The 59,263-nt window shown below is 54.5% G+C and overlaps 3 protein-coding genes across 3 annotated transcripts; all 3 read left to right on the top strand.

Annotated features, from left to right (window-relative positions):
• Nucleotides 1-5,703: 5,703 nt before the first annotated feature.
• On the top strand, nt 5,704-12,073 carry LOC135884145 (matrix metalloproteinase-23-like). Its single transcript, XM_065411437.1, has 7 exons — nt 5,704-5,780; nt 7,033-7,169; nt 7,635-7,802; nt 10,128-10,292; nt 10,776-10,886; nt 11,105-11,231; nt 11,836-12,073. The coding sequence occupies exons 1-7, from the start codon at nt 5,704-5,706 to the stop codon at nt 12,071-12,073; spliced, it is 1,023 nt and encodes a 340-aa protein (XP_065267509.1).
• A 7,894-nt stretch (nt 12,074-19,967) lies between these two features.
• On the top strand, nt 19,968-37,493 carry ABCF3 (ATP binding cassette subfamily F member 3). Its single transcript, XM_065410283.1, has 21 exons — nt 19,968-20,053; nt 22,062-22,209; nt 22,532-22,611; nt 23,065-23,117; nt 25,097-25,194; nt 25,320-25,442; nt 25,789-26,055; nt 26,370-26,450; nt 27,148-27,207; nt 27,821-27,877; nt 28,175-28,197; nt 29,345-29,400; nt 29,643-29,843; nt 30,218-30,294; nt 30,857-30,901; nt 31,455-31,587; nt 31,945-32,033; nt 32,538-32,629; nt 33,438-33,570; nt 34,092-34,179; nt 36,232-37,493. The coding sequence occupies exons 1-21, from the start codon at nt 19,981-19,983 to the stop codon at nt 36,388-36,390; spliced, it is 2,136 nt and encodes a 711-aa protein (XP_065266355.1). The 5' UTR covers nt 19,968-19,980; the 3' UTR covers nt 36,391-37,493.
• A 2,716-nt stretch (nt 37,494-40,209) lies between these two features.
• Nucleotides 40,210-47,450, top strand: LOC135884144 (PHD finger protein 13-like). Its single transcript, XM_065411436.1, has 5 exons — nt 40,210-40,332; nt 44,630-44,722; nt 44,955-45,564; nt 45,940-45,987; nt 46,301-47,450. Exons 1-5 carry the CDS (start codon nt 40,210-40,212, stop codon nt 46,525-46,527), a joined length of 1,101 nt encoding a protein of 366 aa, XP_065267508.1. The 3' UTR covers nt 46,528-47,450.
• Nucleotides 47,451-59,263: the final 11,813 nt, after the last annotated feature.

Below are 59,263 nucleotides of genomic sequence, written 5' to 3'. Positions count from 1 at the left end.
CGTGTGGTGTATATACTCCTCCGCCTCAGCCCCCCTCCAGGGCCATCACTGCCTCTAGCTGGCAGACTGAGAGCCTGTGGCTGAAGTGCTCAGAAGAGCCGGCTCAGCCACCTTTCCTCTGGGGGGCTGTGGAGGGTGTTCTTGGGCAAACTGCCACCAGCATCATCTTCCCCCAAAGGCCTTCGACGCTGTCTGGGCTGGCGGCAGCATACAGTGACCACAACTACGTGAGGCAGAACAGCTGGTCTGTATTGGGGGGGTGGATGAATAGCCTAGGATTTCCTGCTCTGGACTGCTGCAGCATGGGCTGGGGCCACCATCTCATGTGACAGAGAGCAGCACTAGCTTGGGGCTAGGAACTCAGTTTCTAGTACTGGTTCTGACAGGGACTTGCAGTAAAATCCGCCGGCCTGGCAAGGGTTTGCTCCCCTTGGTACATGGCTCTAGAAATACTGAACACGTCATGAGAAGGGCTTCTGTCCTGTCTCTCGGTGCACGCAAGAGCCCTGACCGTCACTCGAACAAACCCTCGGCATCCTCTCCTCTCCTAGCACCGGGGTTTCTATTTTAAACTAGAGCACACGCTTGTCATCCAGGCAGCTTCCTTACTCAAGTCACTTACGTTTAGGGAACAAGCATGAGGCTGTGTACGCTCCCCGCCCCCCACCCAAAAAACAAGCAAAACCGGGGCTTGTGATACGGGGCTAAATATCAGTGTTGGTGTTTCTACTTAAGCTGGAGGCCAGGCTGTGAGCCCCAGGGAGGGAGGGAGGAATGTCTCAGAGCCTGGGTTCCAGCCTGAGCTGGAATGTCTCTACTGCTGTTTTTAGCCCCGTAGCGAGGTGGCTTTGGTTTGTTTGCAGTGTAGACATCCCCTTCCTGTTGAGTCCAATTGCAGGCTCTGTGATGTTCCTGTGTGAAACTGGTGCCGTTGGCTGGGCCTGAGCAGGGCACTGTGAATTGATTTGTGTTTGCAGCTCAAATCCTCCCTGCTACTGAGAGTTGATTCTGCTGTAGTGACTTAGACTTCTTTTTATTCCACTAGCATGCACCAACCCCGGGCAGAGAGTGGGGTTCTAGGTTGTGTACAGAGGAATAGCCCCATCCCAAAACTCAGCATGTATAGACACAACAGGTGCTTAAAGCAACTCAATCATAGAAATGTAGGCCTGGAAGGGACCTGGAAATCATCAAGTCCAGCCCTCTGTGGTGAAACATCCCAAGTAAACATAGACCATCCCTGAAACATTTATCCAGCTGATGGTAAAAATGTTCAGGGAGGGGGATTCCGTAACTTCTCTTGGAAGCAGTTCCACAGCTCAACTACCCTTCGAGTTGCAAAGTCTCCCCTATTATCAAACCTAAATCTCCTTTGCTACAGATTAAGCCCATTACAGTCTTGTCCTACCTTCAGTGGACATGGAGCACCATTGATCGCTGTCCCCTTTATAACAGTTCTTAACATATGTGAGGACTACCAGGTTCTCCCCCCCCCCCATCCCCAACCTTTTTTCCCCTCAAGACTAAACATGCCCAGTTTTTTAACCCTTCCTCATAGGTCAGGTTTTCTAAACCTTGTATCGTTTTTGATGCTCTCCAGAGCATCCACATCTTAAAAGTATGGGGCCTGAAACTGTACACGATACTTCGACTGAGGCCTCAGCAGGTCTGAGTAGAGCAGGCCTATTACCTCCCATGTCTTATGCACGACGCTCTTGTTAATACACCCCACAAAGTTAGCCTGTTTGGCAACTGCATCAGGTGTTGGCTTATATACAATCTGTGATCTACTGTAACCCCCAGAGCCTTTTCAGCAGTACCACGGCCTAGCTGTTTATTCCCCATTGTGTATTTGTGCATTGGATTCTCTCCCCACCCATCCTTCCTGATGTGTAGTACTGTGTATTTCTTTACTGAATTCCATCTTGTTGATGAGGAAAGTGCAGGGGCTGAGGTGAAGAGTGAGCCAGTCATGATTGGCAAAGGCAGCAGTGCCAAACCACTGGCCTTCCCCCAGCATAAGGGAGTCTTAAGGAGGGAGGGGGAGATGTAGTTACGGTCACAGACACAGATTCCACCTCATTCTGCTGAACAGGCCCCACTCACTTGCGCGCTGGTACTAAACGAACTCCAGGTACTCCTGAGGGCATTCTGCGCCAACAAAATAAAAATTCTGTGCACAGTTTTCAAATTCTGCAAATTGTATTTGTTAAATAAATGTGGAGGCTCCAGCAGGGCAGTGGGAAGCACAGGCCACTGGCTGAAGGGAAGTGGGAGATCACCCTGCAGCTGTCCCCCAACCCCCCTGCCCCCAGGACACAAACTCAGTGATGAGGCTGCACCTAACCCTGACACAGCGCAAGGAATGCACTTACCCAAGAAACACCCCAGGGCCCTGCCCCTCCATGCCAGGTGTGGGCAGGCAGGCTCAGCAAAACAGGATCCAAGTGTGGAGGGGCTTAGGGTGGGGGATCCAGGTGTGGGTTGAGAGGGTTCTGTGTGGGGCAATCTGGGTGCAGGTGGCTCAGAGGGGATCCGGGTACAGGGGGGATCTGGATGCACAGGGGCTTTTTGGGGTGTTCTGGGTGCAACAGTAATGGGACTCTGCGGGGGGTCCAGGTGAAGGTGGTTGGGGCTCAGTGGGGGTGGTCTGGGTATGGAGGGGATAGAGCTCAGCAGGGGGGTTGGTGTGGGGGTCCAGATGCTGGGGGAATGGGGCTCAGTGAGGTGGGGATCCAGGTGCAGCTGGTTGGGGCTTGGTGGGGTGGGGATCTGGGTGTGAGTGGCTCATTGGGGTGGTCCAGGTGCAGGGGGAGTGGAGCTCATTGGGGGGGATTCTGAGTGTGGGGGAGGCTCAGGAGGAGGGTCTGGATGCATGGGGGTTGGGAAGATGGGGATGCAGCTCCCCGTACAGGGATCCCTCCCCGTACAGCTGAGGAGAGATGGGTGCAGGAGATGGGGAGTTTGCAGAGCTTCTTGCAGCCGGGAGGAGAAATTTGGGGGTGGGTCGGACCCGGCCCCAGATGCCATGCAGGGGAAGAGGAAGTCCTGTCCTCTCCACAGGGCCGGCTCCAGGCACCAACCGACCAAGCACGTGCTTGGGGCGGCACCTTAGAAGGGGCGGCCAATGTTGGGGTGGCGGGGGGCGTTCGCGGTGTTTTTGGTTTTTTTGGTTTTGTTCGGCGGGGGGGCGGGGGCTTCAGCGGCGCTAGGAGGTGGGGGTTTGGGCGGCACGGCGGTCGGGGGGGGAGGCGGCGGGGGTTTGGCTTGGCCGGCGCGGTGCTAGGGGGCGGGGGTTTGGCCGGCGTGGCACTCCGGGGGTTTGGGCGGCCCGGCGCAGCGCTCCGGGCGGCGCGGGGTTTGGGCGGCCCGGCCCGGCGCTCTGGTGGGGGGGGTTGGGCGGCGCGGGGGGGGGGGGGGGGATCGGCGGCGCTTGGGGCGGGGGGGTGTTACAGCGGGGCGGCGCTCTTCTTTTTTGCCTGGGGCGGTAAAAAAGTTAGAGCCGGCCCTGCCTCTCCAGCCCAGCCAGGACTTGCAGCTGAGCCTGGCGCAGGGTGGGAGCCACCAGCTGGGTCTGTACCAGTCTGGCCCCCTGCCCCACAGTGATTTACCTCTCTGTTGGCTGCCCTGGGCACCCGAAACATACTGCTGGTGGTCTCTGAGAGCCAGGGGGTTCCTTCTGGTCCTGTGGTCCTAATTACCATTGAGACTAAAGGGTAGCCGTTGGGCTGTCAGGGAGCCCAGGACAGACTGGGGGCATTGGCAGAATAATGAGAGGGGGGAGATGCAGGGCTGGAGTGGTTGGCAGGGGATGCGGTTGCAAGTAACTCAGAAGTTGGGGATGCTCAGGCTGAAGGGGACAGAATTGGAGAAATGTGGGGAGAGGTCGTGGCGTACCACCCGGTGCGACAATCCGGCTGTCGGTGCTGTGCTGGGGAGGGGAAGGGGTCGGCATCTGGCAGTGAGGCAGGAACGGCTGAAGTGGGGCTTTGCTTTGTTTCCGTGTATGGTGGACAGATGGATCCAATCTAGCAGGGCTGGGGCCGGCTGCACTGTGGCTTGGGGGCACCTCGCAGACGTGTGCGCTCACAGCAGAGGGCCCACGTGCGGGTGGCTGTCGGTGGGATCGGCCACAGTGGGGATAAGGGGACACTTTGTGTTGAGCCCTGCCCCTTGGGGAAGGGGAGAGCTGAGCCCAGCCATGGGCACGGGCCCCCATCTGCCTGTTCAGCCACACCGAAGGGGGGGGGGGGGCCGCGGCTGCTCTCCTGATCCTGCTGCTGGTGGTTTTCCAGACTTTGCAAGGAGCTGGCTGGAATCACAGGGTGAGTGGAGAACTTCTGCCACTGAGACGCTGCACTCCGGGGCTTTGTGTAGCCGCTCCCCTCACTTGGGAGGGGGGAGAGCTGGGCTGTCGAGTACGGTGGGGTGCAGGAGGGGGAACAGAAGTCAGGGAGGCAAAGTTAGGGGTTAGCAGGGGAATCCTGCGAGGAACCCGGGAGTTTGGATCTCTTACCCAGAGTGCTGCAGACAGGCTGCTAGAACCAGGCACGGAGCTGCCTCTGCCTCCTCCCGTTGAAATCATGGGGGGGGCTCTGGCCAGTGAAAGGGGCTTCTGGCTTTCCAGCCCCTTTCCCTCGGAGCCCTTCGCCTCTCCCCACTTCCTCAGCTGCCGCATTGCCCGGCATCGCCCAGAGCTGGGAAAAGAGCCAAAAATACACCAGAGGAATTTTCTCCACCCCGCAGAGCCTGCACCCCAGCACCTGCCCTGGTTCCGGGGCTGGTGGGGGAGAGGGGATCTCAGCTTTCTGAGCCAGATTTCAATGGGCCCTGGGCTGGGGGAAGGGCAGGTGCGGAGTGAAATCAGCACCATCCCATGGGGAAGAGGGGACCCTCTCTCTGCCCGCTGGGTCCTTGAATGAACCATGGAGCTGGAGCATAAACCCCCAGTGCTGCTCCCTTTGTGCAATGCACGAGGAGCCCGAATGCTGCCCCTCAGGGGGGTAAAGCAGAGCAGATCGCAGCTGATAGCTTTCAGGGGGGGGTTGGCTAGGCTTGGTAGGCAGAGTGACCTGGGGTCACTTGTCACAGTGCACGCTGAGACCTGTAGTCTCCCCTGGAGCAGCCTGGCAGAACTCCTTGGTCTGAGTTTGGCTGCCACCCTCCCATCCCCCTCCCCCATACTCTTTGCTAACCTGCAACTGCCATTGGTTGGTGGATACTGCCCAATGCAACACCCCAGAGGAAGATGCTTCCCAAGGGCTGCCCCTGGGCTTTCGTGGTGACAACTGAGGCCCATGCTGGGCTGCTGAGATGCACTGCAGGGACAGCTCAGGAGTCCCAGGGCCCATTGGGAAGGAGGTGGTCCCTAGGTGTCCCCAGAGGCAGCTGCCAGGGGAAGCCTCTAGCGCTGGCGCTGTTTGGATGGAAACCTTCTGCCCCTTTGTGTTGAATAGTCAGAGCTGGGAGCTGCCCGAAACCTGGTGCGGTCTGGGTGGGGTCTCTGGCATTAATGGGGGCAGAGGGTTCAACACCACGCCGGCTGGGTGGGAGGCAGGGTGCGGGGGAAGCCTGGCTGAGATCCTGCCCAGCTGCTCCTCTTGCTTCACCCGGGGGGGGGGGGGCTGTCTTATTTTCCTGCAGGAGGGAGCGACAGCCCCCCGAAAGTCAGAGCCCGGCTTCACTGTCACACAAGGAGGTCGCATGAGCATGGGCAGGAGGAGACGCTATGCCATCAACCCACTTGGTTATAAGTGGGACCATGTTAATCTGACCTATAAGTGAGTCTACCAGGGAGGACAGGGGTGCGTCAGCCAGTCCTGCAGCTATTCCCATATGGGGCTCCCTATACGGAACTCAGCTGAGCCCTCTTTAGCCTGGCCCACAGCCCCTGTCCCTTGCTGTTAGCCCAGTTCTTGGATGTCCCTGTTTGCACCGCTTAGCTTTAAGAGGCCTCAGAAGGTGGCCTGGCTCCACAGCGGAGCCTGCCCCTGGCTCCCAGCGCCTCTGCACCATTGCTTGTCTCTGGAGAGAGGGGACTCCCTGACCCCAGCCTTTGCTAGCAGGAGCTAATTGCTTCCTTCAGGGCGGTAACAGCCACGTGGCTGCCAGGAGCCCAGAGGTCTCTGCCAGATGCTCCAATGCTCCCACTGCACAGGAAATGGGGCCCTGACTCTGCTCAGAACCTGCTCCCCCTGGGCTATGGGTGGCAGGGAGCAGGGGCTGCCTCTTTGAGCAGTGCCTCTGCCTGCTTGGGGGATCCAACCAACCCAAATAACCCCCCACCCCGCTGCTGGGCTATATGACCCCATGGGGATAGGTAGGTACCCAGGGTACAGAAAGAAGAGGACCCAGGCACCCTGCTGCTGCACTTGCCCTAATACAGTCTCTTTCCATGCTGTGCAGACAGGACCCTTCCACCTAGCTAGATGCACTGGGGAAGGGGCAGGGCTGGGAGCTGGCCTCAGCTCTCAAGAAATGGTTTGTGGTATGAAGGAGTTTGAGAATTGTTAATGTAGCCAGCGCTCCTGCCCCACCCTGCACAGCGCCCCCTACTGGGCGAGGCTGGGACACCCACACACAGACAGCGCTCCTGCCCCACCCTGCACAGTGCCCCCTACTGGGAGAGGCTGGGACACCCACACACAGACAGCGCTCCTGCCCCACCCTGCACAGCGCCCCCTACTGGGAGAGGCTGGGACACCCACACACAGACAGCGCTCCTGCCCCACCCTGCACAGCGCCCTCTACTGGGAGAGGCTGGGACACCCACACACAGACGGTGCTCCTGCCCCACCCTGCACAGCGCCCCCTACTGGGAGAGGCTGGGTTTGGCTCAGCTGGGACCTCCTCCACCACAGCCAGTGCTCCTGCCTTGCTCCCTACAGCACCCCCTGGTGGGAGAGGCTGGGGCTGGAGTAGCTGAGGGCATCCTGCACTCCTGCCCCTTCCCTACAGCAGCCCTGGCTACAGTAGTAGAAGCTGGAGGAGCAGCTGGTGCCCATGGGTCACCCTCCCCTCCTCCTGCTGCAGGATCCTGCAGTTCCCCAGCACGCTGAACAAAGGTGACACAGAGAGAGCCATTGCCGCTGCCTTCCGCGTGTGGAGCGACGTCTCGCCCCTCAGCTTCCGGCGCCTGCCCCCTGCCCAGCTGGCTGACATCACCATAGGTAGAAATCAGGGGCTGGGGGTGCCATTGGCACAGCACCCCTGTCTCCCTCACTGGTGCTCTCCCTGCCTCTTCTCAGCCCTCCGATCTCCTCTCCCCGCTTCCTTCCTCCCGTTTATGCAGATGGCTCTGGGGTTGCCTCTGGGGGTCGCAGACCCAAGCTGCAGGGGAGCCATCTCAAGGGCTTTGAGACCATGTGCCACCCCCGTTCACTCCTTCCCTGCTGCCGGACCCTGCCCCAGCAGAGCATCCATGCAAGCCCACAGGCCCTGGCCAGCGCACACCTGGCACCGAAGAGGGGCTGTCACAGGCAGACTTAGCAGATCCAATCACACCTCCCCCTCTCCATCAAGTTCCAGAGCTGGGATTCCTGCTCCCAGCCACCAGCAGACTCACTTTGATACCTTTGCCCTGGGATTCACATGCCCTCTGCTTCCAGGACGTCTTTCTGGTTGTTCTTGGGCAGGCTTCTACAGCTTTAACCACACTGACTGCTGGTTCTCCCCGCGACACCCCTGCTTCGATGGGCTGAACGGGGAGCTGGCCCATGCCTTCCTGCCGCCCCGGGGCGAGATCCATTTTGACAACCACGAGTTCTGGATCCTGGGCCGCTCGCACTTCAGCTGGAAACAAGGTATGAGGGAGCACTCAGTGGCCAGAGGTTAGCAGGGCAGGCGCCTCTCCTGTCCTGAGATCCCTCACAAACAGCCTTGGGTTGGTTAGCACCTCCGTGAGGTTCATTATCCCCTTCACCAAAGCACCAGCTCCACCCTGCGCTGCACGGCTAGGCCAGATTTCCTAATCCCTAGCCCTTTCTCCAGGGAGAGCTCTCACCCCTGGCACCATCAACCCCCAGTCTGGTCACTCCTCTCCTCCTCCATCAGCCCTTTCCTGGGGGAGCCAATTAAGTGATGGGAGTGGTCACCCTCCCAGCAGGAGCCCACCCCCTACAGCTACCTGTGCCACAGCAGGGGCCGGGGGGGGGGGGGGGAGGATGCACATACTACAGCCAGCAGGGGGTGCCTTGCTCTGCTAATGCTGGGGTGGGTAAACTTTTTGGCCTGAGGGCCGCATCGGGTTTCATAAATTGCATGGAGGGCAGTTAGGGGAGGGGGTCGTGGTCCGGCCCCCACCTCCTATCTGACCTCCTCCCCGGGACTCCTGCCCCATCCAAGCCCCCCGGTCCCTGATGGGCCCCCCGGGACCCCTGCCCCATCCACACCCCCCGCTCCCTGTCCCTTGACCGCCCCTGGATCCCCGCCGCCCCATCCAATCCCTCCTCTCATTCCTGACGGCCCCCCCGGGACTCCTGCCCCATCCAACCACCCCTTCTCCCTGTCCCCTGACTGCCCCCAGAACCCCTCCTTCCTGACTGCCCCCCCCCGGGACCCCTGCCCCCATTCAACCCCCTATTCCCCCTCCCGCCCCCATCAACGCCCCCGCCCCCTGATCACCCCCCGCACTCCCCTGCCCTCTATCCAACCCCCCCGCTCCCTGCCCCCTTACCGCGCTGCCTGGAGCACCAGTGGCTGGCAGCGCTACAGCCAGGCCACGCCGCCGACACCGCGCAGCACAGCGCACCGGGTCAGGCCGGGCTGCCCCAGGAGCTCACAGCCCCACCGCCCAGAGCATTGCGAGGGAGCTGAGGCTGCGGGGGAGGGAGGACAGCAGGGGAGGGGCCAGGGGCTAGCCTCCCGGGCCAGGAGCTCGGGGGCCGGGCAGGACGGGCCCATGGGCCAGATGTGGCCCGCGGGCCGTAGTTTGCCCACCTCTGTGCTAATGCTATAGAGCCGGATGCCTTCCCAGCGGCAGCCCTGGCTAGGCCAGCCCAGGAGGATGGGATTCTGCTTGAGACTAGCTCATGGCAGCTCCACCGCAGGGGGAGAGATTCCAGCTCGTCTGGGCTCCTCCCAGCTCCGCTCAGGGGGAGATGACTTGTGGCCAAGGCCAGCTTGGAGCAGCGCCAGCCTATGATTCTCCCAAAAGTCCCGGTTCAAGTCACAGCTGCATGAGCTTGTGCTCCAGGGTGGCTTCTTCCGGGGCCCCTAGACTAGTAGAGGTCGGGGCCGGGAATTGCTCACCCACCACGAGGCCCCTCTGCTGTGGGTTCTGCGGGGATCTGCTGTCTCCCCCTCCCAGTGGGTTTGGGTTGAGGTGCCGTCCATCTGCAGATGACACAGGGGCCTTGCCTCTCTCATCGCCCCAGAAAGCTGCAGTGTCTCTTTGGGGGCAGCCAAGCCGGCGAGCTGGGGAGGAGCGAGCTGGCTGCAGCTCAGACAACGTAGGTGAAAGGTGGGAGTATGGAGGGAATGGCAGGAGGAGCCTTCCCTGTGGCGGCGGGCGGCCTCCGGCCAGTGGGGCTGCACTCTTGGGGGGCCTGTGGATGCCCCACTGTTCCTTGAGCCCTGGCAAGGGGACATAAGTGGCTCTGCACCTGCTTTTGGCACCTGGGTGTCATTTCCTCCTGGGTGGTGGGTGCTCTCCCACAACCCTGTCCTTCCTCAGCTCGGAAAACAGAGGGCACACGTGGGTAGACCCACTACGAGGTTATATGAAGAGGCACAGTGTAAAGTCATATGAAGATTATCAGAGATTTATCTACACTCCCACCTTTGCAGCTTGCTGCTCCCCTATTCGGGCGTGTGTGCCAGGCTCCCAGATCCTGCCAGGCTGCAGGGTGAGGGCCCAAATTCAGAGCCCTCCCCAGGAGCCCCTTGTGTTGCTGCGTGGGGCGGGAATTCCCTGACGTCGGGTTGGGTTAGGACAGGAGCTGTGTGCGGGGGTGGTGGGGAGCTGCAGCGGATGCTTGTAGTTGGGTAGCAGAGAGGAGTCAAGCTGAGCTTGCTCGGAGTGTGCTCCAAGAGCCCTCTCCCTGCACTGACGTGGCTGGGAGCTGCCAGGGCTGGCGCTCCAGCCTGTCTGCGTGGCCCTGCTCCCTTGGGGCGCTCTGTGCTTGCAGGGGTCTGGCTGAATGACCTGGTCCAGGTGGCAGCTCACGAGATCGGCCATGCCCTGGGCCTGTGGCATTCGCGGGACGTCCGCGCGCTCATGCACCCAAACGCTACCTACAGCAGGACTTGGCGCATCGGCCAGGACGACGTCTGGGCTGTTCAGCGACTGTATGGTAAGGGGGTGCCAGGAAGTGCCAGCACTGATGCGTGCCCAGCACCTAGTTGCCATCTGGCCCTAGAAGAGGGGACTGTCCCCCTGAGGGCTCCCTCTGCTGAGTCACTGTCCTGCACTGAGACAGTGTCCTACATTGGCCCAGCTGCATCCAGCCAGCAGCCCAGAATGTAGAGCTGCCTCGGGGTCACCTTGGAGTAACCTATGGATGCCCAAGCAATCATTATGGGGGCGGAGTCACTGGGAGGAAAATGAGCAAAGGGCAGTCCAGGCCAAAGGGTGCGATAAAGTGTGTGACAGGCAGTGGGGATCGGATGGGAGCCCCCAGCCCTCAACCGGGGGTTGCACTGGCTGGGACTCTTCCATCCCAAATTCCTTGGTTGCTTCTGTGCCAAAGGTCAGTCCCCCATGTGGCTGGGCCCCAGGGTGGGAGCTGCAACACTCAGCTCCTCTCGGGGCCCTGCCCTGCGTGCTGTCCCTGCAGGCTGCGTGGACGAGAAGCGGCAGTGTGAGCCTTGGGCCCGGCTGGGATTCTGCACGCGCCGGCGAGCCTTCATGAAGAGGCACTGCCCCAAAATCTGCAACTCCTGCTTCGGTGAGACACCCCCACCCTGCTGCTGCCTGGTGCTATGAGCTACAGAAACCAGCTGCCCACAGGTCCACCGGCCCTGCCCAGCCCCCTGCAAACCAAATGCCACCTAGCACCTCCCATGCCCCTCAATCCCCATCAGGCCTCTGCAGTCTGAGGAGAGGCCTGGGGGAGCTGCGAGTCCCCTCCGCTGTTGGCATCACCGCTCTTTGTCTCTCTTTCAGAGCCCCCTGCTGTCTCCTCCTCCCCCTCTGTGCGTTCCCCCCACACTCACACCAAGTACATCTCCGAAGGGAGAGTCATAACCTTCCGCTGTGGGCTGAATTCCTCCAGGCCACACCTGCAAGTCAGGTGAGTCACTGCCCCCTGCAGCCGGGGGCCCTTCTTGGGTGCAGAGCATTCACTCTCCCCGCAGTAGCCACCAGACCTGCCCCAGGTCTCTCTAGCCCCATAGGGCTGACCTCTGCTGTAACCTCCTTGCCTGGAAGCTGATGTCTTCCGAGGGGGAAGGTCTTTCCCAGTACAGCTCGCTCTCCTGGAGCTGGTGTCTGTGCAGATGCTGCCAGCTGTGGAGGGCAGGAAGGAGGGAGGCTACGGCTTTGGAAAGGCAGAGCAGATGGGGTTCAATGGCCGCTGAGCCTCGAAAAGCCCTCTAATAAGGAGCAACCAGGGGCCTTGATTCTGACCATGCCTGAATGACACAAACCTCTCCACCGTGTTCTGTGTATAAAGTCCCTGTCCCTGACTAGCAGGCACAGCGGAGAGATGGAGGGAAGGGAGAAATGGCCTGATCTCTGCTGTGGCTGGGAGTGATCTGGGCAGAGGGAAGGAGGCTGTTAGCAAACCAGGAGCTGCAGGAAAGGCATTAGCACTCGTGGGGTGACGCTGAGTGATGGGTCCAAGGAGGCTGGTGCTAGTTGAGAGCAGCTACCTCGTGTCCCTCTTTCTCTTGCAGCTGGTACAAAGATGGGGCGCTCCTTTCACGCTCTGTTCCCGGCTTTGAGCTGCTGCCGTGCCAGGAGCTGCACGTTCGTGCCACCGAGTTCAGCGAAGGGCAGTACACGTGCTTGATCCGCCACGCCAGCAGGATCCTCCGGGCCAATTCTTGGCAGATAAAGCTCAAGGCCAGGAGTCCTTCCCCTCACAAGCAACCAGGGCTCCGAAGGGACATGCAGGGAAATGCACGTGCCTGATTGATTCATAGGGCAAGGGATGCATGCACAATTGTGAACATGTGCCTCAGTGCCCCAGGGCCCTGCGTGGGGACAGTATCGTCCCTGTTCTTCACAGCAGACTCATTGCTCGGGTCTCTCATCACTCAGCATCCTGCCCCATCTCCTCTGCTTCCTCCTCATCCTGGTCACTTAAACCAGGGCTGGCCAAATAGCAGAGAGTTCAACGCCAGCACCCTGCTCCTTTCATTGACCCACTCCCGGTGCTGGCAGGAGCTGCTCTGCTCACTATTCCCGGACCAGGGCAGAGATCTCCTGCTGGGAGGAGGTGAGGGTGAGATTATCTGCCTGCTTCCCCAGGCCCTCTTCTTGCTTTCATTCCTCACCTACCCAGTTAGCTGGTGTCTGTGAGCATGCCCACTCCCCTCTCCCATGCACCTCAACCCTGTGCTTATATCCTGATCCACCCTGCTGTAGCCCTGTCAAACCAGGAGCTGAATAAAAACCCAGGTGAGAATTCCAGCCGCCTGCTTCGGCCCTTTTTCCTTTGACTTAGCTGCTCTTTTCAAGTAGTGATCCTGTCATTTCCAGTATCCCCAGGCTGGCCCAGTGCAGCTGGTAGCGCAGTGCCTCATCTTGGGCAGCCCTTAAGGGCGTGGATGTTAGTTTTCCTGGAATAGATCCTTGCAATTTCCCGCCAAACAAGTTATCTGAACGAAACCACAGCAGAGTGGGCTGCAAACGCTGATTATCCAAAGCTCCCTTGTGACTGGCTGCTCTGGCCCTTGGGCGATGTCTCCACTGTTCATTAACTCCCTCTGGCGCCCAGCTAGGCCCTGTCACTTAGCAGCTCATAAGGTGAAGAGGGCTGCAGACAGCTACCTTACTGGATAGAAATACACACCGCCTCTCCTTCCAGCATCCTCAGCGAGGATTGGAAGGGAATGAGGGGCTGAAGCAGAAAGTGGTATTTTAACTTCTGGGGGTAAGAAAAACAAACTTTTGAGCTTACACAGAGCTGTTCTTCAGGTCTGGGAAACTCACTCAGAGCTGGTCTGTCGGCTTCCAAATACCAGCGTGATGAGTGCAGTGCAAGCACTGGACTAGACTATTTGAAATCATTGCTATAGCCAGTGAGTTGAAAGTGGCTATTGCGTCAACATCTGCTTCTGAAACAGCTGGGCTTCTGGGGGGAGAGATGGGTTCCAATAGCCCACGGACCCTTTAAAGGAGCAAGAAAGGGGTAGGAAGAATGAATCATCCCTAACTATGTGAAAATAGTTGAGAGGAAGAGATTCTAACCTTCCTGTTGCTTGAACTTTTTGATAGGAATCACTTTTCAGAGTGGAGGAGACTGCATAAACATCACAAACCTGTGCTGAGAGCAAGGAAAAGGGGGTTTAAAAAATGAAATGCCAAATGCGTGTGCCCTACCCTAACTAGTTGTGCTGCGGGGCATCCTCTGGCTCTAGAGACTCATAGACTCATAGACTTTAAGGTCAGAAGGGACCAATATGGTCATCTAGTCTGACCTCCCGCATGATGCAGGCCACAAAAGCTGACCCACCCGCAACAGAATCTTCCAGCCTGCGACCCCTGCCCTATGCTGCGGAGGAAGGCGAAAAACCTCCAGGGCCACTGCCAATCTACCCTGGAGGAAAATTCCTTCCCGACCCCAAATATGGCGATCAGCAGTACCCCGAGCATACAGGCAAGATTCTACAGCCGGACCCTCATTTTACCCGCGATGGCACGTTAATGCCTAATTGACTAAAACCACGTTATCCCTTCAAACCATTCCCTCCATAAACTTATCAAGCCTAATCTTGAAGCCAGAAAGGTCTTTCGCCCCCACCGTTTCCCTCGGAAGGCTGTTCCAAAATTTCACCCCTCTGACGGTTAGAAACCTTCTAATTTCAAGCCTAAACTTCCCCACTGCCAGTTTATATCCATTCGTTCTCGTGTCCACATTACTACTGAGCTGAAATAATTCCTCTCCCTCCTTGGTATTAATCCCTTTGATATATTTAAAGAGAGCAATCATATCCCCCCTCAGCCTTCTTTTGGTTAGGCTAAACAAACCGAGCTCCTCGAGTCTCCTTTCATAGGAAAGGTTTTCCATTCCTCGGATCATCCTAGTGGCCCTTCTCTGTACCCGTTCCAGTTTGAGTTCATCCTTTTTAAACATAGGAGACCAGAACTGCACACAGTACTCCAAATGAGGTCTCACCAGCGCCTTGTATAACGGAAGCAGCACCTCCCTGTCCCTACTAGAAATACCTCGCCTAACGCATCCCAAAATCGCATTAGCTTTTTTCACAGCCACGTCACATTGCCGACTCATAGTCATCCTGCGATCAACCAGGACTCCGAGGTCCTTCTCCTCCTCCGTCACTTCCAACCTATGCGTCCCTAACTTATAACTAAAATTCTTATTAGTCATCCCTAAATGCATCACCTTACACTTCTCACTATTAAATCTCATCCTATTATTTTTACTCCAATTTACAAGGTCATCCAAGTCTCCCTGCAGAATATCCCGATCCTTCTCCGAATTGGCAATACCTCCCAACTTTGTGTCATCCGCAAACTTTATCAGCCCACTCCTACATTCGGTTCCGAGGTCAGTAACGAATAGATTGAATAAAATCGGACCCAAAACCGAACCTTGAGGAACCCCACTGGTGACCTCCCTCCAACCCGACAGTTCACCTTTCAGTACTACCCGCTGCAGTCTCCCCTTTAACCAGTTCATTATCCACCTCTGGAATTTCATATCGATCCCCATCTTTTCCAATTTAACCAATAATTCCTCGTGCGGCACAGTATCAAACGCTTTACTAAAATCGAGGTAAATTAGATCCACTGCATTTCCTTTATCTAGAAGGTCTGTTACTTTCTCAAAGAAGGAGATCAAGTTGGTTTGGCACGATCTGCCTTTCGTAAACCCATGTTGTAATTTGTCCCAATTGCCATTCACCTCAAGGTCCTTAACTACTTTTTCCTTCAAAATTTTTTCAAAGACCTTGCATACTACAGAAGTTAAACTAACAGGCCTGTAGTTACCCGGGTCACTTTTTTTCCCCTTCTTAAAAATAGGAACCACATTAGCTATTTTCCAGTCCATCGGCACCACCCCCGAGTTTACAGATTTATTAAAAATTATCGCCAAGGGGCTTGCAATTTCTCGCGCCAGCTCCTTCAATATTCTAGGATGGAGATCATCCGGTCCGCCCGATTTAGTCCCATTTAGCTGGTCAAGTTTGGCTTCCACCTCTGATACTGTAATGTCAATCGCCCCTCCTTTATTCCCCTCTGTCCCGCTCCCTCTATTCCTAAGCCCTTCGTTAGCCTTATTAAACACCGACGCAAAATATTCATTTAGATATTGTGCCATGCCTAGATTATCCTTAATCTCCACTCCATTTACATGCTTCAGCGGTCCCACTTCCTCTTTCTTTGTTTTCTTCCTATTTATATGGCTATAGAACCTCTTACTATTGGATTTAATTCCCCTCGCGAGGTCCAACTCTACACGGCTTTTGGCCTTTCTCACCGCATCCCTACATGCTCTGACCTCAATAAGGTAGGTTTCCTTGTCGATCTGCCCCCTTTTCCATTCTTTGTACGCTTTCTGTTTTTTCTTAATCGCCCCTTTGAGACGCCCGCTCATCCAGCTAGGTCTAATTCTCCTGCCTACTAACCGTTTCCCCTTTCTCGGGATCCAGGCCTCGGACAGCTCGTGCAACTTCAGCTTGAAATAATCCCAGGCCTCATCTGCCTTTAGCTCTCTAAGTATGTTAGCCCAATCCACTTCCCTAAGTAGTTCCCTTAATTTATTAAAGTTGGCCTTTTTGAAATCGTAAACCTTAGTCACAGTTTTATTTCTGTTAATCCTTCCATTTAGTTTAAACCGAATTAGCTCATGGTCACTCGAGCCAAGGTTGTCCCCTACTACCATTTCCTCAACTAGGTCCTCACTACTCACCAGCACCAAATCTAAAATGGCATCCCCCCTCGTCGGTTCAGCTACTACTTGCTGAAGGAATTCATCTGCTAGCACGTCTAGGAACATCTGAGCCCTATTATTGTTACTAGCATTTGTTCCCCAATCTATGTCCGGGAAGTTAAAGTCCCCCATGATCACACAGCTCTTATTAGTTTTTATTTCCTTAAAAACATTAAATAGTTCTCTGTCCGCATCCAGGCTAGATCCCGGCGGTCTATAGCACACCCCAAGCAGTATCTCAGGGGAGGCTCTATTAGTTCTTTTACCTAGTGTAATCATTGCCCAGACAGACTCTGTCTTATCCATTCCATCACTTATTATTTCTTTACATTTTAGTTCATTATTCACATACAGTGCCACACCCCCACCTTTACCTTTTTTCCGGTCATTCCTAAACAGCACATACCCTTCGATACCTGTACTCCAGTCATGACTACAGTTCCACCATGTTTCAGTTATTCCTACGATATCAGGTTTTATTTCTTGGACCAGGAGCTCCAGTTCCTCCATTTTGTTACCTAGGCTTCTCGCATTGGTGTATAAACATCTTACCGTATGCTGTCTATCCTTTCTCCCATTAGTTATGCACTTTGGTACGGACCCCCTAGTGTCCATCCGCCCCCTCCTTCTAATGTCCAATTCCCTACCCCTATCTATATCTGCGCTTATCTCTTCGCCCTCATTTTCAGTGTTGGAATCTGGCGTGGAGATCAACTGGACATCTCCCAACCGTCTCCCCCAAGTTCCTAGTTTAAAGTCCTTTTGATGAGATGAGCCAGCCTCCCTCCCAGAAGTCTATTTCCTTCCCTACTCAGGTGAAGTCCATCCCGCGAGAACAGCTGTCTGTCCCCGAATGCCTCCCAGTGGCCATACATCCCAAAGCCCTCCTTATAGCACCACTCCCTCAGCCAGCTATTTATCCTCACAATCCTGTCTGCCCTTTGCTGTCCTTCTCTAGGAACAGGCAGAATCCCACTGAAGATAATCTGAGCCTCAACTTCCTTAAGCGTCTTCCCCAGCCTGGCATAATCTCCCTTGATTCTCTCTAGCGAGAACCTAGCCGTGTCATTCGTTCCTACGTGAAGGACGATCAAGGGGTTCTTACCTGCTCCCTTTAGGATCCTTTTCAACCGCAGGTCCACATCCCGTATCTTAGCGCCCGGCAGACAGCACACCCTTCTGTTTTCTGGGTCCGCCCTGGTCACAGGCCTGTCTAACCTCCTCAGTAAGGAGTCCCCAATCACATAAACCTGCCTTTGCCTAGGGGCAGCGCAATCTACCAATCTATCCCCTGTCCCGTGCGGCCGTAACTCCTGTCTGTCTCCATTTTCCCTTATAGTCCCCCTATTGCCATCCTGTATCCTCCCGGGGCCGAGTATTGATGCCGTCTCCATCAACTCCTCCCCCCTGTCTATTGGACTAGCTGCCCTTCTTTTCTTCCTCTGCCTCCCACCATCAGTTACCACCTGCTGCGTCCCCTCCTCGTTAGCCAAACACCCAAACCTGTTCCTGAGTTCTATTTCCCCCTCACTAGCCCTCCTTTTCCTTGGCCTGCTTCTCACGGTCACATGCTTCCACTGCTCTTGTTCTCCCCCCGACATTCCCCCCTCACAGACCATAGCCCCCGCTTCCACCTGCACCCCTGAGCATTCCCCTTCAGTTACCCCTTGCTCCTTTGCTCCATTAGCTGTTCAAACCCCCTTCTAAACTCTACCAGGGTCTCTACCTGCATCTCCAACCCCCGAACCTTTTCCTCTAACAGGGCAAGTAGGCGGCATTTCATACAAACATACAAACCTGTTGGGTACTAAAAGCGTCTTTCCTTTTGAATGCTCCATGCGTCCGGAGCGGCAACAGGAACCTGTCACTAATGCACCTGCTATTGCTACTTATTGCTGTCTTAGAAGACAAAAGCAACTCTAGGTCTAGCCCCGATTTGGGCTCCTTGCCTTTAGGCTCCCACCTGCCCCCGTTTTCCTTAGGGAGGTCAGGACGTTAGCTGCAGGGAGTCAGAAACCCAGGTGCTGGAACAATTTGTATAGTAAAAACAATGAAGAGTCCTTGTGACACCTTAGAGACTAACACATTTATTTGCCCAAATAAATTTGTTAGTCTCTAAGGTGCCACAAGGACTCCTCATTGTTTTTGCTAATCCAGACTAACACGGCTACCACTCTGCAATTTGTATAGTGGGGGTACTGAGAGCCATTGAACCAAACGGTAAATGCTGTGTATGATGGAAACCACTTCAAGCTAAGGGGTGCGGCAGTACCCCTAGTTCCAGCACCTATGGTCAGAAAACAAACAGCTCCTCTATGTACATCAACGTTTCGGGATGTCTCGAGTGGCTGCTTTGATGCCTGCATGCCTGTGTTACCCTTGGAGTACTTTGCTGTCGTCACATAAGTTCAGTAACATTAGTTTGGATCCGATGAAGTGGGCTGTAGCCCACGAAAGCTTATGCTCAAATAAATGTGTTAGTCTCTAAGGTGCCACAAGTACTCCTGTTCTTTTTGCGGATACAGACTAGCACGGCTGCTACTCTGAAACCTGTCATTAGTTAATATCTTGGGAGGCACCTTTTCTGCTCCCTACTGCAGCCAAATCTCTTGTTCGGGCCTTTGTTACGCTGTCCTTGATTACCGTGTCATCCTCCTCTCTGGCCTCCCCATACTGTCCCCTTCAGTCAATACAAAACACTGCCCCTCAACTCATCCTCCCTGCCTGTTGATTTCACAAACGTTTGTGAAATGCTTAGCACGTAATGAAATAAGGTACATTAGTCTGTCCCTCTTGGGAGATGGCTGGCGCAGGCTCCCCTATTTCAGTTATTTTTCTGCCTGCCTTCCCTGGCCCCTTTGACCCGTTCAGGTGCCAGCTCCTAGCGGTGCAGTTCTCCTGTGGGTGAAATAAACTCAGGCCCTGAGTTGTGGGGGCCACAGCATGTGTCTGGGCCTGATGTATGGTATCAGAGGCTGGGGCGCTCCCCACAGACCCCACTCCTTCACCTGCACCACAGCAGATCACTGCTGGCCGGCAGCATGTCTGCCAGAGACCCAGTGCTGTGCAGGGCAGGGGCATCGAGGGACGATAGCAGCCCCTAGAGCACCATTTCTCAAATTGGGCTTCCTGACCCGATTGTAGGAGGGTTGTGGAATTGCCACCCTGGCTTCTCTGCTGCCTGCAGAGCTGGGGGGCCGGAGAGCAGTGGCGGCTGGCTGGGCGCCTGGCTCTGAAGGCAGCGCTGCCGCCAGCAGCAGCAGTGCAGCAGAAAGGGTGGCCTGGTATGGGGGTGGGGCCATAGTCACTTTTTTTGGGCAGGGGGGTCACCACAGCCTGAAATATTTCCAAAGGGGGGGTCCCAGCAAAAAGAAATGTGGGAACCCCTGTGCTGGGGCCCCCCAGCTGGGCAGAGTCATTGATGGGGGGCAGTGAGAGGCCCGAAGTCCCCAGCACCCCTGGGGGTCGGGATCCCCGCCAGCTGGTTCCCCCAGGCTACCGGGGGTGGGCTGGGCCGAACCCCTCAGTTCCCAGCAGCCCTCACCCCATCAGCAGGGGGGCGGGGCCCAACCTCTGATCACTGGGGCAACCACGTTGTTGCCCCGCCCCTTGACCTCTATGCTCTGCTCCCTGCTCTAGAGCCCCGCCCCCGACCCCGGTTCACACACTGCGCATGCGCCTCCCTGTCCTGGCGGGAACTTCGAGGACTGCGCGCCCCAGGTAGAGGCGCATGCGTGGGACTCCCTATCCCGCCGTCCCTTGCGCTGTGGCTGGTCCCGGACTCGATTTCCCGGCAGCCCGCGCGCGCGGCGGACCTTTTCCCGGCGTGCCCCGCGCTTCCCCCTTTTCCAGGACTGCGTGGCCCGGTGTGGGCTGGTCCGGGGCCTGCGGTCCGGTGCCGGGGGCGGGCTGCGCGGCGATGGCCTCCTGCGCCGAGATCTTGCGCAGCGAGTTCCCCGAGCTCGACGGGGAGGTGTTCGCCTACGTGACCGGTGAGGGGGCGGCGGGAGGCCCCAGGGGGTGGGGCCCGGCGGGGCTCGGGGATGCCCTGCCCGGTGTCTCGGCGGGGTTCCCGCTTCTTCCCGGGGCGCCCGGCCGCCGCCCCGCGGCTCTGAGGTGAGGCGGGCGCCGCTGCCCTCCCCTTGATCTCGAGCGTCCCCAGCCCCCGAGTGGGGCCCGCAGGCTCCTGCTCTGCCTGGCGCGGGGGAGCCGGGCTGGTCCGCTCCGCCGCCTGCCCTGCCAGGGCCGGTCTGAGACACCGGGAGACGCTGGGTGTCTTCCCCGGAAACCGAGCCTCTGGAGCGGCCCCGCTCGGCGAGACGCGTGCGCTCTCCTGCCGCCTTGCGCCAGCTCCCCACGCGCGGAGATTCAGTCACAGGCTGGCCCGGCTCATAGAATCATAGACTATCAGGGTTGGAAGGGACCTCAGGAGGTTCTAGTCCAACCCCCTGCTCAAAGCAGGACCAATCCCCAACTAAATCATCCCAGCCAGGGCTTTGTCAAGCTGGGCCTTAAAAACCTGTAAGGATGGAGATTCCACCACCTCCCTAAGTAACCCATTCCAGTGCTTCACCACCCTCCTAGTGAAATAGTGTTTCCTAATATCCAACCTAAACCTCCCCCACTGCACCTTGAGACCATTGCTCCTTGTTCTGTCATCTGCCACCACTGAGAACAGACAAGCTCCCTCCTCTTTGGAACCCCCTTTCAGGTAGTTGAAAGCAGCTATCGAATCCCCCCTCATTCTTCTCTTCTGCAGACTAAATAATCCCAGTTCCCTCAGCCTCTCCTCATGAGTCATGTGCTCCAGCCCCCTAATCATTTTTGTTGCCCTCCGCTGGACTCTTTCCAATTTTTCTACATCCTTCTTGTAGCGTGGGGCCCAAAACTGGACACCGTACTCCAGATGAAGCCTCACCAATGTTGAATAGAGGGGAATGAAAACGTCCCTCGATCTGCTGGCAATGCTCCTACTTATATTGCCCAAAATGCCCTTAGCCTTCTCGGCAACAAGAGCACACTGTTGACTCATATCCAGCTTCTCGTCCACTATACCCTAGGTCCTTTTCTGCAGATCTGCTGCCTAGCCATTCGGTCCCTAGTCTGTAGCTGTGCATGGGATTTTTCTGTCCTAAGTGCAGGACTCTGCACTTGTCCTTGTTGAACCTCATCAGGTTTCTTTTGGCCCAATCCTCTAATTTGTCTAGGTCCCTCTGTATCCGATCCCTACCCTCCAGCGTATCTACCACTCCTCCCAGTTTAGTGTCATCTGCAAACTTGCTGAGAGTGCAGTCCACGCCATCCTCCAGATCATTAATGAAATCATAGAATATCAGGGTGGGAAGGGACCTCAAGAGGTCATCTAGTCCAACCCCCTGCTCAAAACAGGACCAATCCCCAGACAGATTTTTGCCCCAAATGGCCCCCTCAAGGATTGAACTCGCAACCCTGGGTTTAGCAGGCCAATGCTCAAACCACTGATCATATCCCTCCCCCCTCATCAGAAGGCTTGCTGCTTGTGGGGGAGGCTTCAAACCCTGGTGTCTGAGGTGGGGGAGTCTGATTATCTATGTGCTTCTACAGCCCCCAGCAGCCTAGTCAGAGCCTTTCAAATATTAATGAAATTATTCTCAATTCCTGTGAGAGAGGGAGTCTGATCCCGTGATGGGGATCTGAGGCACAGAGACACTAAGGCACCTCATTCCAGTTGGCTTTGATGTCAGTGAGGAGCCTAAATCCCTTTGAGGATCTGGGCCAAGTGACTTGTGCATGGTCACACGGGACAGCTGTGGCAGAGCCTGGAATTGAACCCACAGCTCTCTTATTTGGTTTCTTCGATTGGCGCTAGAGTCCCAGCCCACTACCTTAAGCCCAGAATGATCCTTATTGCTCAGTGGAGTTGTTAGGATGATGAAGTGCTGAGCCCGTGACGCTGGCTGTTATTTGGGTTGGGATTATTTGGGGCTTGTTGCTCAGTGGCTTGTCTCTTTCCTCTTGCAGGGATCCTGCATAGTGGCAGTGCAGATTTTGAGTCTGTGGATGATCTGTTTGAAGCGGTGGGAGAGCTCTTGCAGGAAGTGTCCAGAGACTCCAAAGATGATGAGGACATCCGGGATATCTGCCAGAGGATGTACAACACCCTCCACCTGTAAGTATTCTCTGTCAAGTGACGTGGTGGGAGGCTCTTGGGCCTCAGTGTAAGGATCTGGAAACAGGCCTGGGGCCAAGGCGGTGAGAGATCAGGTGGGCTCTGGGTCTTGTGACGTGTTGGAGCCTGCATTTTACTTTGGAGCTGTGCTGACAAGTGTCAGCATCTGGAACTTATGGAATGAGGATGTAAAACGGAGTGACAGAGAATAACTTTGGGCAGCATCTGAGACTCATGTGGGGAGGTGTGTGGCAGATGGGAACGTTGCAGGAGAGGATGGTATCTTGGCACCTTTACTCCCTGACTCTCCTGTATGTTACAGAGATGAGGAAAACTCACGGGGATGCAGCCAGGTGCTGCTGGATGCACCTATTCAGCTTTCCAAGATCACAGACAACTATGGTAAGTAACGAACACTGAGCAGCCCTTGCTCCTAGGGAATTGACCTTAAGTGCCTGAGCTGCTCATCTGACTGGACAGTCTCCCAGCTGATCTGCTCCTTCCAACAGAAGCATGGTTGTGGTGGGAAGTTTATAAACCCTGGAGTTTATGGATTGGAATGAGACTCCCTCCTTGGAATGTTGAGGAGCTCATCCTGTGGTCTTTGAGACCGAGAGCTCTAATGGGAAGAACAGAACTAGGAATAAAGCCTTGAATTCTATTCTCAGCTCTGCTACTCACTAGCCGTGTGATTTTTGGGCAGGTCATTTCACCTCTCTCCATCTGTAAAATAGGTTATTAATTTTCCTGCCAGGGAGCTGGGTAGATTTATATTAAGCACTGAGCTTGCCTCGGCAGAAGGTGCTGGAGAGAGAGAAGGGCTGAGTGTTACTGTGCCTTTCTTGTTGATTGCAGATTCTGGCGTCGACCTGTTGCCGACGCTGTTGCTAAAGAGAGACCAGAACTCAGTAAGTAAGAAAGGGATACGTCCTGCTCATGCTGTTACCAGCCTGCCCGCTGCATTGCTCGAGATGCTGAGAGGGCCTTGCTTTCTTACACATATATCCACACAATAGGCTGGGGAGTGAGGCTTTCTCTCTAGATGTTGACCTTGCTTTCTCTCTGTTCACACCTTCACTTTTATGTGTGGGGCTGCTTGGTCTTGATCTGGTAAACAGAATTACCTAGGTAATTGTAGGCCTGGGAGCCTGACATTGATCCTGGATAGATTAGTGGAACAGCTGATAGAATTAGAAGAGGGTAATAATACCAATCAACATGGCTTTATGGAAAACAGATCCTGTCAAACTAACTTGATATCATTTTTTGATTAGATAACAAGTTTGGCTGATAAAGGTAATATCAGTGTTGATGTAATATACTTAGACTTCTCCAAGGGGTATGACTTGGTACCGCATATTTTGATTTAAAAAACTAGAACAGTTTAAAATTAACAGTGCATGGATTAAAAACTGGCTAACTGATAGGTCTCAAAATGTAATTGTAAATGGGGAATCATCATTGGGTGTGTGTGTTTCTAGTGAGGTCCCACAGGGATCAGTTCTAAGCTATTTAATATTTTTGTCAATGACCTGGAAGAAAAAATAAAATCGTTAATGATAAAAATCTGTAGATGAGACAAAGCTTGGGAGCGGGGAATAGTAAATAAGGAAGAGGATCACTCGGTGTGCTGGGTGCAATTGTGTTTCAGTACAGCCAAATGTAAAGTTCTACATTTAGGAACAAAGAGTATAGGCCATACTTACAGGATACAAGACTCTGTCTTGAGAAGAAGTGACTCGGGAGGGTGGGGGACTTGGAGGTCATGGTGGATAATCAGCTGAACGTGAACTCCCAGTGTGATGCTATGGGCAAAAGGCCTAATGTGATCCTTGGCCGTATAAAGAAGACCTTCAAGCAGGAAGGTGATATTACCTCTTTATTTGGCACTGGTGCAACGAGTACTGGAATGCTGTCCGTTTCTGATGTCAATTAATTCAAGAAGGATGTTGATAAATTGGAGAAGGCTCAGAGAAGAGCCATGAGACTGATTAAAGGATTGGGAAACCTGCCTTAGACTCAAGGAGCTCAATCTATTTAGCTTAACAAAGAGGCGGTGACTTGATCACAGCTTAGAAGTACATATATGGGGAACAGAAATTGGATGATAAAAGGCTCTTAAATTTAGCAGACATAGATATAACAAGATCCAAAGGCTGGAAGTTGTAACTAGACATCTTCAGATTAGAAATAACTTTTCTAGAAAATATGTACTAGTACAACCACAGCTGTTTGACTGGAAGGAGGAAATAAATTAAGGGAGGTCCCCTGACCTGTGATATACAGGAGGTCAGACTGGATGATCACAGTGGTCCATTCTGGCCTTAAAATCTATGAATTTATTAAATATTGGAACCCCAGCCAGACTTACTAACCATGTAGCTGGAGTTAGTATCTGACTGCCAAAGGCCCATCTTACTGGCTAAGTGGAATGGTTAATGGGGCAGAGTGAGTGGTGGGGAGGGTGGGCTGTCTTGGGGTGGGGGGGGAGTGTTAGAGACCGTGAATTGGCAGAAGAAACTGGGAGACTCTCAGGTTCCTAGAATCATAAAAATGAGACCTGGGGGAAGAGCAAATGGTTAGATCCCATCAAGTTTGTCCACCACTCCAGGGCAAGATTATTCCCCCCAGGTAATTGATTCTCCACGGATTTGTCCAAACAGCTCCCAGCTGGAGCTGTGACCCTGAAATGCCTGTTAGTGCCATCTGCACCCTCTTAGTCACATCCTCGTGTCCCACCTAAACAATTGACCCGTCCTCCTCGAAATTTCCACCCATCAGGGATTTTTCCCTCCGAACTAGGTTCTTCCCCCTTACTCTAGTCAATTGTTCCAGGCCCCTGATGGTCATTCTTGCTCTTTTCTGAATGCCCTTCCTTGTGTCCCAGATGGTGAATGCCAAGAAGCTGGAGAAGGCAGAAGCCAAACTGAAGGCCAAGCAGACCAAGAGGACAGAGCGGGATTCCCTGAACCCTGCTGGCCTACTGTGAGTGTGCATGTGGCTGGAGGGCAGGCTCTGATCGCACTGATGAGTGTGGCTCTCTGGGGAGCCTGATATGCTCTGGGGCTTCCCCACACTGAAGCTCTACTTTCTTTCATGTCTGGTTGCAGGGTCCTGGAGGAGGCATCTGCTAGCCAGGCATCCAGCAAGAAGGAGACTCGCATGGAGTCATCGGGCAAGAACAAGTCATACGATGTGCGCATTGAGAACTTCGACGTGTCCTTCGGTGAGCGGTGAGTCCCTGTGGGGTGGGAAGGACCCGGGGGAGGCTGGGAGAGGAGGGGGAAGATTGACATACAGTGGCAGCAATGTGTGTGGGGGAACCCTAGAATAGGTGAGGAGGTGGGATAGGATTGCGGGGCAGCCTGGACTGGAATAGCGAGAGGTGGGGAAGATGCAACAGGTCAGGATTGAGTGCCACTGTGGGGGGGCTTGTCCTCCCTCTGGCTTTGGGCAGCAGTTTTCATGAAGTTCCCAGCAGAACCTACCATCCAATGAAAGTGCTGCTGCTGGGTGCTGCTGTCTCCTTGCAGGTGAACTGTCAGGCTGACTAGATATCGGTCTGTTCTCTTGCCGTAGTGTCCTGCTAACGGGTGCAGACCTGAACCTGGCATTTGGCCGGCGCTACGGCTTGGTGGGCAGGAATGGGCTGGGCAAGACCACTCTGCTGAAGATGATGGCCAGCCGCAGTCTGCGCATCCCCTCGCACATCAGCATCCTCCATGTGGAGCAGGAGGTGGCAGGGGATGAGACGCCGGCTCTGCAGAGCGTGTTGGAGTGCGACACCACCCGCGAGAGCCTGCTGCAGGAGGAGAGGGAGCTGACAGCCAGGATCAACGCTGGCAAGTGAGACTCTGACGTGTAGACCATGCCGGAGCCTAGTGTCCCTGAGAGACCTGTGCTTTCTCCTGCCACGTGCTAGCACTGAAATTGAGCCCTAGGGTCGGCTAGTGGCTTTCATCTCTCCTCCCTGGGGCCGGTCTTGTTCAGATTAAAGCTCCAGTAGGAATGGCGTGCATGCCCCAGGAGCTTGAGTTCTGCTTAGATGAGCCTCCCTGCTTGCCTTCTCCCCCAGCCTAGGTGCACACAACCTGAGAGAGCCGATTTTTAAACCCTGACCATAAAAGAATTCCCTATGCTGCCCTTGTGTCTCCTTCCAGGGGACAAGGTACAGAAGGTGACAGACTGTCGGAAATCTACGCCAAGCTGGAAGAGATCGAGGCAGACAAGGCGCCAGCCAGGTAAGATGAGTCCCCTTTCTGAGCCGGCATGGGGTCTGCCCTTAGCTATCTGCAGCCAGCCTGGGGTGTTGGCTGATGGGTATTTAGACTGGTGGACATGGACTCCAGGATTCAAGGCATGGACTCCTATCAGTGGGATGTCCTTACCTGGCCATGGAATCTAACAAATGGGCTAGAGGTTCTTGTAGCCACTGCTCCTGCCTCATTCTCTACAGCTGGGAGAGGTTGTGACTGGAGGAGCTGGGAGCTCCCCAGAGATTTTTTGGGAAAGTCAGGCTTTCTTACCCTCTAGTGACTAGATTAATGGTGCTCCTCTGGGATTTCCCAGAAGGTGACCGGCTGGGAGATGTTTCCATGTCTGTTGTAAGTAATAGAAACTGAATGTTATGCTGGTCTGAGAGGCAGGGCTGGACTTCTTTGGCTCTGGGCCAGTGCTCTGGAGTCAGTGTCTGATTTCAAACCCCAGAACGTCATGTCAAAACCATCCTGTGCCCTGTTGGGAAGCTGGGATTCCCAGCGTGGCTGCTGCTGTTGGGCAGGAGATGGGTTTCTGCTGGGCCCAAAATCTTGCAGCATCCTTTCGATACCGCAGCAGTCTCCATTGCAGCACTTGTCTTGGATTCTGAGCCCTGTGCTCAGGCAGTTACACGTAGCTGTCGAGTGCATTTCAGGGGCCTGTCTCTCCTCTTCCCCACAGGGCGTCTGTCATTCTTGCTGGGCTAGGCTTCAGTGCAAAGATGCAGCAACAGACAACCAAGTAAGTCTCCCCTGGTCCGTGCATCAAGGTGTCAGTGCTTGGGTAGATTCCTCCCTGCCCTAGGCATGGAGGGGCCTGGGCTGCCCGACCCACTGCTTCTCTCTTGCTAGGCTAGAGACATTAGACTGAACATTGGGCACTGCCAGGTGCTCTGTGGGTCACTGGCGTCCCCTTTGCTGTTGCTGTGCGGGTGGCCTGGAGCGGCTGTAACAGCAGCTGGTATGCTCTTTGGGAGGACTTGGCTGTTTCCCTCCTGAATCAGGCTGCTGCAAATGTGGCAGGGCCCAGAGCAACCCAGCATCATGTGATGCTGCTCTCAAGTTCAGCAGCTGGCACATCATGGCGAGGTTTTGCTACCCCTTGTAACTTCTGAGCCAGGGCCTGCTGCATCTCACCCCTGCTGCAGTGACAAGCTCTCTCTGGGATGACAGCAGAGTTTAAAGGGCACCTCCTTCCCCAGGTGGTGGTGAGCCCTGGCATCTCTGCTGTGGAGGGGTCATGGGGTGAGAGAACAGGGTGACTTGTGGGTGAGGACTTCTTGTGGATGAGCTAAGTCAGGGTGGTTCTGTATTGAGTGCTGATGCCTCCTCTATGTGGCTTTTTCTCTACTCAGAGAGTTCTCCGGGGGCTGGAGAATGAGGTTGGCCTTAGCCAGGGCCCTTTTTGCCAGGTAGGTCTCAGCATGGTCCATATTTGATCTTATTACACTCAGTTCATCTCTGTTAAAGTAGGCTAGACTCCGTGATGGCAGAGCCCAGGAGCTACCTTGGGGTTAGCTCACACTCACTCTGCCAGCAAGGGAGCAGGGCAGTACTGGCTGTGGGGGGAGCCCCCAGCTACTCTGGTCCCAGCCTCTCCTGGCAGCGTAACAAATAATTGAATTAAAACCATCTTACAGTAGATCTACTCATATTTAAACCTGGTATTAACTGTTCTCTCCCTCCTCCTTCCCCCCACTCTCTCTCAGACCAGATCTTCTTCTGCTTGATGGTAAGTGAATGCCATGAATCCCTTCTCATCTCTGAGCTGTGGCCTTGTGGGACGCTCTGAATGCCCTTGCTGGGAATGGGAGACCTGGTATGGCTTTTTGGCCTCATATCCCGAGTGAATGTGCAGCTGTTCACCTGGTGCTGCCAGGGCTGTGGAGATGCCTTGCTGCATGTGGCGCAGTGAGACCCCTGTGTACTGGCTCACCAGAGGAGTCCAGACATCTAAGGAAGTCAAATAGCTTATCCTGTCCCCTCTTCCTCCCTGGCCATTGATCTTGGCTGGCCTGGTGATCTCTGTGTGGGAGATGGCCAGAGCTCTGGCCGGATGATGGTGCCCTGAAGGCAGATCACTTAACACAAATGGGTCACTTAGTACCTAGACTTGGCTGCAGCATTCTCCCTGGAATGATCCCTTCCCCAGTCTCAGGAGTGGAACCAGGTTCCCAGCAATTAGCAAAGCCACCAGGGTGGAACAGTTGGATCCCTTCCCCAGGAGAAATGAGGCAGAATGCAGCTCCCCAAGTTGGTTTGGCCAGGACACGGGTTAACTCCCAACGTTCTGGGCCTCAGTTACACACTTCATGTATATGCTGGCACTGTGGCCCCTTGCAGTGTGCCAGGGCGTGGGGGTCAGCAATGGCTTAGAGGGGAGAGTGCCCACTGCTGAGTCCTCTACATCACACCCTGCAGCGCAGCACCCCCTAGCCCCGTACAGTGCTCACCGTGGGCACTGCTCCTATAGCACTCTGTGCACATAGGAGTCCTTCTCGTCTGTCTCCTGGTTCCAGCCTGAGTCACAGGGGAAAGCCCCTCCACTCTGGGGCAGATGTTGGCTTGTTCAAGGGCTCTGAAGGTGTTAGTATTTGTGTTTATTACCAAAGATGACTTGAAACCTGCCAACCGTGCAAGTTGGGAGCCACCAGATTTTCCCTGTTTGTTGCATCTTGTCCGACTCTCACCCTGTGGGTGTATGCAGTGCCCAGTACATTGTTCCCATGATTCTCTGGGCACTGCTGTAACAGTCCCCTTTCCAATGGTCCTAGTTCTGGAGCAAGTAGTAGCTTTGCATGCTCTTATCAGCTTGCTGTTTGCCATCCTTTGTGAGGGCTGAATCCCCTGATCCCTGTCCCTTTTCTGTTCCCTTTCAGAGCCTACTAACATGTTGGATGTGAGGGCCATTCTGTGGCTGGAGAACTATCTGCAGGTAGGTGAGGATGGCAAAAGGGTCATGTGACCTGTGGCAGGCTGCTGTCTAAGATCACTGGTTCTTTGGTGATGCACCATTGGAGTGGAGATTACTCCCATTACTCCCTAATGGTTTGATAGGCAGTAGCCATGGGATATGGGCCCCTGTGGCACAGGCTGGAGTTCCCCGTTGGTTGGGTGAAGCTCCCCTGGGGTCAATTAATGCCTTGGCTCAGGCCTCCCTGCTACTATCTCCTCTAGACCTGGCAGTCAACCATCCTAGTGGTGTCCCATGACCGGAACTTCCTGAATGCGGTGGCCACTGACATCATCCACCTGCACTCGCAGCGTCTCGAGACGTACCGGGGCAACTTTGAGAACTTCATGAAGATCAAGGAGGAGCGGCTGAAGAACCAGCAGCGGGAGTATGAGGCCCAGCAGCAGTACCGGGAACATATCCAGGTACAGAGGTGGTGGCGTGGCATGGATGTGATCACATCCTGTGAGAAGAGCATCATTGTACCATTCTGGGACTTCCTCCAACAGAGGAGCCAGTTTACAGAACTCATTTGTGTGCAGCATGGCTCTGGCGGTTGCCAGTGGGGGGCAATGGAGGGGCTCCTAGGGGGAACATTTCTAGTCCTCCTTCATACTGACAGCCATAGACTGTTCTCGGGCTGTCCTCCATGTTGCTCTGGCTTTAGAGGGGGATCTGGCCCACAGCTCAGCTCCCGCTGTAGGAGGACAAGCTCTGAGGTGGGGCCTTAGCAGCGGGCAGAGGTTAGTGGCTGGTACCACCTGGGGCCAGGGGACTCTGATATTCTGTTCTCTCCTAGGTCTTCATTGATCGATTTCGCTATAATGCAAACCGGGCATCCCAAGTGCAGAGCAAACTCAAGCTGCTGGAGAAGCTGTGAGTGTTTGGGCCTGGGAGGAGGGGAAGCAGTGGCATGTGTTTGGACTGCACCACTGGCACAGCGGGGGGAGACCGTGACATGCAGTTAAACTATGCCACTTGGCTAGGTGGTAAAGCACCTAATCCTATTTGAGTAAGTAGAAGGTGTTGATGGTTCCACGTGGGCCTGAAACACCGTGGAGTTTCTCTAGGCTTACAGGGCTGGCTCTGGGGGCTGGGAATGCCTCTGGACCCAGAAACGGCCGATCTCTGGCTGACCAGACATAGGGCCTGCTCTTTTGGAGGGGGTCACCTGACCTACATGGTCTGTTCCCCAAGGGTTCATCTCCTCTTTGCTTCCCATCCTGTCTCTGAGGCCACCTGGGGTGAGACTATGGGGCTGGATGGTTGTACAGTATGTGGCTGGGGGTGTCACTGACATACTCCCGGCCCCCTGCCCTGGGGCAGAAGTCCCCCCCACTCCACCCCAGACCAGGGAATTGCATGGCATGTGGGGAGGAGGCACTGTCTTGGCACAGCAATATCTCCGCTCAGAGTGACAAGTTTCTCCTTCTCCTAGGCCGGAGCTGAAACCTGTGGACAAAGAGTCTGAAGTGATGATGAAGTAAGTGACCACAGAGCCCATCATGAGGAACTGGTAGCTCGGTTCCCTGTACTGGTGACTAGCAACCTCAGACCCACAGCTTCCTGCCTCCCAGGTCCTGTTACTGGGAGTGTGCTCTGTAAAACATGGCCTTATCAAGGCTGCAGAAGCTGGTGCCATCTCCCCAGGTTGCCCTCCTCTCTGCCTTCCCTGGTATCAGGCCCAGGCATGCACATACATCCTACTGTTTCCTTGGTTTGCTTGCATCATTCTCATGGTGGGGGCACGGATCCAGGTCCAGGGAAGATGGGTTGGGTGGGCCAGATACAGCCGTGATGGGTGCACACGGCAGGCAGGTGGGGTTCTGTGTTGAACGCCTTCCCTATCCCAGAAGGTGGAGGTTGGCAAGTGTGGAGTAAGCGAAGCAGCGTCCTTTCCTGCCCTCACCCACACACCATGCGAGGCAGGGTATTTCTCCACTTCAGGTATTGTGCTTCCCCCGGCTACCTCTCCCCTTGCCTGTTGTATTCACCTCCCTGGGCTTTCCTCTTCCCCCACCCCCACCCCCTTACAGGTTCCCTGATGGCTTTGAGAAATTCTCTCCCCCAATCCTGCAGCTGGATGAAGTGGATTTCAGCTACAACCCAAGTCACTGCATCTTCCGTGGCCTCTCTGTCTCAGCTGACCTGGAGTCCCGGATCTGTGTGGTACGTACTGGGGACCTGGTCTTCTAGCTGGGATGGGGCCTCAAGGGGATGCTTCAGGAGAGACCTGGCAGGCCCTAGAAGTAGGATTTGGGCAGTTGAGGCAGATGTCGTACAAGGGGATCACAGCTGGAGTGTGGCAAGTAATCCTTTTGTGGCCAGCTGGGGCTGTGGAGCTCTTTGCATTGCTGCAGTATCTGCTGTCCTGTGGCTAGCCCCCCTTGGTGTGGAGGAGGTCCCTGGACAGTGGTAATGGGGGACGGTCAATTATACCTTCCACCCCCAAAATCCAGTCCAGTCTTGGGGCCCCAGTGCGGTCCCTGTGGGACCTAGTCTCTCATCAATTGCTTCTTTGCCCAGGTCGGGGAGAATGGAGCTGGCAAGTCAACCATGTTAAAGATCCTGATGGGAGACCTGGCACCTGTTAGAGGGATTAGACACGCACACAGGTACATCTTGCGTTGCTATTGCCTGGCTTTAGCACATGGGGAGGGGTTGGGGGGGATCGTGGAGTAAGGGCCAAGAGGTCTCTGGATTTGCAAAGGCAGAGGGGATTGTGGGAAATTGCCCCCCATTTGCAGAGTGCTGGAGGGAGCATGGATTATCAGCCACTTCCCCAAAAGCACTATGGGTGGGTCCCCGGAAAGGCTGCTCCTTCTGCCCTGGGGCCACCTCCCGACATCTCCGGTGGCTTGGGGCAACCTGCATTAACATGTTTCCCCAGTTACCAATGGCCAAGAGCTCTAAGCTGTCATGGAGCAGCCAGATCCCCAATCCCTGGGGAAGGCAACCCCCACTCCCGTGCTCCCCCCCTCCCCCCCCGCCACAGACACCACACTTGCGCACACCTTCCCTTCCTGACGCCTCTGTCTCGCTCTTGGCAGCAAGTGGGTGGGGCCAGAGGAGCTCTGGGTAGCGCTGCCTATAATGGCTTCTCTTCTCTGGCTTGGCAGGAACCTGAAAATTGGCTACTTCAGTCAGCACCATGTGGACCAGCTGGACTTAAACATCAGTGCTGTAGAGTTATTGGCCAAGAGGTTCCCAGGTGAGCATCAGACTTCCATGGACATTGACTCTGGGCCATTCTGAGCGCTTGGTGGTGCCAGGTGAGACCTACATTTGATGTCTTGCCTCCTGGGCCAAGTAGAACTGGCACCTTCTGCCAAGCAAGGAGCAGCATTGATGCACTGGGGAGGCCTCCCCTGGATGCAGATAGGAGCTCCTGCCTAGAGAACCAACCACCTCTCGCAGTGCTCTGGGGTCATCCTCTTTCCTCGTCTAATATTTCCCCACCTCACGGGAGCTGCAGGCTCTCTGATATCTGGCTTGAAAAGTTCGGGTAGTGTCACAGTGTGAGTGCTGCAGGGATGTCTGACGCTGCAGACAGCCTGAAATGAGCCATGGGAAGTGATTGTTGTCATTAGGTTTCAGAGTTGTGCATCAGCATTGCAGATTGTTTAGCTGCTGATCATTTTAGCAGCAAAAGCCCCAATTGCTCCTCTCCCAGCTGCCAAAACCTCCAGCTTTCTCCTCTCTGATGTAGCTTTACCTTATATACAAATGTGCAGCACTGAATTTAGGGACATTGTCACTTGAATTTCATCTCAGCCAGTACCCTGGAGCCCCTGTCCTGATTGTGTCACTCAGGTTCATATTGAAGCCTCTGTGAATTTCCTCCATTCTGCTGCTGCATTTCCCTCTTCCTGCACTTAAGCACTGCAGATTCCGGGGGGCTTGGTGCAGAACCTAGGTCCAGCTTGCCTGGCTGACTGGAAGCTCTGAGTTAGTATCTTGGGAGCTAATGCCCGCAGGCCAGGGCTGGGTTGTGACATTCTCCCTGTGTTCTGTTTCAGGGAAGACAGAGGAGGAGTACCGTCACCAGCTGGGAAGCTACGGAGTCTCCGGGGAGCTGGCCGTCCGCCCTGTCGCCAGCCTATCAGGAGGTCAGAAGAGCCGAGTGGCATTTGCCCAGATGACCATGCCCTGGTAATCCTCTCCCATATGTTGCTCCTGCTGCTGTTAGTGACACGGCTCTGTCTCTAGGTCCTGTTTGTTTTAGGGAGGAAGCCGAGATGCTGAGAGTCTTTTACTGGCTCTGGCTGAGTAGGAGACCCAATGCCCTGGGGCTTTCTGGGGAAGCATGGTCACCCTGAGGGAGCTATGCATGGAGACAGGCATGCAGCTTGCTCTTGTCATTACCCTTTTGGGCTCAGTCCACAGTCCCATTCTTGGGACATAGGGGTCCCTGTAGCCCACACTGGGCAGAGCAGATACTTGGGGACCTGAGCCTTGACAGAAGACACTGCCATGTAGAGCCCGTCTATCACGTTCTGAGCGGCATGACCAATACACTGGGCTCCCCCGTCCAGCGTGAGACCTTGCTCAAGCCCCGCTAACAGGGGGCCCGTTGTTCTTGACGGTAATACCAGAAGGTGACTGCACTGCAGGCTCTGCACGGGCCTCTTCCAGTGGGATGCTGAGTTGCTGATTCTTTCCTCTCCTTCCAGTCCCAACTTCTATATCCTGGATGAGCCGACAAACCACCTGGACATGGAGACCATTGAGGCCCTGGCGAAAGCGTTGAATAAATTCCGGGTAAGGCTCTCCTGGGTCTGATGCTCCCTGCAGCCTCTTGACTTGTGGTGCTGCAGCATCCCAGCCCAGTGGCAGCCACTAAGAGTAGTTAAAGTGGCCCCAATTATCCTGGCCAGTGGAGAACATGGTGCATTTCCACCATGTCTCTGTGCTTCCTGTCACTTGGCTTGTTTCAGACTTCCCTTGAAAAATATGGTGGTTCTTTTAGTGCCCAGGAAAGTGGCTGACCGGTAAGAGCCAGCCAGAGAGCGGCCCTTCCCCCAACTCTGAGAGATATCTGGACCCGCAGCACCCCCTCTTCTAGGTCAGGGTATCCCCCTGCTCTACCAGCACACTTCACTTCAGCCTGGCCTTCAGCACATTGTACTGTTCCAGTACTAGGCAAAGATGCCGCTTGTGCCATATTTTGTGATGTCTTCATGGGGATGAACTCCTGTTTGCCAGCATGAGATGGGCCCGTCACAATCTCTTGTTTACAGTAATAACTTGACAGGTTAACTCAAAATCCTCCTACTTCCAAAGAGAAGCTACAGCTTGGTCAGGCAAAGCTGAGGGCAGTGGCTGAGTCTCGCCATGAGTCTGGGTGGCCAGTGGCAAACTCTAGCTGTAGGCCAAGGAGTGAAGTGAAAAGCCAGAGTCAAGTCCCTTCTCACTACACACACAACCCCTCTCCAGACTGTGCATTTTTCCCTGCCAGCCTTGGCCCCAGATCTCCCAGGAGGAAAGGTGAGGGTCCCGAGCCAGGCTGGAAGTAGCTTTAGTTCCCCATTACCCCCCTTTGTCCCTCCTGCCTACTTGTACCATGTAAAGTAGGAGTTCCCAGTGGGCCCATTCTGCAATAGATGGAGACCAGAGGTTCCAGTATGCAGTGCAGCCTAGCTATTGGATTGATATAAAGTGGGAGGATGTATCCAGTGGGGCCCACAGAGGTCACTCTTGGGTCTGGAAACTAAGTCAATGGAGGACATGCTTATAACATTTGCAGATGACACCAAGCTGGGAGGGGTTGTGAGCACTCTAGAGGACAGGATTAGAATTCAAAATGACCTTGACAAACTGGAGAATTGGTCTGAAATCAACAAGGTGAAATTCAAAGTAAAGATAAATGCAAAATACTTCACTTGTTAGGAAAGAAAAATGAAATTCACAACTACAAAATGGGGTATAACTGGCTAAGTGGTTGTCATACTGCTGACAAGAATCAGGGGGTTATAGTCGGTCACAAATTGTTGACTTCCAATGTGATGCAGTTATGAAAATGCTAATAGCATTCTGGGCGGTATGAGCAGGAATGGCATATGTAAGACACAGGAGGTAACTGTTCCGCTCAGTGTTGGTGAGCCTCAGCTGAAGTAGTGTCCAGCTCTGGGCACCGCTTTAGGAGAGAAATGGACAAATTGGAGAAAGTCCAGAGGAGAGCGTCAAACCATAAAGGGTTTAGAAAATCTGACCCTCTGAGGAAAGGTTAAAACACTTGGCCTGTTTAGTCTAAAGAAAAGAAGGCTGAGGGGGGACCTGCCAGTCTTTAAATAGGTTCAGGGCTGCTATAAAGAGGTTGGTGATCAGTTGTTCTCCATGTCAACTGGAGGCTGGACAAGAAGCAGTGGGCTTAATCTGCAGCAAGGGAGATTTAGGTTAGATAGTAAAAAATACTTTCTAACTTTAAGGGTAGTTAACCTCTGGAATTGGCTTCCCAAGGAGATTGTGGAAGTTTTTTGGGCAGGTTGGAAAACACCTGTCAGGAGTGACCTCGGTTTACTTGGTCCTGCTTCAGTGCAGGGCCGTACTTGATGACTTCTTGAGGTCCCTTCTGGCCTTACATTTTTATGACGCTGTTTTCTGTGCCCGGACCGTGGTCTGCATCTCCAAGAGCTACTCAGGCCACCCCTGTGGTATCAGCAGCCCTTTGAATCTCTTGGCCTCTAAGCCATGGGGTCAGCAGACTTAACAAGACACACTGCCCTTCCCCATAGTATTCAAGTCGCTATTTAGAGCTGGGCTGTTTCCTGCCCCTCTGGTGTAAAGCACTTTCTCTTTGCACCTCAATCTCAGGGCGGTGTGATCCTGGTGTCCCACGACGAGTGCTTCATTCGCCTGCTGTGCAAGGAGCTGTGGGTGTGTGAGAACGCTACTGTGACACGCATTGAGGGCGGCTTCGATGAGTACAGGGACATCCTGCAGGAGCAGTTCCGGAAGGAGGGCTTTTTATAAAGGAGGCACCCAAACGGTGTGTGAGCTGGCTGGAGTGGGGAAGTGCAGCGGCCGCAATATCCATCTGAAAGGTGCCCAGCGGAGCAGCGGGGACACCACTTGCACCCCATGGACTGTCAGCTGTGCCATCTGCTCTGCCGTCTGTCTTACCCTCCCCCCAGAACTGTGGGGTGTGGAATGGGCCCTCTCTCCTGTCTCTAGAGCTGCACCAGGCCTCTGCTGGGCAGGGGTGAATGGACAGCAAAGTGATGGGGGGAGGGGGAGTCTAAAGCTGCGGAGCGAGGGGAGGGGTGCAGAATGGGTACTGTCTGCTCTGAGCACGTCCTCTCCTCTGCCACCTGCCCAGTGCTGCCTAGCTCAGCCAGTCTCTGCGGCTAGTGGAGGATTGGTGCTCTGAGTGCGCAGGGAACGCTGGGCTTGAGTGCTGTTACCTGTTGCACCTTGAGCTACTCTTCTGCTCTGCTGAGAAGCGGGATGGAGTTCCCTCTCCTACCCCCCCCCCCAATTTTAACTTAAACCATGTGAGGTGCTGGGAAAGGCCTCTCAACCTCTCTGCGGAGAGGAGCTGCCGCCTCCTGGCTTTTTCAGTCATTTTTACCTGCCAAACACTAGTCAAACCCTCTTAGGAACACACTTCTTTCTTCCTGGCCTGACCCTATGCTCCTGTCCCCGTCCTGCTAAGGAGTGGGGGAGCTTATGCTGCTGCTGAAAGGGCCCTGCTTCTTGCTAAGGTCCCTTGGAAATCCTTGACAGGGTTTGCTGTTGTTTTCCCTAAGCTGCAGTCAGTAAGAGCCAAGGGCTTGTGCTGTTTGGCAGAGTAGTGGGCCACTGTGATTCAGACAGGGACACGATCTTGCCTGCACACAAGCTTCTGCCAAACTTAACTACTGCACGAACCCCTGCACCCTTCTCCTAGTTAAAGGCCTCTCCATGCAGGACTAGGCTAGGTCCGTCCCAGCTGCCACCCTATGTTTCATTTCTTTTTCAATGATCAAATACTGTACATTGCAAGGTAAGTTATTGAGCACGGAGTGAAACTCCCTGTTCCTCAGCCCAGTGGTTGCAGTGTAAATAAAACCAGAACTTGATGGCCTTGGAACTCTTATTTCCCTAGTGGATTCCACGTGCTGGTTTCCAGTGTGTTTCTTTACCGTCCTTTCTACTGCTAGTGAATTTGGGCAAGAGGGGCTGGTTACAGTTCCTGCACAATCTCTGCCTCCAGTCAGGAACCGTGCTATGAAAGGGGAATTTGATTATTCAGTTCTTGCTAAAGGACTGAATGAGGGGGAGGGAAAAGATCCAGCCCTCCCTCTTCTGAGCAAAGCCCATAGTACCAGGAGCATATCATGAGCAAAGACTTCTTTGGCTACTACTATTAGAAGGGTGGGGTGTTACAAACAGGCATAGGAATGGGTGGTGGGGTGATGCTGAGGATGCTGTAGCTTGTGTGTGGCCAGATGAACTAGGCGGGGAGAACTTTTTCTAAAGTTACCATCTGTAAGGAGTCTCGTTGCTTGGCCTCTGCTCCCTAGCATGAGGCAGGCACTACTCCCTCCCCAAGCTCTGAAAGCTTTTATGGCAATGGTAACCTCCCCCCCCCCCCCCCCTTTGCTGGCAGTCATCTGTCACCCTTGGAGCAGGACTGCTGCCCATGGAACCCTCCATCAGTTCCTCCTGGACCATGGTTAGCTAAGGAGCTGTGGCTCTTCTTCCAGAACATGCCAAAGCAGGGGTTGGGTATCCTTTGTCATGTCCCTGCCGTCCAGGTTGCTTGTGAAATTGTTCTTGGCACACACTTGCTTTGACATTCCAGCGTTTTCTTTCTTTATTTATTTTTTATGGCAAGAGTATGTGGCACCTTCAAACTGTCCTTGCAGCACCATCAGTAGCAAATGTATGGTCTGCATCTGCCAGGGTAGTGGCCATACAGTGAAGAGACGTAGCCCTGGGGAAACTAACAGGCCTTTTTCAGCCTGCTGGGACAGCTAGTGCTGAGAAGGGTAAAATGTTACGGTAACAGCTTGAGCTGCCCAAGAGTGCTGGGACTTGATGCTAGTGATGTTAGGATGAACCTAGCTTCCTGAGGCTCACTGGGAGAATTTCCATCAAAGCACCGTGCTCTAGAAAGGAAGCAGCAGGTGGGAGGGGAGCCGTTCTCTATAGTCAGGGGGTTTTGATAGCAGCCTGACCACTCCCACATGCCTTCTTCAGGTGCTTGACACGGCTGGGGATAAACATGCTATGAAATCTTCAGTCTCAACTAGGACCCAGCTTGCCCTTCATGGATGAGCTCAGACCCCTGTGCAGTTTGAGCTTTCCCTGCCTTAGTGCTCAAAAATAGGGCTTCACTATCAGTCCACACTTGTACCTAGCGCCTTCTCCAGCAAGCAGTCACCCCTGCTACTGGATTGCCTTAACAGCTCTAGCTGTTTGGGTGGTTGGCCTTGGACTCACAGTACTGTGCTCTCCCTTTTTCTTTAGGGACATCAGATCTGCTGGAGTGAGACTCCTCATGGCTGGCATCTTTATCCTGGAAGTGGGTGGGGGAATCACTTAGTCTTCTCTTAATTTTAACATTTGTTTACTTTGGGGGGCTAGTTTTTAATTACTTGATTAGCATTTTGGAAATGTTGTCTCCTGTGCTGTTGCAATGGTATGTTTGCAGTGGCTGCCTTGGGCGGTATGTTCCATGCTGTGGTAAAGACAGGAGACACCTGCTTTAAAATAAATAAATAAACTCCCTTAAAAATAACAAAAAAAATCCTGCATACAGCCCTGTGGTGGGCTCTATAACTATTGAATGACTCTACCCCCAGCCTTGTACTCGGATTCCTGCCACATGTGGCCCACCTAAGTTCTATCCTGTTTGTGATCCCCTTGGTAAGCGCGCAGCCCTGTTGAAAATACAGCCCAGCTCTGCTGCTCTCATCCTTTTCTGGGGGATTTTACTGCTCTCCTGCTCCCTACCTGTATGTTAGAAAATTGGGGGGGGGGGTAGTTCCCCCAGCAGCTCTTTAGGCAGTTAAGGCATTTTCTGCTAACTCCAGACTTTGTTGGCTTTAACAAGGATTTAAATCGGTCTCCGAGTAGGTATTTTGGGGGGACGGTTGCACAGCAGTCTAAAAGGTTTTCTGGGCAAAACCTCAATTGCAAGGGTGAAGTCCCATCCTGCCATGGGGGAAGGGGGTTCCCGGGCCGGGGTCGCGTGTGCGCTCGGTTCCCAGCGGAGGGGGAGCTAGGAGGGAGAGGGGCTGGGCCCCCAGCAGCCCCTCCTCCACTTTCCCTTGTGCGGCCGGCTGGCGGGAGGGCCCCTTGCCAGCTGCAATGAGCCCGAGCCGGGGGCACCGGGGCAGCAGGAGAGGCCTGAGCTCCCTCCCTCCGCCGCCCGGGCTCCGGAGCCGGATCCCCCGCCAGGTTCTCGGGGGGGCCGCGAGGGGCGGGCGCTGCCCTAGGGGCTGGGGACGGGAACACGCGGGAGGGCCCGCCCGGGCCGCGGGTCTGCAGCTCAGCTGACGGGCGAGTCCAAGTGCCGAGGGGCCGGGGCGCCTCCCCGCCCTGTGCCGGCTCCAGGCCCCTCCTCCCCCTTCCCCGCCACCAGGTGGTTCCGCCCCCGCCCCCCGGAGCGGCCGGGCGGGGCTCCAGCGTCGGAGAGGAGCGGGAGGGAGGGAGCGAGGAGCCGGCGGCGGCGGCGGGGACAGAGCGGTGCCCGCGTCCCCGAGACCCGCATCCCGGAGCAAGGCAGCCCGCGCCGCTCCGCTCCCCTCCCTGCGCCGGGCGTAGCCGGCACACGCGCCCGCCGCGCCCCGGGGCTCCGGCGGGATGAGCGGCGACGAGCTCGCAGGTGGGAGGCGGCCGGGCTCCGGGTCGCCCCCCCGCGCCGATCGCTGGCCCCCCGCCTCTCCCCCTGCAGGTGCCAGCCCCGGCTCCCCCGGACCCGAGGAGGTGAGGCGGGCGGCGGGGAGGGAGCGCCGGGCGCTCGGGCTGTGGGGGCGGGGCGGCTGGGAAGTGCTCGGGCTGCCGGGGAGGGGGCTCCGTAGGCTGCCCGGGGGGCTCCGGGGGGACCCTGTGTGCCAGGCTCTGGGGGAGGGGCGGCGTGGCGGGCCGCGCGGGGGGGGCTCTATGCCAAGCTCTGGAGCGGGGGGGCAGGGTGAGGCGCGGGCGAGCTGGGGGGGGCTGCGTGGCACGCTCTGGAGACGGGAGCAGGACTCAGCCGTGTGCCCGGGGAGCGGGGGGAAGACGGAGGTGGGTGCTGGGGGGCTGCGTGTCTGGCTGGGGGCTGTGAGGGGGGGCTGTGTGCCTGGCTGGGGGGGCTCTTTGTGTGCTGGGCTGGGCTTTGGGGGGAGGTGGGGGGGCCAGCGGGCCAAGCCGGCCGGAGAGGGGGCTGTGGAGCGAGGCGGATTGCGCTGGTCCGGGTTTTGGGGGTCGCAAGGGGGGAGCTGAGGGAGGTGGGGGGGGGACGCTGTTTGCCTCGCCGGGCTCCGGGGGGAAGCAGGGGGGTTGTGTGCCGGGGGGTTGTGTGCCGGGGACACTGGGGAGAGTCTCGGGTGGGGGGAGGGGGAGGTTGTGTGCCGGGCTCTGGGGACCTGTTTATTGGAGAGGCTGTTTACCGGGGGGGCGCTGAGTGCCGAGGGTGTATCTGAGGGGCGGGGGGCTCTGGGGGGCTGAGTGCCGGGGGTGTATCTGAGGGGCGGGGGGCTCTGGGGGGCTGTGTGCCGGGGGGGGCTGTGCCGGGGGTGTATCTGAGGGGCGGGGGGCTCTGGGGGACAGTGTGCCCGGGGGCGGGGGGCTGTGCCGGGGGTGTATCTGAGGGGCGGGAGGCTCTGGGGGGCTGTGTGCCGGGGGGGGGCTGTGCCGGGGGTGTATCTGAGTGCCGGGGGTGTATCTGAGGGGCGGGGGGCTCTGGAGGGCTGTGTGCCGGGGGGGGCTGTGCCGGGGGTGTATCTGAGGGGCGGGGGGCTCTGGGGGACAGTGTGTCCGGGGGCGGGGGGCTGTGCCGGGGGTGTATCTGAGGGGCGGGGGGCGCTCTGGGGGACAGTGTGCCCGGGGGCGGGGGGCTGTGCCGGGGGTGTATCTGAGGGGCGGGGGTGTATCTGAGGGGCGGGGGGCTCTGGGGGGCTGTGTGCCGGGGGTGTATCTGAGGGGCGGGGGGCTCTGGGGGACAGTGTGCCCGGGGGCGGGGGGCTGTGCTGGGGGTGTATCTGAGGGGCGGGGGGCTCTGGGGGGCTGTGTGCCGGGGGTGTATCTGAGGGGCGGGGGGCTCTGGGGGGCTGTGTGCTGGGGGAGGGCTGAGTGCCGGGGGGCTGTATCTGAGGGGCGGGGCTCTGGGGGACAGTGTGTCCGGGGGCGGGGGGCTGAGTGCCGGGGGTGTATCTGGGGGGCGGGGGGCTCTGGGGGGCTGTGTGCCGGGGGTGTATCTGAGGGGCGGGGGGCTCTGGGGGACAGTGTGCCCGGGGGCGGGGGGCTGTGCTGGGGGTGTATCTGAGGGGCGGGGGGCTCTGGGGGGCTGTGTGCCGGGGGTGTATCTGAGGGGCGGGGGGCTCTGGGGGGCTGTGTGCTGGGGGAGGGCTGAGTGCCGGGGGGCTGTATCTGAGGGGCGGGGCTCTGGGGGACAGTGTGTCCGGGGGCGGGGGGCTGAGTGCCGGGGGTGTATCTGGGGGGCGGGGGGCTCTGGGGGGCTGTGTGCCGGGGGTGTATCTGAGGGGCGGGGGGCTCTGGGGGACAGTGTGCCCGGGGGCGGGGGGCTGTGCCGGGGGTGTATCTGAGGGGCGGGGGGCTGTTTACCGGAGGAGTTTTAGGGGCTGCTTGCTGGGCTCTGGGGGCCTGTTTACTGGAGAGGCTGTTTACCGGGGGTGCTGTGTGCCGGGGGTGTATCTGGGGGGCGGGGGCCTCTGGGGGCTGTGTGCCGGGGGTGTATCTGGGGGGGCTGTGTGCCGGGGGGCTGTATCTGAGGGGCGGGGCTCTGGGGGACAGTGTGTCCGGGGGCGGGGGGCTGAGTGCCGGGGGTGTATCTGAGGGGCGGGGGGCTCTGTGCCGGGGCTGTATCTGAGGGGCGGGGGGTCTCTGGGGGGCTGTGTATCGGGGGGAACCCCGAAAGGCAGTGGGGGAACCCCGAAAGGCAGTGGGGGAACCCCGAAAGGCAGTGGGTGCCGCCACACGTTTTGGAGGAGGGGTGTTCCGGCGCCTGTCCCCGCCCCTACTCGGCTCCCTCCGGAGGATCCGCCGGGCCGCTCCTGCGGCGGGGAGTGACCCCGCGGGGGGCCGGCTCAGGGCAGGACCGGGAGCGCTGCGCGGGCGCCATCTTGGGCGGGATCAGATATCGGGGGCGGGAGGGACTCTTTCCCCCCCCTTGGACTTCTCGCTCCATCTCGGGCTGTGGGCGGAGGGCGGCTCGGGGGCTGCTCCTCATGGAAGGTGCCGGGCTCAGGCTCAGCCTGTCTCTACCCTCCATAATGGGACTCCTCCGTTGGGGTGCTCTGCCCTGGCCGGGCGGGCCCCCCGGGTGGATCGGGCTTGGGTGCCGCAGCAAACAGGCTTTTCCACTGCCTGTCCCTTCCGCAGGAGGTGTCAGCTGTGTGTGTTGGGGGGGGGGCGGTTTGAGCATTGGGAGGAGTGTGTTTGTGTGTGGGGGAGGTCTGGGGAGCATGTGGGGCTAAGCTTTGGGCAGTGTGTTTCTGGGGGAGGTCTGGGCACTGGGGAGCATGTGGGGCTAAGCTTTGGGCAGTGTGTTTCTGGGGGGGGGGGGTCTGGGCATTGGGAGGAGTGTGTGTGGCTGAAGGAAGTTAGCTTTCTGTAGCCCTGGGCATGCTCTCTGCTCTTTCCTTCATGCCAGTAACTTGGGGGTGGGGGGGAGGAGAATGCTCTTTCCAACCCTGCCAGCGATGGTTGGCTCCCCCCACCCACCTTAGGCAGTAAAGGCCTCTCCCCCTGCTCTCCAGGAGGCAGGTGCCCCTCCCTATGGCTGGAAGTGATTGTCCTTCAGCCCTTGGGGAAGAGGGGTGGTTGGGTGGAGTCAGACCTCTGGAGTTGGGATGTGACCAGGCCCTGGACTGTAGAAATTTCAGGCTTCTCTCAGTGTTTATCATGAACTTCCTCCTCTGCTCTTTGGGGTACTGCCCTTCAGAGTTGGGATTGAGGGGCTGGAGAGTTGGCCTTTCTGGTAGCTCCAAGTGTTAGATGCCTGAAGACCAGCAGGGAGGGGGCCTCCAAGCTGCTGGTGTTGACTCAGGCTCAGCCATGAGTTTTCACTGCCCTTGGGTAGCTGGCATGGACTGCCTGACTGAAATAAATGGTAGCACTGTGCCCATATGGCCTATCCCCAGTCAGTCAGATAAGTGTCCCTGTGCTGGCTGGGATTGGCTCCAGTGCTTTCATTTCCCTTTGCCTTGAAGGAGGTGGGTGCAAGAGGCTGTTTTGTGTAGGACTCTGGAGTTCCATAATGGGCAACTTGATTGTCCTGAGAGGAAACTTTTCTCACCTGTAATGGTGGCACAGCTGTTCTGATTCCCCTCCATAGAGCTGTAGACTCAGGAATCAGGGCAGGATGGTTCCCTAGAGTCCAATGCTCAAGGCTTTGTCTGAACTCTCGTGTGTTAATTGTGTAGGGGCCTGTTATCCTTCCCACTGGATCTCAGAGCAGGATTTCCTTAGGCTAGATCATGGTCCCTGCCACAAACACCCCAGTCCTGTGACTGCAGATAAATGGCGCTCATTGTAGGGGGCTCTTCCACAACTTCAGGGGTTCACCCTGTTTAGAAACCTTGTAGAAACTCAATATTCAAATATTTCCTTTCTACACATTGTGTGCATGTAGATTTGATGTGGTGGGGGTGTCGGCATGGGCTATGGCTGCAGGTTCTGGGTGTATCTTTGAAGGGGAACATCTAGGCATGCTGAATGTGTGGGTTGGTTTGGGAGAAAGGAGGGTCGTCTTGGTGGGCTGGGCACTGCAGGCTTCTGTGGTGGTGTTCAGGCAGTCTGGGACTGTGTGCGGGTTGGTTGTGGGGAATGTTGCGAAGGCATTCCAGGGCTGCATGTGCCAGATGTGTAATGGAGTTACTTGGTGGCTGGTGTTGCACACGCAGTCCTTTCTGACTCCCACAATGACATCTTGTAGCATAAGATTTAGTCATTGTCTGTAGTTAAAAGGCCAAGCTGGCAATGTTTCGTCAATTTTTTTTCTAGCCATCAAGTCTGAGGTTGGAGGTAGAGACTCTAATCAATAAAATGTCATTCTTTGCAGCCACCACAAAAAAGACAAAGAACCGTGGAGGACTTCAACCAGTTCTGCACCTTCGTGTTGGCCTATGCTGGCTACATCCCCTACCCCGAGGAGGTAAAACAGATTGGTGTGTGCGTTGTGCCATTGTTTAGTGTTGTGTGAAGGGGCCAATGTCCTGGGAGACAGACCTGGCACCTCTCCTTTCTTTCTTGGCATTAAGGTTTGGGGACTTCCTGCTGTGTCATTCCTCCGCTCATGTCTCCTTCCCTCCCCCAATCACTCCAAGAACATCACATCTGTGGTGTAGTCCTGTGCAGATCCTATGTGCTTTTCTTTGTCCTTGCAGAATGAACCCTGGACCCTTGGAGGCAGCATGAGTCCCCAGAACAGCACAGGCAGCACTCAGGATAGTGACAGCTGGGCCTCATCCCATTCCTCTGATTCCCAAGTACTGCCAGATGAGGGGAGGATCAGGAATGCCAAGTACAAAGGGGGCAACCTGTTCCTGAACTGCCCTGACTTCCCCAGCAGTTTCTATGCAGCCCGGCCCCAGCAAACCAAGAAGAAGAAACTGTCTGCAAAGAAGCTCATCTTGGATCAAGAGATGGAACAGAAGGTGACACTGGCTGGCACGAAGAATTTAAGTGATGTTCAACAGCAAAGGAAAGAGTCAGCTGTACTAGAGGAGCAGGCGCCTTATGTAATGAGAAAATGTCTTGAGTCTTTGGTTGTCCCAGCTGGTGAGCTCCGACCCAAATCCCTGTTGGAGGAGTTCATGAAGGAAGAAAAGGACTGGACATGTGGGGTTCAGGGGAGTGAGGTGCCAGTAGGAGGCTACTTTCGACCAAAGGAGCAGGAATCATGCCCTGAGGAGAGGAGGAGCTCCAGCTGTCAGAATACCTTGGATCAAAGCAAAGAGGAGGAGGGTACAAGCAGTGTCAACTCCCAGCTCAATTGTAAGCTTCCAAGCTAGTTTGTATGGGGAGTGTGGAGGGGTCCCTGGTCTGGATAGGTGGTTATGTCAATGCTTTGTTCTCACTGCAAAGCTGCATCATGTTCCAATGCTCAGCACCTTGCTATTTTTCAGCTGGAGGACCTGTAGGTTCACTGGCTTTGTGGGGAGCCCACAGCTACTGGAGTCCTAGCCTCACCCAACAAGAGGTGAAGTAGGGGAACTGCAAAGCATAGAGTCAAGGTGTTGGGCCTCAGCCTGTCAGAGTCCTTCTTTCCCCTGATGCAAACAGTGCTAGAGCCAGACTCATTCTTCAGCTTGGGAGACTCTCTCAAACTAACCATTTGACTGGTTTTAATTGCTCTTTTCCCTTTTGCAGCTTCACCTGTGGAATTCACAGTGGCACCTCCCAACACCAAATCAGAAGGTGAGTGGGACCCCATTATGTGTGGTACTGGTAGCCTCTCCAGCACGGGGAGCAGGGAGTCTTGCTTTGCCGCTGGGCTTCTTCCTGAAATGGGTGGGGATTGAACCAGACAGAGGGGAATTCAGGCCAGCATAGGACAGGCCTGGGTTTCCTTCAGAGCTGATCACTAATAGTCTGTGGGGGTTGGTGCTGAGCCCTATAGGCCTTCATGCTCCTGGGACAATGTATACTGCCTTCCTGTGTGCAAAATCTTATGCTATAAACTGGGTTTGTCTGGCATTTTCTGATGGAGGTCTGTCTCTCCCCTGCCCAGAGGATGATGCTTGGGACCTGATAACCTGCTTCTGCCTGAAGCCCTTTGCAGGGAGACCCATGATAGAGTGTAATGAATGCACCACCTGGATCCATCTCTCTTGTGCCAAGATTCGCAAATCCAATGTGCCTGAGGTCTTCATCTGCCAGAGATGCCGTGACGCCAAACAAGAGATCCGTCGCTCAAACCGAGCCAGGACAGTGCCCCGCAAACGCTTCTGTGACTGATCATCTCCCCCTGAGAGATGGTGATTGTGGGCGGGGGCCCTTTGTTCTAAGACTGTAGCCCAAGTTGGCTAGACAATCAATGCACAGTGACTATAGGAGGCCTGTGGCACTGGAAAGTGGGAGCATTTGTGCTGGGCATGCCCCCTGTACTTCCAACTCCAGGAAGCTGGCACGTTGAGACTCATTCCAGGAGGAATACTCTTTCTCTTGTGGGGATCATGTAAACTATGCAGCTGAGACATCAGTTTTGCCAGTGCAGTGGGGCCCAGCAGGAGAAGTGTCTCTCAATGGAATCCAGTGCAGTAGGTCAGCCAGAAACCTTCCTGTTGTAATACACATGGGGCTCAGTGCCTTTCCCCCAGGCAATCCAGGAGAGCCTAGTCCAAGTAGTTTCCCTCTGGTATGGTGGCTGCTTAGACTTATCCCCAGGGTGGTTGTTATCCCACTGGTGCCCAGTTCCTTTCCTGTGACAACCTCCTAAGAGTGAGTTTAGTGCTGGTGAAAGTTGTCAGGTGGCTAGTGCTCCCCTCCTCCCCCAGACTGTCATCTTTAATCTGGGCTGTATCTGGTTTGTTGAGTGCACAAGCTTCTCCCTCTACAAACCATGCTCTGGAGTGACACTCTCTGGGGGGAGGGGGAAGGAAGTTGTCCTCTGTGCTGTCATAGCCCATCAATTATAGTGATGTGGACATCTGCCCCAGGACCTGAATTGAGCACCCCTGCCTTCAAACTTGCTGCATGTGGCGTAAGCAATAGTAGCCCCTTGAGCCGAATGCACTCACTAGCTTCAGAGGTTGGGAAGAGAGGGGCAGTGTGTGGTTACTGTAAATATTAATGGAGTGACTGTAAATAATTTGTAACAGATGTTTAGAACATTATAAAACAATTCTTGCTAACCTGTAAAATGGAGTCCTCTGCTCCCAAACTTCCAGTTGCACTGTCATCTCTTGTATGAGGGGACTTAAGGAGTTGGGGCAGGAGCCCAAAACAGCTGGCGGGCGGGGGTGGGGGGAGAGGAGAACCTTTGGAAACGCGGGAGAGTCTCAGGACTTTCCCTGCTGTTGTGCACTGGGCTGTGGCCCAGGAAGCACCTTTGATGAAGGTGTGGTGGATGTGAACGAAGCCAACAGAGCAGAAAGAAAGTGAAGCTTTTGTCTGAATTGTCCAATCCCCTGAAGAATTCTCCAGTGTTAGCAGTCTAGGCTCCTCGGTGAAGTTTGAGGAATGTTAGTGTCTCATACAGACATATGGGGTCTTTTGCCTTGAGCCTCATCCACTATGCAAATTGCTGCCTCTTAGATTGGATGTGCCTGTTATGAGCACACCTTTACATTTCTAGACAGGATACTTGGTCTTCTCTCTCTCTCCCTCTCCTCAGGGAGGACATGACTGAGCTGGCTGGCTGCTGGGGGTTCCACGTGCACTAAGTATTAAATTCTATCTTCTAATTCTCCTTTTACCCCCCACCCACCAACGAACCAGACCTGTGTGCCTTCTGCACCTTCGATGCTGCATTTCAAAGATGCTGCTCACCCTGTGCTGGAGGCACTTGATTTAGTCATATAAACGGCAGGTGGTCTGACTCTTGGGGTGGGGGGGAAATGAAAGGAACCTAAGATCACAATTCCTATTTTTCCAAACTTGTGTACTTGGCTGCCCTGAGACATCATCAGTCAGCAATGTCCCTGTCCCGCTGGCAGGGTTTGCTCCTTGTACCCCTCTCCTGGGAGGGGAAGTCTAGGCCCCTGAAATGCTTTACACTTTTATAGTTTGTAGTAACTTTTATTGAAATTATGTAAAATAGCAAATTCTTGGGAGTGTGGGTGGAGTAAGATGTATATAATAAAGTACTTTTACCATAACCCTTGTGGCCTTATTGTTTCATGACCTCACCTGTAACTCCCCTTGTGTAAGTTTCAATGAATATTTCCTTTGGCTGTGCTGGGGGGTGGAAAGAGCCACTAGCTCTGTCCTTTCTACCATGGAGTCGTCTTTGAGAATTTGGTGGATGCTGGGGAATTAAAAATCCAACACAGAGTACATGCCTGGTGCTCTGGAGAAGTAAGAGGTGTTAACTCAGGGACACTGAGCAAAGAGAAATGTAGGGTAAGGAGTAGGTAGAACACCAGGGCTCTCAGAGGGGTCAGGCTTGGACAGTCTCCCCCTTGAAAAGGTGAGACAATTAGCTGGGGTACTAAAATCTAGGATTAGACCATCTGTGCTAGCCAGGACTGATGGCATCTTTCCTCATCTGTGATGCAAACAGGCTTGCTGTTTTTCTTTAACTCTTTGAGACGTGCAATGCACTATTGATTACATGGCAGTGGTCTGACACCCATGGTGCTGTAGAAAGAAAAATGGGGCATCTCTCTCACTTAAGGGAAAGCATCCCTTAACTGGGAGACAGGCACAACCCCCTGCTACCACACTGCTGAGCATATCTGTGGAAGCATGTCAAAATGCCAGCCCTACCTCACATGCCCTAGCCTGGCCTCTGTGGTTACTTAGAGCTCAAGCTCTAGCCTCTTCTAAAAATCTCAAAAAATACACCTAAAAAACAAATGTTTTGTTTAGATAGATTTTAATTTCCAAAACAGGATTGATTTGAACAAAATAGTGATTTCAAACACCAAGGCACCTCTCCATACTGCTGTTATGCATAGGATATGGTCTGCTACTAGAGAAACTTTCATAAAAAAAAGTCTAGGAAATCTCTTGGTGTGTTACTTGGGTCACCCTTGAATGATTAACTAATGCTGAGTTTGCAGGCAGCTTGAAAGAGTAGCTCTGGACATGTAAGCCCCTTCCCCCACATTCTCCTGGGGGAAAGCTTGATGCTAAAGCCAAACTATATTTTAAATGCAAGCTGTTAGCCTGTTAAAATGATTAGCAATTACCCTCACTCAGGGAAAGAGGGTGGGAGTGAATATAAGATAGCATGGGAAGAAACAGCTGTGTGTGATGCTGCATTGACAATAAGGCACATACCTACAAGTTTAGTTACCCTGTAAAGCAGGGTTCTCAAACTTGGCATTCACAAGCTGTCAGGCTCCACTCCAAACCCCACTTTGCCTCCAGCATTTATAATGGCATTAATACACAAGTGTTTTTACTTTAGGGGGGTGGGGGGTGTCACACAGAGGCTTGCTATATGAACAGGGTCACCAGTACAAAAAATTGAGAACCACTACCCTAAAGGCCATACCTTACATTTTATCTTCAACAAGCCTGCCACAATAGCAAGGATCCCTTGGGGGACTAAAATTCAAGTTTAGTCCAGGACTTTCACTCCAGCGCATTAAATGGAACCCCACCCCCTCCACAGGCTGAGTATAACAACCCATTTCTCTAGAGACAGGGCAATTTGCCCTAGCACCCAGCCACTGGCATAAATTCAAAGGCAGATGTTGAGGCATTAATGCTTCCATGTGTGTGCAGACAACACCAAATGCCAAGAGTATTTGTTCTGCAGCTAGGACAGAACTATTAAATCATTGGCTGTCTCTCCATGCTGCTAGGAGACAAAGGCAGATACTATCCTTGCCCCCATGGAGCTTACAATCTAAATAAGAAGGAAGAGTCTAGGCTCAACAGGCAGCATGTTCTAGATCCCATAGTTCTGCTAGGGCAGAACCAGAGATAGTCCATTAATCTATCATGGCAGCTGGTGAAGACAGCAGTCCCTGGTCGGGTAGCAGCCAGATGTTCCCATTACTTTATTCTTCCTTAGCCCAAACTGAGTTGCCTCTCTTCTCCTCCAAGTGGGGAATCACAGCCTCCGTGTAGAACTTCTCCAGCTTGGGCTCAGTTCTTTCCCAGAACCCTGCATCAAAGTCCACTGAGGTGATGACTGTATCTTTGTTGGTGTGAACAACAAAGTCAGCCCTGTCAAAGCCCGTTGTTGCCAGCTGGCACTGCACCTGAGTGTAGTAGGGATGGTCTCTCTTCAAGGAGTAGGACTCACCATCCGCTTCCAGGCAGAAGGCTGTGTCCTTACAGGCCTCTTTCACTGTCTTGTCTCTGTGCTTATAGGGACACTTGACCTCCAGTAGCTTCCCTGTATCTGCTTCTCTGACAATTCCATCTGGGCTGGCTGCGAGCCACTCCTTCCCTGGGTGAATGAAGAGGCCACACTCCTCCACCTTCACAGGCTTACCTGTCCTCCTGGACTGGAGCTCCTCATATGCCTGCACTGCCTTTTTCTCGTTTCGGGTGCCCCAGGACATGGCTGGTGTCTGCATTTTGGTACCGGAGCTCACCACAGCCTTGAGATAAGACTGGGGCACTTCTGAGCTCTTGCCATTGACAAACTTGCTGTTAGCAATCCTAGGTGCGACTGAGGCTGTGATGCGGTTTTCCCGCCACTCATCCCACTTGGGATTGTCCCTCTGGCCCCGGGTTTCCCTCTCCACTTTCACCACATCTTCTCTTGTCAGCAGGGAGGGAAATTTGCTTGCTTTGCCCTGGTCAGTGGTATTGGTCCAAGAGCGGCTGGATTGACTCCCTCCCAGGCAGGGGTCAGCACCAGCAGGTGCTTTAGGTGTTGTGGAGCAAGGTTTCCCTCCACTAGTTACTGTGGGGTTCTTAGCTGTCACTCTGTAGCTTATCTTGGTGTCTCCTTGATCACTGCCATGTGCTGCAGTGACCCTTGATTGGGAAGAGCTTTGCCCCGCTCTTCTGGCAGTGGTGCTGCTGGTTGGCTTGTCTGTCTGTGCCCTGCTGGTGCCTGAACTCCCAGCAGCCTGAGCACTCGTAGGTCGGCTGGCTGTGGGTGTTGTCTTGGCCTGGGTAGAGGAGGCAGAGGAACGGGGTGCTGCTGGGGTGGCTTTGGGCACAGTTGCAGCCTGACGAGGTGAGGCTGTGCTGTCAGGGTTTTTCCTGGGTCTCCCCATTGTTCAGTGTCAGGGGTCACGCTGTGTGGGCACAAGAGAAAGGTGAATGTACATCCCTAGACCAGATCAGTTTCCTGGCTCTGGCAGGAGCTGCTATGCTTGAGGCTTCAGGTGGGTTACACATCCCTTCTCTCCCCATGTAGGCAGGACACCCTGCAGCCCTCTGCAAGAATGTGTCTGTATCTCCATATTAGGCTGTTATGACACTTCTGTGCTGTCCCTATGCAAGCCTCTTTCCCAGGCTGTAGTGTTTTCCAGGATGTAAGGATCATGCAAGTGCATCAATGCCTGACCCCTCCTTTTATCCTTCTTTTTTAAGGCTGTGAGATGTCTGACCTCTCTGCAGCGAGCTGGTTCTTGGGGCCTACAACTCCACAGTATGCATGGTTCTGACCCAATGAAGCCAGCCCAGAACTGAACTGGAGCTGACCCAGAGAGGGTTCAGGGAAGGAGTAGGTATCAGCTAGGGCTGTCCCATGGGAGCTGGAGCAGTGATGGATGGGAGGGGATGCTCTCTGAGCTGAGGGGTGAAAACAATACCTAATGTGAAAGTTTAGGGAGATGTCTGAGTCATTGTGAATCCCATTGTTTTGTGAACCTCTTTTGTGATTGAAAACTTCACATCAATACAGCTCATTAGAACACCCATTTTGTAGCACAGCCTTGACAGTTAGTGGACAAACTGAGACGTTGAGAGTAATCAAGGGACATCTACACTGAGTGACTCTTTCCTACTGGAACAATGGGATTTCTACTGGTAGAGCCATTGACTGAATGGGCCTCTACACAATCTGAGGGGCACGGGGAGCTCGAATCTAGACCTCTTCCTATCTTGCAGCACTGTTTTATAAGGGGTGCTTCTCCAAGCAGGGGAGGCCAGCCCTTTCCACTACCAGCAGCAAGAGGAACAGGCCAGAAGGCAGTGAAAGGTGCCCAAGGACTCAGACCAAACCCAGGACTCACAGACCAGCAGGAACTGGATTCATGAGCTTGTTTTTCACAGCTCTATTACTCTTATCAAGTACAAGTTTTTTGTAAAAACTTGTTAGTATGTTGTTGGGCTTTAAGATTTTGACATTTCCTTGGATTTTCAAACCCACCAACCTTCACCTTTAGGTGTGCAACCCTAACCACAGCAGTAGCAACCTGCAGGGCAAAGGCCTCCACAGAGATTCTCTGTCCAATCTGCAAGAAATACAAAAGAGAAAAGTAGGAATTAAGATCAAGAAAGTACATCTCCATGATGCAGAGAGAAACTGAGGCAGAGAGTGAAGTGACTTGGCCAAGGCTGTTAGAGAGCAGGTGTCTGTGCCAGGAGAAGAACTGATTTCTTGTCTCCTAGTCCCAGGGTATTTTTACTTGTCCAAGCTGCTTCTGACCACACTGTACTGATTATTAAACAAAGATGCTCGAGAGTAAATTAGAGGCTCCTGGAGCAAAGGCTCCCTCTCTGCTGGCCTATGAAGGGTCACGCCCAGCTACAGTGTGGGTAAATAGACAGAGGATTACAGTGCTTCTCAGCGCCCCAAAGTAACAAACCGAGCCATAGCAAATACTCAATTGCTTCCTAGGAGAACCAGGTCTCTGCATCTGCCCCACTAGGAAAGGCCCACTTGCTGCATCACTTCTCAGAAATCAAGCCTCTGAAATTATGGATGCACTGGGATTTCACTTCCCTTTCTGGCAGTAAAAGTTAAGAGCCAACAGCAGTCATCCCCTTTAGCAAACATGCCTCTCTGCCTGCTCTCCTCCATACTAGGGAACTTTGGATTTGGAAGGGTTGATGGTCAATTTCACTAGTTCTCAGGGAGAGGGTTAGCATGAACTATTGACATGGCAATAATGAGCATTGTTATTAAAGAACTGAAAAGCTGTAACCACTATTTTTACTATTGAAAATGTACCTGATCCCCCAAGTAACCCATAGGCCATTCTCCTGTCCTCCAACCTGGTGGAAGGGCCTTTACTCTCATATCCTGGTTTTCTTCCCAGTTTAGTGGCTCAGTTGGGGCTTTTGGATGCCAGTGTCATTTTTGCAAACAGGCCCAGCTGTTTATTTCATGATAATCTTTAGAATGCCAAAGTTTTCTTGGGATCACATATGACACCCACTCTTTGCCACTCTAAAATTAGCTTCTCCCTCCATGTTTCTCACTGGTGCCAGCCTGTCTGCCCAACTGCAGTGCCAGGATTATGACAAGACAAAATGGTCAGATTCCTGTGACTCAAATAGTCCCCTCTAGCAACAAGTCCAGGCATATCTGTCAGGATGACTTGAACTCCTCTAGTCTGCATCCATGTGTGTGTGACTGCCAGGGGAAGGGGGTTTATTTATGCCACTCTGCAGCTACAATTCACAAAGCATCCAAATATGAATGTTTCATGATTACACTCTACCATCCCCACCCCCCACGACTCTTCAAAACAAGCCTGTTATAGCTTAAAAATGAAGCTTGTTCCCTTATAGAAACAGTCCCTGGCTCGTTCATAGGCCTGCCAATCAACTATCTGTGGATTTCAGTAAAACACCCCTTGCCCTGAAGGCTATAGCGTTTGTAGGGACAAGATAGGTTTCATTTCAGGCTGAGCACCATGCCTGTGAATTATTCACAATTTGTTAGGACCACGTAGGGGCCAGAGAGTCCAAGGAGTGGAGTCTTTGGTCTGTAGGTCACGGAGCTCAGACCCACAGACATTTATAGCACTGGCTCATTCAGGGACCCATTTAACAGCCTCTGCTCAGGAGCAATGTGAAGTGGCCCGGGGGGCTCCATGGCTTTCATAGCAAGACAGCCGTTCACAACACCGAGCCACCCAGCAGGGCAGACTGGGGACACCGAGGGACGAGGAGGCCCATCCTTCTGGGCTATGGCCGGGCAGGGAGAGCAGCTGCTGCTCCCTGCAAGTCTGACAGAGGGATCGGGGCTACAAGCCCCTGAGCCAGGCCACGTGCCCCCACCCAAACGCAGCCCGGGCTTTCTCCAGCCCACCCCGCAGCAGGGAACTGAGCCCGCCCCACGGCAGGGAGTGGGTACAAGCGCCTACCTCCCCGCAGCACAGAACGGAGCCCCGCCCTCCAGCGGACACGCCCCACTGCGGGAAGCCAAGTCCGGCCCCCGGTGACTGGCTCCAGCGTCTGTCCCCACGGCAGAAATAGACCCGTGGCAGAGCCGGGACACGTCCCTCCAGCCCCGCGCCAAGCTGGGACCCCACGGCTAGGTCTCGCCCTAGTGGGAGCCCCGGCGCAGCTCACCAGCGCGCGGCCGGAAGGGGCTGCCGGGCAGGTCAACAGCCGGAACACACGCCAGCGCCTCCCGCTCCGAGGCCCAGCGCCTCCCGCTCCGCTCGCCCGGCCCGCCAACGGCCGCACTCCCCCGGCGGGGCGGGCTCGCGCCTACCTGAGGGGAAAGAGGCGTGGCCGGGCCGCTCGCACACGAAGTGATGGGGAGGACGGAGCAGCGCAGCTCCAGACGGCGCGAGCCCCTCTGCTTAGCGCGCCAATGCGCGAGCAGGCTCTTAAAGTAGCCCCGCGGAGCCAATCAGCGACAGTCACCGCCTTTTTTTTTTAAACAAAATAGGGAGCGGGATGGCCCGGCCAATCAGGTGCCTCCGCTCACTTTCTTAAAACGTCTTTGCAGGCCATTGGCTGCGAGACAGAAGCGGGGGCGGGGTTCGAAGACCGCTGGAGGGCGGGGTTCGTCAGTCACGCTAGGCGGGGGGCGGGGCAAGGTGGAAGCACAACAAAAAAGCCCAAAGGAAAAGCGGGACTTTGGTTGTAGAAAAAAACGTTGGCGTAACCGCCGCGTCACGTGACCACCCCGCTTCTCTCCCCCCCCCCCGCCCCGGGCCCCACTTGGGGGCGTGCAACCCACCGCCTGGGAGCGGGAAAGGGTCGCTCTGTCAGTGTCACGGGGTGTCTTTGTGGGGGCGGGGGGTTAACGTTCAGCAGCGGGGTGAGCTCTCTCCTTCAAGCCACTAACTCAGATGGGAGCGAGGTTTTGGGAGTGGAGGGGGATGGGATGCTCTGTCCAACCTTCCCTTAACCCCAGTGGTTGGCTCCTCTCACCCTCTGCGTGAGTTTAGTGCTGGTGAAAGGTGTCAGGTGGGTAATCCCAGAGACTAAAGGCCTCTTTCAATATAGCAGATACAGCCCAGATCAGAGGGCAAGCTTCTCCCTCTGCAAACCATGCCCTGAAGTAACACCCTCTAAGGGGGCAGAAAGGAAGTTGTCCTCTCGGCTGTTATGGCCCATCAATGTCAAATGTTGTGATTTGCCCTAGGACCTGAATTGAGCACCCCCTCCTGTAAACTCGCTTCGCCTGGACTAAGCAAAGAGTAGCCCCTCTCTGATCTGACTGCACTCACTAGCTCCAGAGGTGGTGAGGAGGGGAGCAGTGTGCAGCTACTGTCAATATTAATGGAGAGTGACTGTAAATAATTTGTAAAAGCCATTTAGAAAAGTATTTCTTGCTAAACTGTAAAATGGACTCCTCTCTGCTCTAGAACTTCCAGTTGCACTGAAGTCTCTTGCAGGGAGACCAAGACAGTTAGTTAGCTGGGGTGGCTCAGAAAATTCATGGGAGGGGGAAGAGAGAGAGTCCACAGGCAGCAGAGAATAAATAAAACCACCCTGGGCAAAAGCAGATCAATCTCATCCCCTTGAAATGGCTCTCGGGCATTCCTCTGCTGCTGCTGGGCTGCACTGGGCTGTCTGCCAGGAAGCATTCTTCATAAAAGTTTGGTGGATGATGGGAACCAAGTCCCGAGAGAGCAGGAAGCAGGTGAGGCTTCTACTTCTGAACTGTCCTCTCCCCTGAAGAATTCTCAGGGTTTGGCAATCTTGGCTCCTCAGTCAAATTTGGGGAATGTTAGTGCCTCGTACAGACTGGGGGTCTTGTGCCTTGAACCTCATCTGCTATACAAATTGCTGCCCCTTGAATGGGATATGCTGACTATGGAGTTTCTAGACAGGATATTTGGTCTTCTGTCTTCCTCTCTCTTCTTCAGGGGGAGGACATACCTGAGCTGGTTGGTCTCTTGGGAGCTCCATATGCACTAAGAATCAGATCCCATTTTCTAATTCTTCCTTACTCCCTCCTCCCCCACAGAACGAGACCCATGTACCTTTTGCACCTTCTGTGCTGCATTTCAAAGACTCCACTCCCCTTGTGTTGGAGGCCCTTGGTTTACTCATATGATGACAGGTGTTCTGATGCTTGTGCATAGGGGATTCATGTCCCTACTGAGCTAGACCTGTTTTTTGGGGTGACCAGGGGCTTGGAGGGGTAGGGGACATGGAAGGAACATAAGATCACAATTCCACTTATTGGGGGGAGGGCATATGAGGCATCTTCCCCATCACTCAGCAATCCCCCGCATTGGGAGGGTTCACTCCCTGTACACATCTCCTGCAGTGGGAAACCTAGGCCCATGAAATGCTTTACGCTTTTATAGTCACGTTTTTATTGAAATGATGTAAAATAGCAAATTCTGGTGCTTGCCTTGTGGAGTGTGGCTGGAGTGATATGTATATAATATAGTACTTTTGCAATAATCCTTGTGGCCTGGTCTTGGTTTCATGGCCTCACCTCTAATCCCACTTGGGGGTGAATTTCACTGAATCTCAACTTTGACTGAGCACGCAGTGGGTGGGAATGGTCCCAAGCCATGTCTTTTCTACCAAGGCTCAGTCTTCATTGGGAGTTTGGTGGATCCTGGGGAGTTAAAAATCCAAAGAATGGAAGGGTCTGTCTACATGTGTTTGAAGAGTACAAGCCTCTTGCCCTGGGAAAGAAATGGTTGTGGAAGTGCAAGGGTGTGTAAAACTAGGCAGAATGAGAGGAAATTGAGCGAACAGAAACGTCATGTAAGGAACAGGGAGAACACCAGGGCTCTGAGCTGGATCAGGCTCAGATGCAGTCTCCCACTGGAAAAAGTAGGAGATAGTCAGCTGGGGCACTAAAATCTCAGACTAGAGTACTAGAATGTATCTGCTAGCCGCAGGCTGAGAGAGAGATAGGACTGATGGCATTTTTCCCATCTGTGATGTAAGCAGCTGAAAACAGGCCTCATCTAGGGCTTGGTGAGTGAAATTACTGCTGTTTTCTTGATTACTATTTGAGATGTACACAGCACTATTGATTACGAGGTGGTAGCCTGGCTCCTGTTGTGCTGTGGGGAACTCTGGAAATGGGGGAATTCCAACACCCACTGAAAGCACCAGTTCAACCATGAGAGAAACTGGGAGGCAGGCACAACCCCATGCTACAAGACACTTATGTTAATACAGGCAGCTCAAAATGGGTGTCCTGTCCTTGTGTGTGTGTGTGAGCAGACACCCACTCCTGGTAACGAGCCCCTCTGCTGCAGTGCCCTATCCAGTCCCCCTGGGTTAATTATAGCTCCACAACTGGTTTCCTCTACAAATCACAAGAGAATCACCCAAAGTGAATATTTTATTTAGACACTTTAGGAGCAACTGAAATTAACCAAAACAGTGATTTCGAAGGCATAGGCTGCTCTACCTATTGCTGGGACACACATGGCAGAGTCAGCTATTGAAGAAATAAGCTTTCATTTAAAAAAAAGTCTCTGGGGCATCTCATGGTTGTGTAGTTATACTTGGTTCACATTTGAAAGGTTAATTCAGGGGTATGCAGCCTGCGGCACGCGAGCTGATTTTCAGTGGCACTCACACTGTCCGGGTCCTGGCCACCGGTCCGGGGGGCTCTGAATTTTAATTTAATTTTAAATGAAGCTTCTTAAACATTTTAAAAACCTTATTTACTTTACATACAACAATAGTTTATATATTATAGACTTATAGAAAGAGACCTTCTAAAAACGTTAAAATGTATTACTGGCACGCGAAACCTTAAATTAGAGAGAATAAATGAAGACTTGGCACATCACTTCTGAAAGGTTGCTGACCCCTGAGTTAATTGATGGATGCAGTGTTGTCTTCCTGCATCTGCAGACAGCCTGCATTAGTAGCTCTGACATGTAAGCCCTTCCCCCAAATTCCCATGGGGTCCTATTGGGTTCGGGGGAAGTGGGTGGGCATAAGCCCACCCATGGCTGAAGACCCCTCAGAGAATGGAACAGAAATAGGCCCCACAGTCGCAGAGAACCCCCTCAGCCAACATCCTCTCCCTGGAGATATAGATGGCCACTTTGGCCATCGCTAGGAGGTCCCGTGACTTTGTGGGGCCACGGATGGGGTGTGCGTATATGAGAAGGTGTGGGGAGAAAATGCAAAAGTGGGTCCAGGAGGAGCCAGAAAAGGGGCTGCAACCTGGTGCACACAAGCCGGGGTCTCCCTCATGCCGCAAAACGGACAGGCATCAGGGACAGGGGTGAACCACACCAGGTACATGCCTGTGCTCATGGTTCACATTATCATGGGGCGAGGGGTGGACTCCAAATCCTACTAACACTTTAACTGTAAGCAGTTAACGAGTTAATTGCTGATCATTTTAACAGACTGGGAAAGAGGTTGTGAGGGAAGATGGCAAGAGAAGAAACAGCAGTCCATCTAAAGCAGAACACATTATCCCTTTGTGTGATGCTGAATTGACAATACAGCCCATAATTATAAGTTCAGTTACCCCTTAAAGTCCATACCTTTTGTTTGATCTTTGGCAAACCTGCCATTGACAGCAGCAAGGATTCCTTGGTGGACTAAAATTCAAGTTTAGTCCTGAACTTACATCCCAGACCATTAAATGGAATCCAGCCCCCTCCCCAGACAACCTTGAACTATGCAGTTTTGTTGTAACTGTGTTGGCCTCAGGATATGAGAGACACAAGATGGGTGAGATCACCTTTCTCTCAACAGCTGCCCT

The sequence above is a fragment of the Emys orbicularis genome, chromosome 9 (assembly GCF_028017835.1).
Source record: "Emys orbicularis isolate rEmyOrb1 chromosome 9, rEmyOrb1.hap1, whole genome shotgun sequence".
NCBI classification, from domain to species: domain Eukaryota; kingdom Metazoa; phylum Chordata; order Testudines; family Emydidae; genus Emys; species Emys orbicularis.
Note: the sequence above shows the minus strand (reverse complement) of the source record. Positions and strands in the feature narration are given on the sequence as shown.

Excerpts from the sequence above, each read along its gene's own strand:
- LOC135884145 (XM_065411437.1), top strand. The coding sequence starts at position 5,704 with ATGAGCATGGGCAGGAGGAGACGCTATGCCATCAACCCACTTGGTTAT. Across the intron at positions 5,781-7,032 it reads CATGTTAATCTGACCTATAA|GATCCTGCAGTTCCCCAGCA; the intron begins GTGAGTCTACCA and ends CTCCTGCTGCAG. Across the intron at positions 7,803-10,127 it reads GCACTTCAGCTGGAAACAAG|GGGTCTGGCTGAATGACCTG; the intron begins GTATGAGGGAGC and ends CTGTGCTTGCAG.
- LOC135884144 (XM_065411436.1), top strand. The coding sequence starts at position 40,210 with ATGAGCGGCGACGAGCTCGCAGGTGGGAGGCGGCCGGGCTCCGGGTCG. Across the intron at positions 44,723-44,954 it reads ACATCCCCTACCCCGAGGAG|AATGAACCCTGGACCCTTGG; the intron begins GTAAAACAGATT and ends TTGTCCTTGCAG. Across the intron at positions 45,565-45,939 it reads TGTCAACTCCCAGCTCAATT|CTTCACCTGTGGAATTCACA; the intron begins GTAAGCTTCCAA and ends TCCCTTTTGCAG.
- ABCF3 (XM_065410283.1), top strand. The coding sequence starts at position 19,981 with ATGGCCTCCTGCGCCGAGATCTTGCGCAGCGAGTTCCCCGAGCTCGAC. Across the intron at positions 29,401-29,642 it reads GGCTGGAGAACTATCTGCAG|ACCTGGCAGTCAACCATCCT; the intron begins GTAGGTGAGGAT and ends TATCTCCTCTAG. Across the intron at positions 30,902-31,454 it reads GAGTCTGAAGTGATGATGAA|GTTCCCTGATGGCTTTGAGA; the intron begins GTAAGTGACCAC and ends ACCCCCTTACAG.